A 60,750-nucleotide genomic window follows, 5' to 3' on the forward strand; every position below is an offset into this window, starting at 1 on the left:
CAGTCCAACTGGATCAGGGCCTGCTGTTATTACCTGCATTCTGCACAGGGAGGGGGGTCCTCGGTCAGCAGCAAAGCAGAGCTTTACAGGCTGAAGGTCCTGGGCTGAGTCCCCGCTGTCTAGGGATGGCCGGGCTCAGCCGCGTCCGGCTATGACGGATGTTCGCCAAGCCGCCGACGCTCAACGAAGCTGTGAATGAATCCACCCTGGGAGGCAGCGGAGGCTCCGGAAACTGTGTAAACGGCATCTTTCAAGGCCCCGTTGACCCAAGATCAAAGGCGTCAACAGAGCATTCACGCCTTTAAGCTTGTGTTAAGGGGGCCTTTACGGACGCTGTTGACGTATGGTACGAAATACGCAATTTCTGGAGCCTCCGTTGTGCACAGCAGCGGAGGCTCCGAACGAGGGCGGACAGCTGCCAAGCGCTCGGAGCTCAGGGCCCCCGAACACGTAGCGGCAGATGTGGGGGAGTCCATCGGGCTCCCAGAACAAGTCGGGCGCCTGTGACATCCCTACCGGCGTCTCCAAACAGGGTCAGGGAGCAGCTGAGACCCTGACCTGTCACGAGGCTGCATCCAGGACTCTTCCTGTGGCCCCGTCGCGCTGCAGTTCCTTTTTGCAGCTGCCCTCAGTCCACCCCCACCCTCACCCCCGCTGCCTGCATTAGGGCTTGATCCTGACGTCTAGGGCGAGCAAGAGGGAAATGGTAGAGTCCGGGCGCTGAGAAGAGTTGTGTTCTCGTTCCCTCCCCCAAACTGCAGGTCTCGCGAGCAGATGCGGGCTGAGGAGGACCTGCAGCAGATCACGGTGGAGGTGCAGCCCCAGCGCGACGTCGAGATCGTGGTCCCCGGGGTGGCGGCTGCAGGGTGAGTCCCTCCCGTGGCAGTGGCCCGTGTGTTGCTGATACAGGAGAGCCCAGCCTGGGAAGGATAGGGGCTGAAGTCTGGCCCTGGGGGTGCCGTTTGCCCATGTGAATGTCTCTCTGCACGCACCTCAGGAGCATGGAGGTCCTGTAGCTCGGGCTTTGCCTAGAGAAGGTCTCGGGGGTCATCCCCTGACGTCTCCGGGGAGCCTGGAGACAGAGAGGACCGAGGCCTGGTTCAGAGCGTGACGGGTAGGACAGCGAGTAACGCTTCAGGCTACCTTTCACCAACCTGGGCCCTTTCCGCATGCTTTGGTCTTCAGCTCCCCGCAGCCGGAATGGCCAGCTAGGAGCTGTGGTCCGAAACATCTGGAGTCCCCCAGGTGAGGAGGATCCCTTTTCTGAATCCTCCTCTACATTTCAAGGAGAGGGTTGGGGGGGGGGGAGAGAGAGATCATCCAAGCATGTGGAATAAATAAATAGTGTTTCTCCCTGCTGTGCTAGCTTTCTAGTTGCAAAGAGTTGTTTCTGAATATATAAGGCAGCATTCAAAAACAGCTCCCCCCCCCCTTTCACGCAACTTGATCATAGCACAGTCCATCCTCCGGTGCAGACGCGCCCCTGCCCACGGATTGGAGGCTCTTGCAAACTGAACCAGAATTGAGGGGGGGGGGGACTCAAACGACACCCAGCCCCGGAACCGAGACGGCGCGTTGCCTCCTGGGGCGGAGGCGCGGGATGCCGGTTTCCGTGACCGTCCAGGCCACCACTGTGTGTCAAGGCGGACCCGGCGTGACTTCTCCCCTCTCCTCCCTCCCTTTCCTCCCAGGACGGCGACCTCGTTGGCGTGCGCCACCGTACTGTCCGCGGCGGAGGTGGAGACGGCCAGCCAGGCCTCCGAGCCCGCCAGCCAAGCTTCGGACGAGGAGGATCTGCCGGTCCCAGATATCTATTTTGTAAGTGACCTTTTTTCTTTTTTCTTTACCTTTGTGGGCCTACGAAAGGGCTCCATCAAGTTACGGTGGGCCATTCCTCTCTCTCTCTCTCTCTCTCTCTCTCTCTCTCTCCCTCTCTCCCCCCCCTTCCTTCCCTCCACCGTCTTTCAGCTTCTCCTGCTCTTCCTTTTGTGGGAGAGGGGGGTGCGGTTATTGATTTCCTTTGCCTCCTGAGCTGGTTCGTTCGACATGGCTTGTTCTCTTGCCCCCGAACGGGGAGGCCCGAAGTCTTCCTTTTAAACGAGGCCAACGACCCGGGAAGCGTCCATTCTGCCGGGCTCCAGGGAGCATCCGGACAACTGACGTCTTTCCTTTCCCTGCAGGCCGAAGCAGGTTCAGAGGAGGAAGTCTAGGGAGGCTGAGACGGGGAGTAAGTCAGCCGGGGTGTGTGTGTGTGGAAGTGATCTTGTGCTGAATCTATTTTCTTTATTTGGCTGCGTTTCTATCCCGCCTTTTTCCCCCCTCCCAGGAACCCAAAGTGGTATAAATAATCCTCCATTTTTATCCTCACAACAACGACCCTGTGAGGTAGGCTGAGAGCCTGTGACCGGCTCAAAGTCTTCTGTGGGTAGTGGAACTCGGATCTTTCCACTCCCAGATCTAACACTCTCGCCGCTACACCACACTGGCTCTCTTGCCGGTCTTGTTAGCTTTCGGCAAACAGGCTCAGAGGATTCGCCTGCCCCCCCCCCATCCCCCGGCAAAACCAAAACCCACAAACACGAGACAATCTCCAATTCCGGCCCTCTTTCACCCAAGAAGTGGCAAAGGAAGGGTGAAAGCGGCTTCAGAGACACAGGAAGTGAAATCGTGGCTTGTTTCCCACGTGTGACGCCCCCCCCCGTCCCATAGGATGACAAAACCCAAGCACTTACCACCACCACCACCACGTTCCCTCCATCTCCCTCCCTCCCTCCCTCCATTTCCCTTGTCACGCCCGCTCACGCCAACTTCTCCAAGCAGCTACAGGAGGGATCAGCTTGTTACGCTCCTCGGCGTGGCTTAAAATGCACGTGAATTGGAGATGCCGCCTGCCTCTGTGTTGTTACGTTTCCGTTACTCTTTTGCTAACATCTGCCCTTTGTGACTGGCCATCTGGCGTGGGTTGGCTGCCATGTTTCCCGCGTTGCCGTTTCTCAAGGGTGCCCCCACCGCCCGTAAGCTGCTCCTGCACGTTCATGGGGTCGTTTCAGTCCCCCAGAGCGAGGCCTTTGGAGACCCTGGGGGGCAATGTTGCAGCCAGGGCAGATGAGCTGTTCTGATTTCTCATCGGCAGAGCTGTACGTGTGTGGGTTTTTTGACTCCGTGCTTCGCTGCGAAGGTCCAAAACTGCAACTGAGCAGACGGGCATATAAAATGGTCATCTCCGTGTAGCTCCTTCCGCTCCTTGCGAGAAGACCACCACCTCCTCCCCGAACGACCGCTCGTTCGGTTCCTGAGACTCGTTGTGCATGCCTGCATGTTCATGCTGGCCTTTGCGATCATGAGGGTTGGGAGCTTGGTTCCAACAAAAGGAGGAAGCCTGCTGAGATCCCCGTGAAGCTGAATTTCAGCTGCCGATGTCGGATTTTGAGGCCTACATACAGCCTTGGCGATCAGGCCTCCTGCTTAAGTCTCTTTGTACCAGGGGTGCAGTCCCGGGGGCTGAATTGGGCCTGCCCAGGGTCCCCAGATGGCCATGCGCCTCCCCCCTGCAAAGTTCAAAACGCCTCTCCTGACACTGAGTTACAGGGTCTCCTGTTTTGCATGTTCCCTAAGTGTGCAGTGTGCCTGCAGTGTGTCTTGTGTGGATCCCCTCTGCAGCTCAAGTGACTCGGCCTGCTCTCTGCTTCAGCTCCCAGCCAAACCTCAAATGGGAATTTTAAGGATTGCCTCCCTCAGAAGATCAAAGATTAGAAAGCCCTTTGCCAAATGCAAGCAGCATGTTTTGACTACGGCCGATAGAAATGCGTGTCACTTGCAAAGGACCCAAAGAATAAGTAGCAAAAGGTTCCATTCATGCATGTCTTCCTGCAGAGAAGGCCTTGTTGCAGCTGAGCTCTAGCGACATCCTTCTCATGCAGCTGAGCTCCAGCAGTATCCTTCTCTTCCCATGCACAGTCTCCTCGGTTTTTTTGTCTCTCACGCTCATGCATGCTCACCTTTTCCAGAATCATCATCTTTTCTCTCCTCCCCTCTGCCCCTGTTCATCTTTTCTCATCTTCTCCTTCCTCCCCCTTTTCTTTCTCCCCTCCCCCTTTCCATCTCCACCCCTTCTCATTCACCCTGGCCGTGTGCCGTCCAGTTCACAGACGGAAGGTACTGGATTTGCTCCCCTCGGCTGCACAGGCTCCGAGCGGCCTCTGATTCCTCTGGCGACGTAAGTGAATTTGCTAGCAGAGAGGAAAACCTCAACCCAAGCTTTGAAATGCCGCAGGGGCGCCTTGTTCATGGCTATCGCTCCCACTGCTTGGGGTAACTTGACCCCATAAGAATGGTCTGCCTTTATATTCATCAGCCAATAATCCTTAACAAACCGTCGTAATAGGTCGGGCATTGCCCCATATTTCAGACAGGGAGACGAGGCCGTGAGAAAGCAGGCTGGCCTGAGGCCTCCTAGTGAAGTCACTGCAGAAGTGACAGCCAAACCGGGTCGGAGGGGCGTCTTCCAGATCTGTAGCTCAGCCACTAACTGCGCCTGGTCTTCCCCCAGGGTGGATGTGCTCACATCTTGTCCTACAAGAGGGTGAATTTGGGGGGAGTTTGCAGACCGAACCTTCGGATGTTCAGTGGGGATATTCAATCACAGCTGGAAGGAGACCCATAAGCCACCCTTGGCAGTTCAAAGCCCCCATTTCCTGCCTCGCTTGTACCCCGTAGACCAACCGTCCCCCGACCTGGTCCCGTCCAGATGCGTCGCACAGCGTCTCCCGCCACAGTGGGAGGGTACCAGGTCCAGGGACAGCTGCGGTAGACTCCTAAAATGCCAGATTAGAAGCTCCTCCCTGCTTGCTTCCGAGGTCTTTCCCGTTGCTTTCTAGAATCCAAGGAGAGGAGCCGCGAATCGAAGAGGAGTCGTCTCGTGATTGGCTCTCCCCTGTTGCCACATCACGTTGCATATTATTATTATTATTTCCTGCCCTTGTGCTCACACCTCCTTCTTACATCTCAGTAGTGCGATGGTAATTCCTGCACGGCCTTGTGTCGCGGGAGAAACAGCGAGGGCGCCGCAGGAAACGCGACGACCAAGGCTGCCGCAAGGGTGAAGCGGCTCCCTGGTGCGTCTCTATGTTCGTTCCTCTTTTGCTCTCGGCTGCTTTCTCTGGGGTGTCCGGCCGCCTCTCCGCACGGGACGAGACTTGGTCGTTCAATCCCTCCCCATCTGGAGGCAGCAGAATCACCCGCCTGCAGCAGGAGGCTGCCTGCTGCCCCTCTGTGGGAGTACTGACTCATACAGAGGAGCAGCAAGCAGCCTCCTTTGACTTACATTTTAATTCAGCGCCCCCCCAAACAAAAAAAGAGACTCTTCCTGAAAACGTTGCGCACCTCCACAGCTTACCATTCACAACGGCTTCCTCTCTCTCTCTCTCGCTCTCTCTCGCCACGTGGCTGTCCTCATCAATGTCCTACTTCTCATCTGTCTCTCTCTCTTTTTCTTCTTTCTCTCTCCCCTGCCTCCGCTGCTGCTCTCGCTCTCTGCTTTGCTGTCCAGCAGCCCACAGATGAGAGGAGCTGGGTGTACTCTCCTCTCCACTATAACACTCAAATCCAGTCAGTCTCCGATGAGGAGAGTGAGACAGTAAGTTTTTTTAAAATATATATATCCGGGTGTTGTTGTTTTTTTAAGGGAAAAAGCCTTGCTGAGCGTCCGGAGGGAGCAAGCGCAAGGATTCAGTCCCCACCTCCCGCCTGCAGGTGGCGCTGCATGCCAGCCCCAGAGGGTCGTGGGATGCTTCCCCTCTAGGCTCAGGCATCTATGCGCTGATGCGACCCTCTCCCCCAACCTGGCATGTTTCGGACTTCCACCGCCCATCTGGAAGGTTCAGGATTGTAGTCCGAAGCATCTAGAAGGCTCTGAGTCGGGGAAGGGTGCCCTCACAGATTCGTCCGCCATAGGGTTATGTTTGTATGTCTCAGGTTGCACGGAAGGCGCTGCTGCTTAATGGATCGTTTTCCAATCCAGCCTTAATGGTCTTTACAGAGTCCATTTAAAGATCTATTCATAGAATCATAGAATCATAGAATAGCAGAGTTGGAAGGGGCCTACAAGGCCATCGAGTCCAACCCCCTGCTCAATGCAGGAATCCACCCTAAAGCATCCCTGACAGATGCTTGTCCAGCTGCCTCTTGAAGGCCTCTAGTGTGGGAGAGCCCACCACCTCCCTAGGTCACTGGTTCCATTGTCATACTGCTCTAACAGTCAGGGCGTTTTTCCTGATGTCCAGCTGGAATCTGGCTTCCTGTCACTTGAGCCCCTTAATCCGTGTCCTGCACTCTGGGAGGATCGAGAAGAGATCCTGGCCCTCCTCTGTGTGACAACCTTTCAAGTCTTTGAAGAGTGCTCTCATGTCTCCCCTCCGTTTTCTCTTCTCCAGGCTAAACCTGCCCAGTTCTTTCAGCCTCTCTTCATAGGGCTTTGTTTCCAGACCCCTGATCATCCTGGTTGCCCTCCTTCAGAGGATATCCCCTATAAAAGGGAATGTGTGTTAACTTCACCTATCCCAAAATGTTGCAAGCCAGCCGGGGTCATGCCCCTTGCCCTGGTCATTTTGGATAACCACTGGTTGTCTGAGAGCGGGGCAGCTTCTGACGGCCAGGGCGCCCCCCCCACTAATGGCCTGCGATGTCTTGATCCTGTAGACATGGCGGTCGTCCCCTAGCAGGACCTCCCCGCTTCCCTTGAGCGGTGTCCGAAGGGAGGTTCCCACAGCTGCTTTTGCAGCAGGGTTCGCCGCAGCTCCACCCTGGAACCCCACCTCGTGACAAGAGTCAGCCGGAGCAGCTGCAGAGTGCCTTTCCCCTGACCTCTGGGATAACTGCCGGGTCTCTCCTTGCTTTAAGGAAAGCAGGGAGATGGATTTGAGCCCTGGCGTCTCTTCTCTCCTCCCCCCCACCCAGAAATTAAGAACTTCTGAACATGGGCAGAGTGTCTTTCCGTGTCGGGTGGGATAAACCGCCGATTGGCCCAGAGCCAAGTTGATTCCTGACAGTGAGAACTGAATCTGGCGATTTCTAGGAACTCAGCCCTGTAGGACCTTTTTCCCCCGCAGTCGACCTGCTTAACCGAACCTCTGGCTGAATTTCCCCACATCCGGGGACACCCCTAAGAAGCCAGTGTAGCGTAGGACCTTTTTCTGGAGTGGCTGAGTCTCTCTCTGTGCATGCTTTCACACCCCACCCCCTGGCTCGCCTCTCCCTACACGTAAACGGCCTGAAATTAGCTCTTTGTTTGAGTGACTTCTTTGCCTCTTTCTTCCTTTTGCCCCTTGCAGTAACTTCTATGCAAGCCCCCCCTCTGCCCCCCCTGAGAAGAGCGCTCCTCCTGACAGACGCGGCGGAGGCGTCCCTCGCCTGTCGGCTGTCCCTGCAGCAGCTCTGATGAAAGGAAGGAGTGGCGACGGCGGCACTCCAGGATCCCAACCCGTCGTGTCAGCAAGATGAAGCAAAAACGTCCTTTTCCGCCTCTCATTCATTCCTCCTTTTCCTCTGCAAGGTGTATTTACAAGCAGCTCCTGGCACCGGAGCATCCAAACCCAGAAGGGGCCACGAATTCCGGGTAGTGACCAATTAAGATATCTGTATCTATATGTCTACATATATTATTCTCCCCACCCCAAAGTGCACTACTGTAGCTACTTACCTGTACGTGATACTGTGAATTTCCTTCTTTTTTTAAAAAAAATATCGTGTATTTATTTCGTTTATCGTTGCACAGACATAGCACGCGTGTGCTTTTTGTCTTCTTTTTTCCCCCCCTCCTTCAAAGCGTTTGGTTTACTGCACTTTGGGGTCCCGAGGGAGAAGGCGTTGTTCTGTTTGTGTAGTTGGTCAGCCGGGTGGGACTTCCGTTCTCCGTGCGTGAGATCAGCGGCGTCACAGCGGAGAGAGGCAGCGTGGCAGAAAGGCTGGACGAGCGACGCCTTCTGCTGACACAGGCTACAGCTCCGTTGCCCCGTGCCTCCGTTTGCAAGTATGGGAAGAACGGTCAACTTTGCTGAAGCATTTGAAGCCTTGAGCAGGAACCTTCCGGAAGCTTTCCTCCGTGTCTTTTCGGGCTGGACTTCCTACCCCAAGGCAAGCAGGTCCTTCTTCGACTTAACGGAAACGCTTGGTGGCTTCTATTCACCGCTGAGACAACATGCGGACTTTGGCTGCTGTGATGACCGCACTCCCATCTGGCGGGGGAGGGAGGGGGCGTGAGATCAGAAAGGGGAGCCTCTTTTCCTCGCGTGCCGCCCGCCCTGTTTGATTTGCGCTCCCGAAGACTCCCCGTTTTTCCGGCGAGGGCAGCTCAGCTCCACCAAAGCCGTTCCGTAGGACCCACGTGGCGTGCTTCTTCCGGAGGTGGCTCCTGCCAGAGGCGTCGGTTGCTACGGAGAAAGCATTGCGTGGGAGATGCCTCCATTGCGCTCCATTGTGTAAGCTGAGTTGGCTTCAGCCTCAGGATGGTGGCCAGCAGAAATTGTCACCGGGCCTCTGGCTCTTGAGATGAGCGGCTCAGAAAGAAGAGAACTTTCCAAGAGTGACAGGCAAGGCAGCTTGATGGATTTGGCCTCCTTTTCTTTATCTTTTTTTTTGACTGGGCCCAAGCCTAGCACTCTCAGGACAAGCCTGCTCAGTCTTGGAGAGGGCCGGTATATTGTGTGTGTCCCCCCCCCCCAAAAAAAAGGCTCTGTAGCTTGTGGGTCTTGTTACTTCGAATTCCGTCTGGGAGAGGAGAACGGGGTCACGTTAGATGTGGAAACGGTGGCGGCGTGACAATCCAATCCTTTGCGTGTCGACGCACACCCGTGCTCTCCTCGGCCAGCCTCCAAAAGCGAGCAGAATTGTCACACCCTCGGGGAGCTGTTGCAGGTGGTGGCGATAATTTCTGCAGCTGCGACACCCTCTCTGCTCGCTTCTTTGGGGGAGGAGGGAGGCGAGAACTTCTCTAAATAGCAGCTCTTCAAAGGCAAAAGACCTCATCAGTGCTGTATTCAAGAGGAAACCGCATTCAGCCACTCCACGCCCAATGGCTGCGTCCCAAAAATCAGCCTCCCAGCTAGAGACAAGTGCCTCCCAGTCCATTCGTCCTCGGGGCTTGGAATGTGACTCTCTCCGCCTCTGCCAGCCGCCCGTCTTTGCAAAACGGAGGAAGTAGGAGGCTTTCCTTCTTTACAGGGAAGTCGCACCATGAGGCAAGAGATCTCTAATCCTTATTAGAATCCTTGTCTTTAAACATACACACACACCACACACACACACACACAGGGTTTGGTCTGGTACAACAGAGGTGAAACTTTGTCACTTTTTGAATCCCCCCCTGAAAAAAGAGCCCTGTCTTGTCACGTGTAGTCTGCTCACCTCAGGATAAGTGTTTCCTGCCAAATGAGGGCTACCTTCATCCTGAACTTCGCGTAAAGTTAATCGCAACTGGAAGGCACTCTGTAAAGCAACAGCACGCACATTTTTTGACCCTGAGGGACACATGTGGGCCAAGGCCAGTTGCCCCAAACGCAACCTTGGGATTCCCTTGCTCGCACTGGCGAGAGAATCCCCGGGGGAGGGGGATCCCCTTGCTAGAAGTTGGGGAGGGATTCCCTTGCCAGCACGGGAATCCCTCCCTCGGCGTGACACAGAAGGGGATCCCAGGCTAGCATGAGAAACCCGAAGCGGTTACTGCTGCGTTGGCAGCAGACGCAGGGGGTCATGGGCTGCACGTTTTGCACCACTGCCCTAAAGATGCAGAGGGAGAAAAAGGTCTTTTTAGTCCTCCGTACCTGCAGCATCTGAGCCTTCATAACCCTGTTGACGATTCAGGGCCTCAAGAAAGGCTCTTTGCTTCGCCTCCAGAAGGCCTCTTGACCACGTAGGCTGGCTGGCGTGCGTTAGATTCTTCGCCAAATGCCCAAATCTTTTAAAGACGTGGCGTTTTGTCTTTAATCGCTCGAACGGTGAGGCCCCTGGGCTCAAAGGAAAGAAATCTGGTTTTTCTTAAGACTGCTGATGCCCGAATCTCACCTGTCGGTTTAGCGCTCAGCTTTTTCGGCCTTCGGGATGCAGCGTCTGCTAGCCTTCGATTCCCTCTCTCGCAGCGCTGTTGGGGTCTTTCGCTTTTGTTTGTCCGTTCCCCTGGCCTGGCACTCTGACCAGAATCGGAGAGTCTGTCCTTCTGAGTTATTGTGGGAAATGGCGGCCACGGCCCTTCCGTGGCAGAGGGGCGGAATGGCCAGCGGCCCCTGGCAGAGGAGGAGGGTCCAGCTAGGGCCTCTTCAAACCTGCCCTCCACTGCCAGGAAAAGGGCCGAGGGGCTTTCGGGCCGTCCGTCCGTCCAAGGCTGAGCTTCCAGTGCTTCTTTGAAGCAAAACCTTGAGAGGCGCCTTGTTCATTTCCTCCCACACCTGCTCCTTCGTTTGCTTTCGGGCGGCCGGGCGGCCCATCTTCGTGGCGTGCTCCAGGGTGCAGGGCAGGTGGCAATTCGAAGCCGGGCTCTTTGCCCTGTCGGGGATAGCCGTGGCGGCCATATCGGCTGAAAGCATCCCTCAAGGTAGCCGTGGTTGGCACGGATCCATTTAATTTGCCCTGCCACGACTCGCTTTCCGATAAGGCGGCTGAGATTCCTCTTGCAGGCCAGGGTTGCGGAACGTGGGGCCCTCCGGATGTTGGTGGACTGCAACTCCCATCAGCTCATAAAGGGAGTTGCAGTCCAACGTCCTCTCGAGGGCCTTGTGTGGAGATAAAACACTGCTCAAGTTTTTCTGCCCTTTTTTCTTTTCCTGGGGCATTGAGGCAGAGGATCCACCCTTCGCTCATCACGGACGTCTAAGTCTGGGCCCTGCTACCTCATCGTTGTCCTCTTTTATTTTCACATTCTGCCAGTCAGGGTTGCCCTGCCGCCTCCATTCTGCTGCGACGCAGAGCAGCGTCTGACGCCCTCCTTTCTCCCTTCTCCAGAAGGCGGAGTTTAAGGCTGGGCTCCTCCAGATGGCTTGGACTGAAGTCCCATCAACCCCAACCTGCATGACCAGGAAGGCCGGGAGTTGACATCCAACCCATTGGGGGTGGGGAGGAGGCACTTCTAAAGTTACTCTGCATATCAAGCCATGGGTGTGTGTGTGTGAGTGAGTGAGCTGCTACCCTTTAGCTCAGTAGGTCAAGCTGGGATGAAGGGAAGAGCTCACGCACATGCACGGACGTCCTGGCCCACAGTGCTACACTGGCCGCCATTGTTTTTCAAGCATCTCATCAAAATTGCAGCGCCCCAATGACCAAATCCGACAGCTAATAGCCCTCGTAGAGCCGTTTGGCTTTGTAGTTCCGGAGAGAGGTGTGTCCGCTGCACCCCTGAACAGCCGTGGCTGTCTGATGCTCCTTGTGTTCCTACGAACCCTTCTGGTTTTCTTTTCCCAATGCTCTTTTCCGCGATCATTTGGCAACCTCGAGAGGCAGAAAGACACCCCCCAACCCCCATGAATTCTGCAAGCGGTTTCCTCTAGCTAGGAGATCCCTGGCTACAATTTGGGAACCTGGCAAAGGTTTCCGGCTGTTCCCCAGAATCCTCGCACTCCATTGCTTCTAGACCACCGGCAGCTCAGCTGTCCTGAAAGGACCACGCTCTTCCTCATCTCGACCCTCAAGACAACAGCAACCACGTCTGATACGACTATTTTAGAAGTCTACATTAGACCTATGTGTGTGTATATACATGATATATATATATTTTTCCGATTTTGTTTTGTTCTTTTGCAAAAAGGTCGGTTTTTTTCCTTTTTTGAGACACCTGTCACCTAAGTTTCATGCTTTGCACAAAGAATGTATTGGATTTAAGGATGACGTGGAAGGGTGTGTGTTGGAATGGGGAGAAGCAAAGACTCGGTTTGTTAATCGACCTGCATTCTTTTTTACTGTTCTGTTGAGCCGCAAATTGCTTTTTGCTCCTGAGACCTATTTTCTCCTCTCAAGTGCAAATCGTTGTGTGTCATGCAGCTAGGCGGCCGCAGTGTAGTCTTCGATGTGAAACCAGAGGCGAATTCTCTCTTCTGTATAGACACACATGCACCCTGACCGAAATGTTTCCTGTTTTTATTTCCTTCGCCAACGTCACCCTGTAAATAACTTCCAAGCGTGTGACCCTCGGTCTAAACCTTGCCAGGAAAGGAGCAACCGGCAGCCCTCTGGGTTAGGTTGGATTATGACTCCCATCATGCATGACCGTTGGTCATGCTAGCGATATTTCAATGGCCACCGGTTGCCCTGAAGTCTTGGAACAGCTTGCTGTCCTCCACATGTTTCGGCCTACAAAACCCATTCTCCCTCAATCATTGACTGTGCTGGTGGGGTTAATGGAAGTTGTAGGCCAAAACATCTGCGGGATGTCAAGTCTTCTGTAGGACAGGAGACCTTCCCTCCATTCGCTTCTGATTATCTCATTGGCATTTTCATTTCCACCTGTGGTGGTCTCCTTTTTTGGACTCCTTGAAAGTATGTGTGTATGTGGAGTCTGTGAACTCCAGAACTGGCCACACCCCATCCCTTCGGGGGCGGATTCCCCGAGCCGCCTCCATTCCATTAGTCATCCAGTCAATTTCTGGGCATGATCCATTTCCCCGATTTAAGCTCAGTGAGTCTGCCCTCATTGTTCTTTTCCGTGTAATTTATTAAAACGCTTATTTATGAGGATTTCAGTGTTTTCATGTTCTCTTGCCTGATCGTCAGTGGACAATCCCTTAAGTTTGAAATTCTCTCCCCGGACACCTTATTTTCTCTTTCAGAAAGCAGGCCCGTAATCCATACCTGCGTGGCTTCCGAATTCAAATATAGAACCACACGGGGGGTGGGAAAACGTTGACGTTCGCATATGCAATGTCCCCCGTTTTGGCATTCTTTACCCCTCCTTTATTTTTGGAAATATCTAATAAAATAGGAAGATTAAAATCACTCTCGGTGACGTTCCTCTTTTTCTTTATTTGTTAACTGTTTGGCTCTTGCTAAATATCGCTTTGCAAGGTGTTGGATCAGTAAAATTTAACCGCAACGCACATCAGCTTGAAAAGTAACCACAATCGAGTGGAACACAACTTATTTCCAGGTAGCTCACAAGAATAATAATTTTTAGAAACGCATTTGAAAAGTGCGCAAGAAGAGCTGAGTTCCTTCAGGACAAAGGGTTGACGAAGTGGCCAACGAGATAGTTTGAGGAAGTCCACAAGTAGAACGCCCACTCCTGTTCCTCAGCAAGTGGTATACAGAGGCCCGCTGCGTCTGAATCTGGAGGTAGCCCATTGCCAATGTCACTAGTAGCCATTGGTCGCCTTCTTCTCGAGGAGGATGAATCGCCCTTTAACGCCATCCAGCTTGGTGGCCATCACTACAAGGTCCAAGGTCCATCCCCTGTTAAGAGGACCAAGTAGCTGGTGACAGAGAAGACCCCTCTGTAGGAGAACATCAGCAGAGCCCTGCAGGATTAGACCAGAGGTCCATCTAGTCCAGCACTCTGTCCACCCAGGGGCTCACCTGCACTTTCTGCATTTTGATTCCTCTGACTACACCGTTTGTAACCCGTCTGCCCCCAGTGTGTGTGTGTATATAAATCTGCCAAGTTTGAAGTTGCCTACCTAACGCATCTGATGAATTGGACAGTGTCCGCAAAACCTAACCCTAGAATAAATCTGAGACTTTAAGGTGCCACAAGACGCTTTATCATTGCAATGGTGAGCCAATTAACATAGTGTGATTTTTAAAAAAAACACCCTTTGTCCTTATTCATACCACAGGAGATAGAATTGAATGTCTTGATGGAATATGTCAGCAATTTCACATCGATACTTGTCGGCTACCCCTCCGGAAATGGTTGCGATGGAAGGCTCTCTATTCATTGCTGTTTTCTTTTAAAACAGCTTCGGCTATTGGGCGGTATAAAAATGTAATAAATAAATTAAATAGAGGACACCTTCGGATAAAGGATGGTCCTTTGTAAAAATGAACACCTGCTGGGCTGGCTTACCGCTTTGGGCATTAAGTGAAAGAATACACGTATCACCGACCCAAGGGTCCCCCTCCTTCTAAAACCATTCACTCCAGAGTCTAAAATATGCAGAAGTAACATCTGCCCACCACCCTTTCCTTGATGGAGGTTATAATCCAACGGTAACTTCACTGGTTCTCTTCAACCAAGAGGCCTTTGGGGAAGGAGTTGGGCAAGCGTCTGGTGTGGGAAACCACACCAGCTGCGAGTTTTGAGTAATTCCTTTCTTGGACCATCTGGCCTTGAAGAGGAAGAGCCAACCTACCGTTGGGGGACCCGCAAGCCAAGTTCCTAGGTTTCGTTCGGTTAGGGGAATATCCACTTCCAGACGTTGAGGGAGCCGCTCCTGTTTCTAGACCCGTCCACCTGTGGGCCTTGCTGCTGTGTTGAGATCAAAGAAGGCCTCAGATACAGCTCCGTGAAGATGGCCAGAGGCTTTATGGCACTGATGATGAAACCAGTGCTGTTTCTCGTCTTGCTCCAAGCAGGTAAAACAAAGGACCTTTCCTTGTATTTGGGGTATCTGTGTTACAATCTCTCCCCGTCCTCCTCAGCATGGCCCAAGGTCCCATTCTTAGGAACAGAGATGAACTGGATGGCCGTTGAAGCTTATTCCTCCATGTCAAGGGTCTGGAAATAAAGCCCTGTGAGGAGAGACTGAAAGAACTGGGCATGTCTACCCCAGTTACGTAGGGAGGTTGTGGGCTCTCCCACACTAGAGGCCTTCAAGAGGCAGCTGGACAACCATCTGGCAGGGATGCTTTATGGTGGATTCCTGCATTGAGCAGGGGGTTGGACACGATGGCTTTGTAGGCCCCTTCCAACTCTGCTATTCTATGATTCTTGAGAAGAGAAGGCGGAGGGGAGACATGATAGCACTCTTCAAGGACTTGAAAGGTTGTCACCCAGAGGAGGGCCAGGATCTCTTCTCGACCACCCCAGAGTGCAGGACACGGAATAGTGGGCTCAAGTGACAGGAAGAGCCAGAGGAAAAATGCCCTGACTGTCAGAGCAGTATGACAATGGAACCAGTTACTTAGAGAGGTTGTGGGCCCTCCCACACTAGAGGCTTTCAAAAGGCAGCTGGACAACATCTGTCAAAGATGCTTTAAAGTGGATTCCTGCACTGAGCAGGGGGTTGGACTCGATGGCCTTGGAGGCCCCTTCCAACTTTGCTATTCTATGAGATATATTTGAATTGGTAGTGCTAGGAACCACCTGTCCAGATGCACCGTTAGAATCCCTGGTCTGTAGTAACTCGGGTGTAACGTACTTATAGAGCAGGTGTGTTCAACCTCCTTCACTCCGAGGGCTGAATTCCATTTCAGAGACGCTCTCGGGGGCCGCATTCCAGTGGGGGGAGGGGCCGAAGAGGGACTGAAGAAGTCCACCTGATTTTGGCTTACAGCTCTTACTGCCAGTAGCTACATCTTAGAAGAAGCATTTTTCTAAGCCTTTTTAGAATGGGGAAGTATCTTCACAAAAGCCCAGAGACCACCAAATGATTGGGGGTTGGAGGAAAGTGGGTGGAGCCAGGAGCGTGGCCCTTTGGAGAACCCTAGAAGGGCTGGATTTGGGGGCCCAGCTGAAGTTCTGCCCTTAGTTGTATATGCAGGGTATCCCAGTGTGTAGCTTGTTGGATGCAGTAGAAATTGGATCCACAGCCATGCCACCATTTTGCTCGTGACTCCACCCCAATTCCACCATTTTGCTCCTTGATCCATTTGGTGGATCTTCAGGTTCTAGCAAACAATAAAGTATATCCCATAAGCCTGAGGTATGTTGACCTCAAATGGTATGTCATTAATTTTCCTAATCCCATGAACTCCGTAGAATCATCGAATAGTTGAGTTGGAAGGGTCCTATAAGGTCATCAAGTCCAACCCCCTGCTCAATGCAGGAATCCACTCTAAAGCATCCATGACAGATGGCTGTCCAGCTCCCTCTTGAAGGCCTCTCATGTGGGAGAGCCCACAACCTCCCTAGGTAACTGGTTCCATTGTCATACTGCTCTAACAGTCAGGAAAAATTTCCTGATGTCCAGCCGGAATCTGGCTTCCTGTAACTTAAGCCTGTTATTCCATGTCCTGCACTTTGGGAGGCTCGAGAAGAGAACATGGCCCTTCTTTGTGGGACAACCTTTCAAGTATTTGAAGATAAGCCCTATCCAGTTTCTGTCTCCAAGCAGCACCTGGTAGAATGCCCTCTTCATCACAACAGTTGAAGCTGCAGGAGCTGTACTAGACTGACCAGAGCCAAAGAGGGCAAGGCTCCTGCAGCTTTAACTGTTGTGATGAAGAGGGAATTTCACCAGGTGCTGCCTGCATACAAATGACACCTGCTGAAATTCCCTTTTATATGCAATTGTTGAAGATACAGGAGCCCGGTCCTCCTTTCCATATGGTCACCCAACATGCAAAGAAACAAACAACTGAAAACAATGATAAACAACTTTATTATTTATTTATTTATTTATTTATTTATTTATTTATTTATTTATTTATTACATTTTTATACTGCCCAATAGCCGAAGCTCTCTGGGTGGTTCACCAAAATTAAAACCACAATAAAACTACCAACAGGTTAAAAACATAAAAACACCCAGGATTGATAAAGCTCATCACATATCGCTAAATGCCTGGGGAAAGAGAAAAGTTTTCACCTGGCGCCAAAAAGATAGCAACGTTGGCGCCAGGCGGCCCTCGTCAGGGAGAGAATTCCATAATTGGGGGGCCACCACAGAGAAGGCCCTCTCCCTTGTTGCTGTCCTCTGGGTCTCCCTTGGAGTAGGCACCCAGAGGAGGACCTTAGATGCTGAATGTCGTGTACGGGTAGGTTCATGTCGGGAAAGGCGTTCCGTCAGGTTTTGCGTTCCCGAGGCTTTATAGGTTAGAACTATAAAGGAATTTGCTACCCCGGTTGTGTGAAGGTCCCTGGCTTATCCTCAGTAGTTCTTCAAGACGGCCCGAACCCATAACGCGCCGCCTTTTCCCTTGTAGGCCTTTTGCTCGCCACCAGGACCTCGAGGACCTGGGTTATCGGGGGCAAGGAAGCAACACCCCATTCCAGGCCCTTCATGGCATCCATACAGATGAATGGGGAGCACTTCTGCGGCGGCTTTTTGGTGCGGCGTAGATGGGTGATGACGGCGGCCCACTGTCTGATAAACAAGTAAGTCCGTGCGCGTCAGCCCACGGGGTGCGTCAGGAACCCAGGGCTGAAGTTGGGGACTGCTAGCTCCCAGTTCCTAAGACGCACGAAAATTCGGAAGAGAGATCTCTCTCGGCAAACTGAATAACGTGCGAACGTTTCAGAAGGGATGGCTTGCCTTTCTGTCTCTCTGTCTGCACCGCTTTGCTATCCTGCTTTTCACCCCCATAAGAGCACTGTCCACAGCATCAGATGATGCCTGGGGTGTCGTTCTCCAATCTGGTACCCTCCCTATGAATTGGACTGCAACACACAACATCCCAGCCACGTAGGCTATACAACAATAACAGAGAACACACACACACTGAGCCCAACACTGCTTTTACTTGTTGATTTTTGTTTGTCAGCGTTTGCCGGCCAAGAGCGGAGATTTATGGCTATCCGTATCGAGCGTGGAAGCCGGGCAGGAGAAGCTGCAGCTGGGATTCCTCTGTCAGCTGCAATGCTGGCAGAGTCAAATCACGTAGTCCCGGAGTCACAGAGTAGGGGTTCCAGATGCAGGCAGAGCTGGGAGTCGCCATTCACCAGGGAGTCCAAACACACACGCAGGGTTGCATGTTGTTCCCATAGAATCACAGAATAGCAGAGTTGGAAGGGGCCTGCAAGGCCATCGAGTCCAACCCCCTGCTCAATGCAGGAATCCACCCTAAAGCATCCCTGACAGATGGTTGTCCAGCTGCCTCTTGAAGGCCTCCAGTGTGGGAGAGCCCACCACCTCCCTAGGTCACTGGTTCCATTGTCGTACTGCTCTAACAGTCAGGAAGTTTTTCCTGATGTCCAGCCGGAATCTGGCTTCCTTTAACTTGAGCCCGTTATTCCGTGTCCTGCATTCTGGGAGGATCGAGAAGAGATCCTGGCCCTCCTCTGTGTGACAACCTTTTAAGTATTTGAAGAGTGCTGTCATGTCTCCCCTCAATCTTCTCTTCTCCAGGCTAAACATGCCCAGTTCTTTCAGTCTCTCTTCATAGGGCTTTGTTTCCAGACCCCTGATCATCCTCCTTGCCCTCCTCTGAACACGCTGACCAGTGTCATCCCCGGACTGCTCAGGAACTTTTAACCCTTAACAACCTGACCCCAGGCGCTGGCAATTAGCCCCGTAGCTTCTGAGCTCTGACGGCAATGATCCCTCCCCTCGTGAGCCTTCTCATCATTGTGACCGCATGTTTGCTTGACAGGCAGAGAACGAGGGAGCAAGGAGGCCTTGGCGTCTCTTGGTCCTCCTTCCCACCATCACTGTTGTTGGGCCAGAGCGATGGGCAATCCCAGGGGGGCTCTTGTCCCAGTGGGACGTGTTCCCTGAGCGTGTGCCCAGCCGGGCTGCCCCTTGACGTCGCCCCTGATGGTACTGCTTCCATGGAAGCGGGGAGGACAGCAATGTTGACCTTTCCTACTCTGTCCAATTTGCAACTCAAGGGATCCTTCCATCCGCGTCGTGTTGGGCGCGCACTCCCTGAAGACCCCTGAGCCCTCGCAACAGGTCTTTGGTGTCCAGAAATCTCTCCCGCACCCGCGGTACGACGCCACGTCCGTGCAAAACGACATCCGCTTGGTCAAAGTGAGTGGGGACAGAGGGAGTGGGGTGTCTATGCTTGTGGGTGTGAGACGGGTACGTCTCTGCGAAAGGAGGCAGGGCAGAAAACTGAAGGCTGTTGATTCGCGGTATCTACTTCCGGTTTCGTCGCAGAATTGAGATCCGAACCCTATCCGAGGAGGATTTTCTTTCCTGCGCTTCTGCCACATAAACTCTAGTCCAGTGGTTCTCAACCTTCCTAATGCCGCGACCCTTTAATACCGTTCCTCATGTTGTGGTGACCCCCAACCATAAAATTATTTTCGTTCTTCTCTACACGATCCATTGTCATGGGATGGTTTGCTAATGAAAATAATACATAACAATAGCTTTAATAATACAAAAGATGATACATGACATAGTTCAGTCAATACAGTTTCCAAAGACCATCGGAAATATGTGTTTTCCGATGATCTTAGGCAACCCCTGTGAAAGGGTCATTCGACCCCCAAAGGGGTCCCGACCCACAGGTTGAGAACCGCTGCTCTAGGTGGTGCTGTGGTAGACTGGAGTAGGACACATACACAGGAGGAAATCATCCTTTCTTTCGCTTTCTTTAAATAACACTGCATTTTCTCTACTCCAAAAAAAAAAAAAAAAAAACCTCGCCAAAAGTGCTGTTTAAAAACAGAAGCTGCACTGGAGGGTCATGACATCATGTAACGAATCCATAAACTGGTCATTTAGTGTTTCCCGGGTTTTTGGCAGTCCCCCCTTTATAAAATCCCTCTTCTAAGGCCTTTGCTTGAATGCGGCTCCTGCAAGCTTCTCTGAAATAGGATCCAGTCCTCATTGCTGAAATAGGTTCTGCATTCCTGGTTATGCCATAAAATAAGCTTTCCCAATTTGGCGGCCTGCAGACACCTTGGACTAAAACATCCATCATCCCAAACCAGCATGAGCAAGGCTGTTGCGATTTATCTCTTCGCCTTTCAGGTGCTGCCCTTGGTAAAAGTGGCCACTAGGTGGCAGAACAGGCCTCTCAAACCACCCCGGTTGTCTCTCTGTCTGTGTCACCTAGGACAGCATCGGAGGACGGAAAACCACCAGCGATTCAGCACACCTGTAGAATCGTAGAATAGTCACCACACCTAAAAAAAGAAAAGAAAAGAAAGATATTACAGAGCTGGGAAAAGTGCAGAAAAAGGCAACTCAACTGATCCAGGGGGCTGGAGCATCTCCACTAGGAAGTAAGGGATTGTTCAGCTTGGGGAAAAGGAGGCATCATAGCGGTGTACAAAATGATGCCTGGTGTGGAAAAGGTGGACGGGGAGAGATTTTTCTCCCTCTCCCATAATACTAGAGCTCAAAGGTTCACATTCTCACGAAGCTGATGGGTGGGAGATTCAGGACAGATGAAAGGAAGGACTTCTTCACACAGCGCAGAATTAAACTATGGAACTCACTACCACAAGATGTGGCAACAGCCACCAAGTTGGATGGCTTTAAAAGGGGGTTGGATCCATTCCTGAAGGAGAAGGCTATCAATGGCTACCAGCCCTGATGGTTATGTGTTATGTCCAGTATCTGAGGCAGTAAGCCTGGGTGGGAGGGTGGTGTTGCACCATGTCCTACTTGTGGGTCCCTGGTCAACAGCTGTTGAGCCACTGTGAACACTCAAGACTAGAAGGGCCCTCAGTCTGATCCAGCAGGGCTCTTCTTAAGTTCTTAGACGTAGAAGGGGCCTATAAAGCCATTCAGTCCAACCCCCTGCTCAATGCAGGAATCCACCCTAAAGCATCCCTGACAGAGGGTTGTCCAGCTGCCTCTTGAAGGCCTCTAGTGTGGGAGAGCCCACCACCTCCCAAGGTCACTGGTTCCATTGTCATACTGCTCTAACCGTCAGGAAGTTTTTCCTGATGTCCAGCTGGAATCTGGCTTCCTCTAACTTGAGCCCATTGTTCTGTGTCCTGCACTCTGGGAGGATCGAGAAGAGATCCTGGCCCTCCTCTGTGGGGCAACCTTTTCAGTATTTGAAGAGTGCTATCATGTCTGCCCTCACTCTTCTCTTCTCCAGGCTAAACATGCCCAGTTCTTTCAGTCTCTCTTCATAGGGCTTTGTTTCCAGACCCCTGATCCTCCTGGTTGCCCTCCTCTGAACACGCTCCAGCTTGTCTGCGTCCTTCTTGAATTGTGGAGCCCAGAACTGGACGCAATACTCTAGATGAGGCCTAACAAGGGCCGAATAGAGAGGAACCAGTACCTCACGTGATTTGGAAGCTATACTTCTATGAACACAGCCCAAAATAGCCTTTGGTTTCTTTTTTTGCAGCTGAACAGGTCCGCCATCTTGACCCGAGAGGTCCAACGTGCCAGGCTGCCCCGAGCCAACAGTGACCTCCGTGCCGGAGCCAAGTGCCGCGTGAGTGGTTGGGGGGACATCTCCAATTACGCAACCATCCCCACCGAACTGATGGAAGCCAACCTCACCGTCGTGGACCGGACCAAGTGCAATGCCTCGTGGGCTGGCAATATCTTCGATTGTATGTTCTGTGCTGCCAACACCGATCTCACGCTGCGTGGATTCTGCTCAGTGAGTGGTTGGTGGACCGAACCAGATTCCCACCCTATTCCCCAAGGATAGAAATCTGGAGTGTTTTTAGACTTTCATAGATAACTTTGGAATATTTTCTTTTGCCATGCTGGTTCTGTGTGTGTGCGTGTTGGGCAATACCTTTCACAGGAACAACAACAACAAAGAATCCTTAAAACTGTGCAAGCTTTCAAGCACTACAGAATTCTTCGTCAGGCTGGGCGGTTGGCCGTAAGGTCTGCAGTTTAGACAGATACAGTCTCCAAATGGAAACTCTTAAGAACTGACTTGGAAAAAAAGGTTATCTGTGCTGTGGATTAGCGCAGCCAAAGAACGTACTGATTTTTAGCAGGGTGCACAGAAGAAAAAAAAGATTTATAGCAACCTTCTCCAAAGGACTACCACTACCTCTAGTCTAGAGGTAGCCCTCTAGACTACCACTAAGGGCTAAAGTAAAAAGGATGTTTAATTCAGTGAAAACGATTCCAACACGTTACATACTCCTCCTGCTTCAATAAGATTATTATTCTTGTTGTTATTTACATTTCTATACCACCCCATAGCTGAAGTTCTCTGGGTGGTTTACAAAAGATTAAAACAATAAACATTAAAAATCAATGTACAAAATTAAAAACCATAAAAACAGAACATGCAAAGATCATATCCATTTAAAACAACTTTGAGCTCTGAGCCAAAGATGGATCTGGGGTCAGTTAAAACTCAACATATGCTGTTAAATTTACTTGCTTATTCTTATTAAATACACCTATATTGTGCCTTTCTCCCAAGGAGCTAAAGGTGGCATACTGTATACATTCTTCCCCCTGCCCTCGCATTTTATCTTAACGACACCCCTGCAAGGTAGCTTAGGCTAAGAGGTTATTATTTGGGTATTTAACCTCTAACGGGAGACCCAGAAGAAGTAGAAGGAGACGTCTCTCTGATGCACTGCAGTGCCTCCATGCTGCCAATGGCCAGGAGGTGTTATTGCACCCACCAGGTCAGGTGAATCCTGGTCAACGATACCCATCGCTGATCTTTTGCTTTTGTCTTCCCCAGGGCGACTCAGGTGGACCCTTAGTTTGTGGCACTAGAGTACACGGGATCGTGTCCTTCAACGGAAGGAAATGTGGGAATCGGAGGTTCCCTGACGTTTTCACCCGGATCTCCAAATACATCCCCTGGGTCCGTGACACGCTGCGGATGTTTTGATTGGAGGTCTCGTTGCGCTGGGATCCCATAGAAGGTCCGCCGGTTCATTGGAAAGGAAGTAATGTGTTAGAGACCTGGATAGATTTGTTGAAAATCATTATTTTAAAAATAAAATAAAATCGCTAAGTGTTACTCATCTCGGAACAGACAATCCCCCTCCTTGTTCCTGTGAGAGTGAAGGGGGGAATGCCTCATCTCAGAAGAGGCATTCCCCCCTCTGGGAGAGCGAAGAGGGGATGCCTCATCTCAGAAGAGGAATTCCCCCCTCTGGGAGAGCGGATGCCTCATCTCAGAAGAGGAATTCCCCCCTCTGGTAGAGCGAAGGGGGGATGCCTCATCTCAGAAGAGGAATTCCCCCCTCTGGTAGAGCGAAGGGGGGATGCCTCATCTCAGAAGAGGAATTCCCCCCTCTGGGAGAGCGAAGGGGGGATGCCTCATCTCAGAAGAGGCATTCCCTCACATACGTGTGTGTGTGTGTGTGTGTGTGTGTGTGTGTGTGTGTGTGTGTGTGAAAGAAGGGAAGGATGCCACAGCTTCATTGCAAAAGAGGCATGCCCCCTCGTGTGTCTGAGTGTCTGCATGCGAGAGAAATTTTGCAGAACGTTACGCAGATTTAGCCGTAGAAAAATACGTAAAAAATTTAAAGCAACACCAGACGAAAATGCGTATTTCTCACATAGAACCTGAGGCATGTTGGGCTTCCAGATAACCTGGACCCGAGCCGTGTCGGGCTTTTTAACCTGAGCTTAAGACAATTTGCACACCCCAAATCCTGCGCCATCTTTTCCCTCCTAGTCCTCGTTCTGGAACCGGAACCAGGGTGGGGGGGTGGGCGGGGACCCAGACCAGATTCTCTGCCTCCTTCCCTGTCGCTCCACTGCCCTGGCCTTTCTCCCACGACAGAGCAGCGTCCTGACAGGACTAGCCGAGGTGTCTTTTTCAGATCAACGCCAAGAACCAGCCAGGAACCAGAGGACGGGAGCGAAAGCGCTTCCATCTGGTTTTACTTTTCCGTCCCAGCTGGAAAAGAAAACGGAAAGACAGACCCAGAGAGAGAGAGAGAGAGAGAGAGAACGTTTTATTTGCTGAACATTTTATTTATTTGGGGCACAATTCTATGCATGTTTAAACTGGGGGGGGGGTACAATTCCCAGCATGGCTAAGCCAGCTACATTTAGACAGGAAAATATCCTATAAGTCCTACAGGAGAAAAAAAAGTCCTGTGTTAGCTGGGGATGCTGGGTGTTGTAGGACTTCCCCCCACCCCCCATCTGAACATGCATAACAATGTGCCCTCTTTCTACTTTTAAACCACCCAATAGTAACTGAAGTCCTCTGGACGGTGTACAGTATATTAAACCCACAAAATACAATCATTTAAACAACAAAACCAGCCCAGAATAAATCATATTTTTTGCATTATTATTTTCATTGCAAAATTCAAACAGAACAACACCTTCAAGAGGAAAAGGGGAAGAAATGTAGCTACATCGATTTGAATATGTCCGTTTCAATACATGTATATGAAACGCATATCTATAGAGAGAATGATATTTTATTCATAAATGAAACCGAGATAAAACCAGCAGCAAAGAAGAAAACCATGCCGGGACATAAAAGCAAATTAAAACCGACAGCAGCAGCTGGAGAAAGTACGAAAAACACGAAATACAGTTGTTAAAATGCCTGGAAGGAAGGGAGAAAAGGTCTTCATAGGTGCCAGCAAGATCATAGACTAGTAGAGATGGAAGGGGCCTGCGAGGCCATCAAGTCCAACCCCTTGCTCAGTGCAGGAATCCACCTATAGTGTAGGGAGATTATAGTGTAGGTGCCTTTATTCCATAAATGGGGTGCCAGTACTGAAAAGGCCCTCTCCTGGGTAGCCACCCGCCTAGCCTCATTTGGCAGGGGCAGCTGGAGGAGGTTCCAATTACGATTTTAATATGTGGGCAGGTAAGCATAGGTGCTGGAAAAGGTGCTAAGTAAAATATTCTGAATAAGTAAACAGAATCCTAGAGTTGGGAGGGGAAGAAACCTGTTGACTGAGGTCATCTAGCTAGCCCTACAGACGGCTGTCGGCCTGTGGGCCATGGTTCCCATCCTCAGGTCACTGTGATCATTAAGACATCCCTGCTAATGTTCAACCGAAATCCGCCTTCCTGTCAGCGAAGCCCCTGAAATCTAATTCTGACCTCTCGGGCAGCAGAGAAGAAATCTTTGTTCTTTGCACACGTGCCCCAACACCGCCCCCTGCATCGTCTTCCTTCCTCCAGACTCGACATATACCCAGTTCCTTCCAACTTTTCTCATCGGACGTGTTTCTGCCTGCTTGTTGCCATCCTCTGAACCCTTTGCTCCAATTTGTCTAACTGCGCCTTAAACCGCAGCACCCAGAACTGGGCAGAGTACACCACATGAGATAAGCTGGGGCAGAATAAAGCGGAGCTACAGCTTCCTCTGGCTCAGAAGCGACGGTTCTGTTCGCGCGGCCTGAAATCGCGTTCGGGTGTTTTGCAGCTGCGTCACGCCCGCTGGCTCGCATTCAGAGGCGGAGCTCAAATACTTGTAACACGGACAACGTAACACACATCCTCCCCAGCCTGGCTGGTAGCTGCAACACGTTGAAACAGCGTATTGGATTTGTCTGGTCAGGGCAGCCCCTTCGAAGACAGAAGGCCTCATTTTGAGACCTCAAGGGCTTGTTTGCTATGGGGTACCGGCTCCGGCTCGGTCCCCGTTTAGACTCCGACCAAGAGAAGGCACCAGCCAATGCAGCCCTCTCGTGCCTCAGACGATGCCCGGGACTGAATGCTACACATGGGCCATCCGCCGAAATGTCGTCATTAAGAACGGGGGGGGGGGGGGGGACACACACACATCTATGCAAATCCTCTAGGAATGTGACACTCTATTCTCTCCTTTTATGGCCTGCATGGTGCAAACTTCTGCTGGTTAGCTTCTTGTCTGGGTTCCCATCTCATCCTGCCTCTTTGAAGAACAGACGAAAAGCCTGCCTGGATCACGACAAAGAGGCACGCAGCCCAGAGTCCTGCCTCCTCCCAACAGCGTTCAGGCAGAGGCCTTCGGGGGCTCTTAAACACATCTCCCTCCTACACACACACTTCTGTTTGTTCCCAGTATGTGACATTTTGAGGTAGAGTGCCCTTGACCCATGGAGGTTCCATTAGCTTCCCCAACTAAGAGCCATCAGTAGACCTCACTAGCCATTGACTAAGCACCATGAGAACATCAGAAGTGCCCTGATGCTGGATCAGACCAAGGGTCCATCTAGTCCAGCACTCTGTTCACACAGTGGCCAGCCAGCCGTCGGCCAGGCATGAACAAGCAGGACACGGTGCAACAGCACCCTCCCACCCATGTTCCCCAGCAACGGGGGCACACAGGCTTACTGCCTCGGATACTGGAGATAGCACACAACCACCAGGGCTAGCAGCCATGGAGAGCCTTCGCCTCCTCCAGGAATTGATCCAGCCCTCTTTGAAAGCCATCCACATGGGTGGCAATTGCCGTCAGTAACTATCAGTAGCCGACGGAAACACCAGCACACCAGTTGTCGTTGCTCCTCGGTCTCATCACCGATCTACATCCCTGATCGAGAGGTCTAAATCTATTTCCTGGGCTTGAATCAGGAGAAAGCGTGTGTTTGTTTGTTTTAACATGCATTAATCAGCTCGCTCTTGGGATAATGTCTTTGTTGCCACCTTGCCACTGTTTTTGACGCTGCGTATAAAAGCACTAACTTGACTTGAACTTCTTCTAGCCTGCGTTCGTTGCCTCCAAAAACAAACGTGGTGTTGCCACGCTTTCTCTACATAACACAACTCTGCTGTGAGTCACACCAGCCTTTCCAACACACTCTCCCAGCTTTACCTTAAGACGCTGGGGACAGAACCGGGGACCTTTTGCACGCAAAGCAAAGGCTCTACCAGTGGGCTATGGAACTGAGAGTGAGAGCCTGGTCGATCTCCATTGGGAAGGCATCTCACCACCACCAAAAAGGCCCTGTCTCTTGTACCCACCTGCCCAATCTCTTTGGAACTGAGGGAACAGTTAAGATCCCATTCCTCATGATTCTTAAGAAAGAGCGTCATGATCTTTTGTGCTACAAGATCTTTTGGGCTACAGCTCCCATCATTGCTGACACTTGGCCATGCTGGCTGGGCCTGATGGGAGTTGTAATCCAAAACCTCTCACGGGCACCAGATTGGGGAAGGGTGAGTCTACACTGATTGGTTTCAGGCAGAGGTGTTCCCAGAGCTCTACCTGGAGATACCAGGAATCGAATCTGGGACCTTCCACTTGCAAAGTAGGCTCTCTCTCTCTCTCTCTCTCTCTCTCTCTCTCTCTCTTTTTCGATCTGCTATATGGCTGGGCCTGATAGGAGCTGTAGTCCAAAACATCGGTCGCCGGGAAAGCTGAGATCCAGGAATAGCGGCACCCTTCGGCGGGCGGTTCTTTTAAATGGCGCCGTGCCTCGAGAAGCTGCATTTGCTACGGTGTGTGTGTGTGGAAATTCTGGCCTTTCAACACCGCCGCCTGCATCACATTTGACTGGAAGCCGCCTGACTGCTGATCCTCCGGCTGGCAGGCAGACATAACAAACCCTCCGCGCCACACACGCTAGTCTGAACCGGGGGGGGGGGGGGAACTGATGACACAAAAGGGAAAGTTATCTTTCTTTGTGCCGGCCGATTTCTCCCCCTTCCCCCCCCCCCCCGCCTTGGATCATCGCAAACATCTGGTGCTGAGAACTTCTTGGCAAGCTGGGATGGAGGAAAGGCCTTGTAGTGGAGGTTTTTTTCTGCCCGTTGGGGTTGCAGAGTGTCGCACAGAGAGGGGAGAGAGGGTTCCCTCCGTTCTTTTCCTTTCAGCGTTCTCTGGTTTGCTCTGCTGTGCATCCCACAGCTCCTCCGTAATGCCAGCTTCACTCAGAGGATTTTAATTTGATTTTGCAAAAGCTATAATATTATGGATATATGTGGGGCACTTTCCCTCGCTGCCCCATGGCACCTGGGGCATTTCCCCTCCCTCCCACCTCGTTCTCCCAAGCATGATATAACACCCCAAATCCAAATAAATGATGCACCCAACACTCTACGCCTGTTAACGTGTCTCGTTGTTGCTAAACACAGACATAGAGACAAATCCGTGCGGTCTTCTGCTTCTCGGGAAAGCCTCGACCTGTCTGACCTCGTCAAGGGCTCTAAGGTGGTAATTCATGGCACGCACGCTTTCCTTCGTCCACTGTTTAGTTCAAAATGAGCTATTTCAGTCCCAAAAAGGACGCGTCCTGGCGGTGCCTGAAAGCACTTTAAAACCTTTACCATTCCCCCAAAAACCCACACTCACTGAGCGCTTAAGGTGTTCCACAATGAAGCAGATATTAAAAATGTCTCCACGGCAGGTAAGAGTTAAAATATACTCAAAGCATAGCAGGACTGAAACATCCTAGCCACTGCCTCCAAGCCTGCAAAGAAGAGCCCAGGCTAAGCTAGTTCCGCCATTGGGAGGGCCACCACGCACAAGACCCCGCCTCTCTTAGTGGGGCCGAGTGAGTTGTCTGTCCACCGTCACAGAGGGGGGTTGTCAGGAAATGTGGCCGGGGAGAGGGGTTCCACATTCCTCTGCTGGGCCACATTTATTCTTAACCATTGTCTGTGTTTATTTATATACCGCCCCATAGCCGAAGCTCTCTGGGCAGTTTACAAAAGTTAAAAACAGTAAACATTAAAAATATACAAAATTTAAAACCATCAGAAACATAAAAACAGTATAAAAACAACAGTATCCATTTAAAAACAACAGTCCTGGGGTCTGTTAAAAAAACAAACTTAGCGTTGTTAAATGCCTGGGAGAAGAGAAAAGTTAAGTGTGGCAGTCTTGTGCCTGTTTTCCTTTAGCGTGAGGAGTGTTGGTTTCTCAGCATGCAAATAGGGCTGAGGGGAGATTAGTGCCGAGGCCAACAGCTTCCCAAACCAGGGGGGACGCAGTGTTATTCGCAAGGGGGGGGGGGCGGAATTCCCTTAACCAGGAACGTGAGGAGCTCCAGATGCTGTTGGACCGCAACTCCTATCATCCCTCCCTGTTGGCTCTGCTGGCCATGTCTGATGGGAGTTGTAGTCCAACAGCACCTTGCCTTAATAGAGCTTATCACCAGGAGCGTAACGTCATTATTTCCCTGCCGCTATTGCGGAAATTGTAGCTAAGCTCAGAGAGAACAGGAAAGTCCGAGTCCGGTGGCTGATGGTTTAGCGAGTCCCTGCTAATAAAAAAGTATGAGTGCTGTCTCCCTATAGCGCTCTGCCTCCACTACACCACTGCTTCTAACTTCCTTCACTCCCTCCCCATTTCCAAAAGCCATCCTTACAGTCCAACCCAGCCCAATTTAGGAGCAAAGAAGCCCTCGAGAAATTAGTTTGCGAAAAGTACGAGATGGCCTTCTATGAGATTTTAAAACCTCCAAAGGCCGTCCCTGGCAGGGTTTTTCACATGTGCGGAAGCGGGGGGGGGCTTCCCCCCCCCCATTAAATAGGCACCTTCAGAACAGCGCTGACGGGGGAAAAATGGGTCTTCCGCGCCGCGTGACGCCGATAACGGGATTTCCAGGGTCAACGCTGGAGCGGGGGCAGAAGCAGAATCCGACGAGCGGTCCTTTTCCAGACAGGAAAAAGGAAGAGCAGGGGGGGGGGGGCGGTGGAATGAACGAGCGAGGCGCCCTCAGCTCGCCCTGGCGCACACTTGAACATGAGAACAAAACCAACGCCGAAAATCCGCGCTGCCAGCCCTGCGTCTGCAATACTGACGATCCCGGCAAGGCTTTGCCTGTAACCACATCCAGGCGGGCTCCAGAAAGAAGGAATCAGACACAATACCCTCCCAGGCATGTTACTGGCTGCTGTCGACACCGCCTACCCGCACAGTTATGATTAAGTCCTCGCAGACTACACACAGACACGCAAATACTTTATCTAGCGAGGGTGAGACTGACGCCTGGTGTGTGGGTCGGAAGGAGGGAAGACCCATCCCTTGGAGAGCGGCCGCCCCGGCTGAGCCGCTGAGACCCTGCGATTATTCTGAAGCAGACGACTCAGACGACCTCTCCTCGGCTGAGAGGGCCGCCCCACGAAGGTTGCTGGGGATAAGGAGGCGAAACTTTCCCGGCCGCTGTCTCCTCTTTCTCTCCTCTTTCTCTCGGCTGACCCTGCTGTGTCTCGCCATGAAGAGCGGCCTTTTGATTTTGGTCGTGCTCTGCTCAGCCGTGGGAGACACCTTTGCAGGTAAGTGCATTTCAGGGGTCTCCTGGTATCATCCCCACTTTTAGAATCCCAGGGGGTCACCATTCTGTCCGCCTGAAACACACACACATGCTTTTTATTCCTCCCCCAAATCCTCAAACTCTCAGAACGCCGGATGCGGGTGAGGGGAAAGAGCACCTCTGAGGATGCGCAGAGTGTTAGATTCCATCAGTATCCAGACTCTCCCTCGTCCTGGATTTGATCAAAGCGATTCCAGTGCAGCTCGACTTTTCGGCCCTGCTGGTTTGGGTCGCCACCAACCGATTTAACTGAGAGAGAATCTAGCAGAGTTTCTTTCACGCTCACGGCAGAAGGGGGAGGCCTTTTTAAATTGTGATTTAAAAAGCTTTCGATTTGTAGGGACAGGCCGTATCTTTTGTGCTGGTTGGTGTGTGAGTGTGTGTTGGGAGGGGTTATTTTTGTATGGGGTGTGTGTGTGTTTGTGGAATTTGAAGGTATTTTGATTCTGGTTGCAAAAGATGCCGTTTTCGTTCTAGCAAAGACAACATGTTTGTGTGTATGTGTGTGTGTGTGGGGGTGTTTCCCCGTTTTCCTTGCAGATATGCAGAAGGGCTCACCAAGGAAGGTGAAAGCATTTCAACTTTTACTATAACACACACACACCGACAACCCCTAATGTCCCAGCGAAAGTTCAAATGGTTTCACCTCTGCTGGAGCGTCCCTTCCAAAATGTATCAATGAACATAGAGAAAGTCTTCCAACACACCTAATTTTATCACGATCTCTGCCTACACACATACACAGAACACACACACGCATATGCATTAATTTACTGCTGTCTCCCTTGGCTGTTCAACAGCCCTTGCAAGGGTGTCCGGATTGTCACCCGACAACTGTTTTATCAATGAAGTAATTATCACTGTCGATACTTTCTGCATTTCCCCACTGTGTACAATTCCTCCCTCTGCCATCTTTCTATATATGGGTAACTCAAGATAGCGCTTCACGCATCTGACAAAGTGGAATGGAGTCCACGGGGGTCCCTGACGGGCTGGTGGAAAAAAAATGGAATCCTCTGCCACTATCCCACAATGCATCATTCCTGGTGCCAAGCAAACAAGGCAAAAAGCCACATCCCTTGCCCCGCTTTTTGCAAACCATGGGGTGCCTATACGCCACGAGAGAACAAATGAAGTAATTCCAGGCTCCCCGTGAGGTTAAAATGCTGAACCTCAGAGGAGGCTGCCTGTTGCCTCTCTGTACGATGCACTTTTTTAATCAGTCCCCGGGCATCTCTGCACGTGGGCGAGAACGGCATGGCTAGTCTTGAACCAGGGACTCGGGTAACAAGGATCATGGCGGCGTTGGGTGACCCTGTGTCTTCTTTTGCAGCGTTTCTGCGTAAGTTATAATGATTACTTCTAGAGTTCTGTCAATGTGTATAAATTCGCAGAAGCGACATTTATGCACATTTTTGTCCTCTTCTTTTTTGGCAATTTATAAATAGCTGCCCTAGCCCAGGGCCACTGAAAGAGTTTGCTGGCCCGAACTCAGCTGTGCTGCAGCGCCCCCATGGCCACATGGCCGGGGATGGTATTGCAGTTTTCAACCCAGCGGGAGATCAGGTGACGGGAGGAGCCAATAGGGTTCCCCCAGGCCCTACTAAAGTCATCGGCTTTTTATTCTGACCAGCGTTGTTGAGGGATTTAAAGGCTCCATCCCAGTGTGACTGGTTGCAGAACACTCAGCTATTGGAGTCTGCCTGCCGTGTCTCTGCATGACGCTACGTTTCTGCCGGGGAGGGAGGCAGATCTTTAAGTCGTGTCCACGTCGAGCACGGTTGGATCCCTCCGTGGCTTCCGATGCAGCGTGGCAGTGGAATTATCCGCCCACGGAAGAGGAAGTTTCACCGTCGTGTTTCTGAGTGAGTCGCTCCTCTGGGAAATCCTCCTTCAGGTCGGGAGCAGGGACTCACACCGAAGCGCATCGCTTTGGTGGGCGGGAGATTCTAACCTATCCTCCGAAACAGAGGCGGGACTGAATTTGCACGATTCCCGACTGGTTAATGATAACAAAGGCCAAAAATGTCCCTCGTCCCCTGCTAGGAAGCAAGGAAATGAAGCAAGCTTAAGGGGAAAACCAGGAGCGGATTACTGACTTGGGAGGTCAGTTCTGAGGCTGGGAAGAAACTCTGGGGCGGAGAGTGTGATTGGAGGCCCGGCGGTACTTAATTCTGAGTGTATGTCTAGACACCTGCAGAGACATTTCTTTTTTTGCTGCCTTTGATTGGCAGACGTCAGAGATGATAAGTTAAAACGAAAAACAAACACCCAACACAAATTAAATCCTGCAAGCCTGACGTCTGCCCACCCCTGCCCTAAAACGAAAACTTTTGGGGTTGCAGGAATGAATTATAAGTCGGCGGGGGAATGCTGCAGTTGTTGGTCTAGCCTGCAGGTCAAATTTCACCCAAATGGGGCCCCAATCCAGCCCACCCATTTGATGACTCCCCCTCCTCAAGTTCTAAAAGGTTGAAATACCTCACCTCAGGCAGAGTGACAGGCGGTAAACTACGATTCGCTGGTTTTTGGGGGGGGGGTGTTGCCCCACCCCAAGTGTTGGCATTAGTGAGGAACAGGCCTCTGAGAGCTCGGCCACTTTAATTTCCCACAATGCCCTGGAGCTACGTCGGGGGCATTCTGGGAAGTTTAAATGGTGGCTCCCAGACCTCACTCGGGTCCGCCCTTTAAATTTCCCACAATGCTCTGGTGCAACACGTTGTGGGAAACACACAGGGCAGCTTCTAGGCCCTGATGCCTGGGTGTAAATTGGTTTGGGGGCCAGCATCAGCGGAGGGTCAGCTGTAGGGTGACCCTATGAAAAGGAGGACCGGGCTCCTGTATCTTTAACAGTTGCATAGAAAAGGGAATTTCAGCAGGTGTCCTTTGTATGCATGGAGAACCTGGTGAAATTCCTTCTCCATCACAACAGTTAAAGCTGCAGGAGCTATACTAGAGTGACCAGATTTAAAAGAGGGCAGGGCTCCTGCAGCTTTGACTGTTGTGATGAAGAGGGAATTTCACCAGGTTCTGCATATATACAAATGACACCTGCAGAAATCCCCTTTTCAATACAACTGTTAAAGATACAGGAGCCCTGTCCTCCTTTCCTTAGGGTCACCCTAGTCAGCTGCCTAAAGACGCACAGGATTGTGTCTTAAAAGAATTGCGGCCTAAATGTTTTAAAAGAGGCAACAATAATTTAAAATAATTTGAAAAAGAGGGAGCCATATCCAAACCGCTCAACCGAGGGTGGGGAACGCCTGGCGTCCCAGACGTTGTTGGACTTCAACCCCATCATCCCTAGTCAATGCCGAGGGATGTTGGGAATTGCAGTCCAACAACATCTGGAGGGCCACCAGTTGCCCAGTCCTGAGCTAAAACGTGGGGAAAGATCCACCAAGGAGCGGCCCTGCCATGAGCGTGGATGAGAGCAGCCTCAGGTGTCAAATTAGGTGATTCAAAGGTGGCAGATGGATAGCTCTTTCAACTGCATCATAATGAGGGCTGTCAACAGGAGATGAGAGAATATGGGGCCTGATTCTGAAATTTGGCAAGTGTGGTACAGATTTCTACTTTTTAATTCCTGGGCCCAGTGCTCTTCCACATTTTTATTAATGACTTGGACGAGGAGGTGCAGGGAACGCTTATCAGATTTGCAGATGACACAGAATTGGGTGGGATAGCTAATACCCTGGAAGACAGAAGCAAACTTCAAAGTGATCTTGATAGGCTGGAGTGCTGGGCTGAAAACAACAGAATGAAATTTAATAGGGTAAAAGCCAAGTTCTACACCTAGGAAATAGAAACCAAATGCGCAGTTACAAGATGGGTTCAGCAATACTACAAGCGAGAAGGAACTTGGAATGGTTGTAGATCTCAAGCTGAATGTGAGCCAACAGTGCAATATGGCTGCAAGAAAGGCAAATGCTATTTTGGGCTGTGTTAATAGAAGTATAGCTTCCAAATCGCGTGAGGTCCTGGTTCCTCTCTATTCAGCCCTGGTTAGGCCTCATCTAGAGTATTGCGTCCAGTTCTGGGCTCCACAATTCAAGAAGGATGCAGACAAGCTGGAGTGTGTTCAGAGGAGGGCAACCAGGATGATTAGGGGTCTATGAGACTGAAAGAACTGGGCATGTTTAGCCTGGAGAAGATAAGACTGAGGGGAGACATGATAGCGCTTTTCAAATACTTGAAAGGTTGTCCCACAAAGGAGGGCCAGGATCTCTTCTCGATCCTCCCAGGATGCAGGACACGGAATAACGGGCTGAAGTTCCAGGAAGCCAGATTCTGGCTGGACATCAGGAAAACTTCCTGAGTGTTAGAGCAGTACGACAAAACATACGAAAAAACTTCCTGACTGTTAGATCAGTATGACAAAACATCAGGAAAAACTTTCTGACTGTTAGAGCAGTACGATGAAACATCAGAGAAAACTTTCTGACTGTTAGAGCAGTACGACGAAACATCAGAGAAAACTTTCTGACTGTTAGAGCAGTACGATGAAACATCAGAGAAAACTTTCTGACTGTTAGAGCAGTACGACAAAACATCAGGGAAAACCTTCTGACCATTAGAGCAGTACGACAAAACATCAGGAAAGACTTCCTGACTGTTAGAGCAGTACGACAATGGAACCAGTGACCTAGGGAGGTTGTGGGCTCTCCCATACTGGAGGCCTTCAAGAGGCAGCTGGACAAGCATCTGTCAGAGATGCTTTAGGGTGGATTCCTGCATTGAGCAGGGGGTTGGACTCGATGGCCTTTTAGGCCCCTTTGAACTCAACTATTCTATGATTCTATTTGTCTCTGTGTCTGTTTTACTAGTTAAATAAGAAGCAACTCTCTCCCCTCCCTTACCGCCCTCCCTCCCACAAAAACCCCGTCTCATGAGAAGGAATCCAGACTCTGAAACCAGGTGTGTTCTTCAAAAGCAGAAGTCCCCCTTTGAAGTGTGGATTTTAATCTCCGCGCATAGCTTTTGGTCTGCGAGCTCACGGGGAGCGATTGCATAAGGGAAGGTGGTGGCCGGGGAAGCAGACCTGGCTTGCAGCTGGCTTGCTCCGCAACGGTTCTAGAGTTACACGCTGTGCTCTCGGCTTCGAGCCGCGTGTTTCTTGTGACAGAGAAGGGTCCTTTTGCAGCAAAGTATTCCTCCTTGCATCAGAGCTCAGACAGTAGAGAGAACAGTGGGGGGAGGTGAAAGGTCCCCCCTCCGCTCCCGAGGCCTTCTGGATGTGTTTGGACTACAACGCCCATCATGGTGGGATAGTGGGTGTTGTAGTCCAAACACATCCAGAAGGGCCCGCATTCAGGGAAGTTGCCATATAGGGCCAGAGATACTAAGAGTGGACAGGTAGATCGTTTGCCCTCAAGAATAAAGGCGAAAGAGACAGCGTGGTTTAGTGGTGAGAGCGCTGGACTGGGAGTCGGGAGATCTGGGTTTACCCACTGGGTGACTCTGGGCCAGTCATGGACTTTCAGCCCAGACTACCTCACAGGGTTGTTGTTGTGAGGATAACATGGAGAGGCGGAGGAGGAGCCCTCTTTTGGATCTGATCACTCTACAAAAGAGGGCAGGGCTCCTGCAGCTTGAACTATCGTGATGAAGAAGGGAATTTCCCCCAGGTGCTGCAGGCCTACAAATGACACCTGCTGAAATCCCCCTTTCAATACAACTGTTAAAGATACTGGAGCCCGGTCCTCCTTTCCATAGGGCCACCCTATATTAGGTACGAAATCTGCAAATGCTAGGATCGTCTGTGCGCCGCCCCCTCGAGAGGCACATAGCCCATCAGCCATAAAGGGTGGTGATTCGAACCCCCTGTCCATGAGCCTTTCCTAGCGCCGCTTCCATTTCCTGAAACGGTTCATGTGTGACAAGTTACTAGTCCCTGCGGCGCTGGAAATAACGAGGCAGCAGGTAATTAAGGTCCATTCTGGAGAACGGAAGAGGTTTGTCAAAGCCCTGGCAGGCTCATCCGGCGTGTGGGAAGCCGGGCGCACCAAAATATTGAGAACCGGGGTGGGGTGATCTAATTAAATGGGACAGAGTTGGAAGCTAAAGAAGGCCGCTGCGTCGTGCTGTTGGGAAAAGGGGGCTCCATCCTTCGAACCCGAGCTCCTTGGGGGAAAAAAGTTTGGGGAAACGTGGGAGCGTCTGGTGCGCTGAGCTCTTCTCTTGCAAGGAACGAGCGATTAGTTCACGAGATTAAGGAACAAAACAACCTTTTGATTTGGCTGCCAGCTGGCTGGCTGCGTTGCCGGGCGGCTGGCTTGGGTAACCCTTTTTCGGGGGGGGGGGGGGGAGAAGCATGCTTGGATCAGATGTCCCAGACAGACCTCACATGGTCCTCACCCGCACTGCCGTCCCACCCACCCTCTCCGTTTCCAGCTCATCTTCGCTCTAGTGGCAGAACAAAGTTGTTCTGTCTGCTAGAATGATGGAGGTGGCGTGGGTCACGCGGGCACGACCCTAGGCTTTCCAGGGGGGTTGAGACTTGTTTTGAACGTTCAGCCCGGGTTACAAGGTCCTGGCGGGGTCAACCGGGCCGTCGACCCAGGGCTGGGGCCTCGGGTAGGCACAGCAGGGCACAGGCCGACAGCCCGTTCGAAAGTACTCCCTGGACCGGTCCTCCTCTTCCCCCGTTGTGGGGAAAGGAGAAAGGACAGGGCTCCTGCATCTTTAACAGTTGCATAGAAACGGGAATTTCAGCAGGTGTCATCCATATGCAGGCAGCACCTGCAGGAATTCCCCTCTTCATCACGACAGTTCAAGCTGCAGGAGCCCTGCCCTCTTTTGTTGAGTGATCGGATCCAAAAGAGGGCAGGGCTCCTACAGCTTGAACTGTTGTGATGGCGAGGGAATTTCACCAGGTGCGGCGTGCATACAGAGGACACCTGTCCACTGAGGGTGGGTTTTTTTTTTTTTGGTCAAACCGTGGGGCGTTGTTGCCTTCATCCAGCTGTGCTAACAAACCGTGGCTTGTTAACCACAAGCAACCCTGAGGAGAACCCAGGGTTTAGCATTGGGTTGTGAACTGCAGGTTGTTCATGTCAGCAAACCATGGTTTGCTAGTGCACCTGGGTTCAGACAACATGATAACCCATGGTTCAGCGACAACCCACGGTTCAAGGATAACTCACGGTTATCATGTTGTCTGAACCCAGCTGCTTTCTAGTTTCCGGCTGGAGTTTTTCCTGCTCTATCCGGAGATGCTGGGCTCTGCCATTCAGCCTATCATGTCGGACACGGAAGCAATCGCTGCCCTTCATTTCTGGTGCCCCAAGCGACTGACATTCAAAGGCCTCTTAACAGAGAGATTTCACAGAGCAACTACGGACTTTCCCTTTGCCACGAATCTGTCTGATTCTCCTTTCTCCCCTCAGCGGTCGGCCGCCACGTCTCGGGGCGGCGAGTTCTGTAAGTTAAGCATGCGTGGGGCAGCAATTTCTCACCGGCGCCCGTCCGTTTTTCCCCCAACAGGAGGGATCTGTTGGCGGCAGCAAGGCCGGGAAGCCAAATGCACCATGATTCTCCAGACTGGCATCACGTGGGAGGACTGCTGTGCCAATGGGAACACGGACGTGGCGTGGTCCAACGCCTCGCACCCGGACAAAATCAGCCTGCTCCGGATCCTGGGTCTCGTGACCTGCAACCCTTGCAAAGGTAGAGGTCATTGGCTCGCGTACGGAGTACGGCAACCCCACCAGGCCACACGTCCTCTTTTACAAAGCAGGGCCCCTCTGTTTCAGGGGTGCACAACCTATTTGACGGCTTCATTTCTTTCCTTTGTACACCGCCCGGTAGCTGAAGCTCTCTGGGCGGTTGGCCAGAATTAAAACCGCAAGTTGCAGCGTGAAAAATACTTTTTTTTTTTAAAAAAAAAGGGAAGCTTGAAACCACAATAGAAAAGTACAACACACTTTTAGATTCGAAACACAAATCTAAAACAGCAGAGCTAAAACACGGGCGGGGGGGGGGGAGACCTTCACATGGTGTCAAAAAGAGTATAACGTGGGTGTCTGGCGAACCTCTCTAGGGAGCTCAATTCACAGCCCCGGGGACTACAGCCAAAAAGGCCCTGTTCATGGTAGCTGCCCGTCCGATGTAACAGCTATGACCCTATCTGGACAGAGATAGTTTGGCTGCAATGAAAACGGTCCCGAAACTTCAGCAGGTCCAAACTAAGGCGGTGAGATTCTTAACAGGGGACGGGTGGAGATGAACCTACTACGCAATTGCTTTGCGGGTGGAGATGAACCTACTACGCATCGGCTCTGGCTACTGGTCCATTTCCAGGAAAAATTCCAAAGTGCTGGCATTCACTTCTAAAGCTCTAAACAGCTTGGGGACCTCATTACCAGAAGGATAGTCTCCTTCCATATATTGTTGCCCGGGTGCTAAAATAATCTTCAGAGGCCCACCTCTGGGTCCCATCACTAAATGAGGCAACACTGGCGGCTACTGAGGAGAAGCCCTTTTCAGTGGTGGCCCCCAGGTTCTGAAATCCCCTCCCCGTGGAGGCTAAGCTAGTGATTGCATTGCGGTCTTTTTTATGCTTGCTGAAGTCTTTTTATTCTCCCAGGGTTTACCGGCCTTCGTTTTTGTTTTTAACTGGTTTAAAAGACCCTCCCAGCATTCTCCATTCCACAGTCGGGAGGCCACCACTGAAAAGGCTCTATTCCTTGTCGCCATCTTCTGAGCTTACTTTGGAGGTGACACTCAGGGGGGGGGGGGTGGGATCCAGATGTTGATCGTAGTATCTGGGTAAGTTCAGGTCGGAGGAGGCATTCCATCAAGTATTTCAGTCCTGAGCCGTGTAAAGCGTTATAGGTTAAAACCAGCTCCTTGAACTGGGCTTGGAAACATACAGGGAGCAAAGGCCTTTTCATTCCTGCTACCAGGAGCAATGACGCTCTCTCAGAGCCAACAGTTCTTTGGTGTGGCGGTGGGGCAGATGGAGGGCAGCCAGAGGGCCGTTCCCACTGTGTCTGGATCCCTACTCAGCAGCTGCCTCAATTCAGCACTTATTGCTTGAGACATTCGGGTGTGCCTGGGCACACCCGGCACACCCCTTGCGCACGCCTATGACAGGAAGCCAACGCATGCACTATTATACGGGCAAGGTACAATTCCCGAATTGTATGACATTTTCTCTCTTCTTTCTGGCACATTCCAAAGTTCCTTCTTTTAGTGACAAGCAGGTCTTCTTCCTTTCTAAAAATGTGGTCTGGTCGGCGTTTTGCCCTTCCTGTTTTCCAGTTCAAACTAGGAGCATTTCTTAGTCCAGGATACCATAGCAGGACTTTTAGCCCCAGGGCTTTTTTATTATTATTAGCCGGGAATTTTAGCAGATGTCATTTGTAGGCATGCAGCACCTGGTGAAATGCCCTCTTCCTAGGTGGACCCTCGGTCTGATCCATCAGGGCTCTTCTGAAGTTCTTATGGCTACATGGACCCTTGGTCTATTCCAACAAGGCTCTTCTGAAGTTCTTATGACTAGATGGACCCTCGGTCTGATCCATCAGGACTCTTCTGATGTTCTTATGGCTAGATGGACCCTTGGTCTGATCCATCAGGGCTCTTCTGATGTTCTTATAGACAGATGGACCCTTGGTCTGATCCATCAGGGCTCTTCAGATGTTCTTATGACTAGATGGACCCTTGGTCTATTTCAGCAAGGCTCTTCTGATGTTCTTATGACTAGATGGACTCTTGGTCTATTTCAGCAAGGCTCTTCTGATGTTCTTATGGCTAGATGGACCCTTGGTCTATTTCAGCAAGGCTCTTCTGATGTTCTTATGACTAGATGGACTCTTGGTCTATTTCAGCAAGGCTCTTCTGATGTTCTTATGGCTAGATGGACCCTTGGTCTATTTCAGCAAGGCTCTTCAGATGTTCTTATGACTAGATGGACCCTTGGTCTATTTCAGCAAGGCTCTTCTGATGTTCTTATGACTAGATGGACTCTTGGTCTATTTCAGCAAGGCTCTTCTGATGTTCTTATGGCTAGATGGACCCTTGGTCTGATCCAGCAGGGCTCTTCTGATGTTCTTATTTATTTATTTATTTATTTATTACATTTTTATACCGCCCAATAGCCGAAGCTCTCTCTTATGGCTAGATGGACCCTTGGTCTGATCCATCAGGGCTCTTCTGATGTTCTTATGACTAGATGGACCCTTGGTCTATTTCAGCAAGGCTCTTCTGAAGTTCTTATGGCTACATGGACCCTTGGTCTGATCCATCAGGGCTCTTCTGATGTTCTTATGGCTAGATGGACCCTCGGTCTATTTCAGCAAGGCTCTTCTGAAGTTCTTATGGTTAGATGGACCCTTGGTCTGATCCATCAGGGCTCTTCTGATGTTCTTATGGCTAGATGGACCCTCGGTCTATTCCAGCAAGGCTCTTCTGAAGTTCTTATGTATATCGGAACCATTTACCTGCTTTTTCAAAAGATTAGACCGTTTTAAGGAGGCTCTGCCTCTCACAAGCTGTTAGCCATGATGGGTTCCATAGAACCTTCATGTTCAGTGTGAGACGGGGGCTCAGGAGATCTGGGTTCAATCTCCCCACTCAGCCGTGGAGCTCACTGGGTGACTTTGGGCCAGTCCCTGACTCCCAGTCGGTTCGCCGGTAAACCACTCGCAAAACGCCCTCTTTCTTTTTCATCCAAGGATTGGCCCACCCATATACGCTCATCAGCGGGCCAACATTTTCCCAGACAGACGGAGAGGCCCACACACGTCTGGTGCACTTCGGGGAAATTAATTCCACGCACCTCGTCCCCCCCCGCCCCCCTTTCTGCACCCTACCAGACAGTTTTTGCCCCAGGGTGACCTAGCCACACAATGTAGCTGTCTGTCTCTTTTCCTCCTTTCCCTCGGGCCAAAGGCCTTCTCTCTCTCTCTCTCTCTCTCTCTTTTTAATTTTCCAGACAGATCCTTTTCTGACTTGTTGCCCGTTCTTGTTTTCATGTCACGGAAGCTCGGCGCAAAACAGGGAGCCCTATTGTTACGGGGGAAAGACATCTCGTTCAAAACATGCCTGTCAGTCACCCACACGCTCACGCCTTGCCTCCCGTTTCCTTCCTGCAAATGCCATGTTTGCCCGTTGCGTGTGTGTGCAGGCGCATCACACAGATTCTGGGAACGTGGCTCAATTTTCTCCCCGTCTCCTTCGGCGTTTGTTTGCGTGTCGGTTCCGTCATCCTTTGGGCAGAGACAGGCAAGTCCACACCTGTGGAAGGACCCGGCGGAGATGCCGGGGTAGCATGGTGCAGATGTCTTGGACTTCAAGCCCCATTTGCCCCACAGCCAACAGATGGGAAATTGTGGCTCCTGGTTGGGGGAGGCTGCCCAGCTGGGAATGATTGGATGTGTGGTCCGATGCATCTGGAAGATGCCAAGTTTGGGGAGCGTGGTTCAGGGATTAAAGTGGGGACGCCAGGGTACAAACAATCCCTTGGCCACAGAGATCTCTGGGTAATTTTGAGCGGGTCATTGCTCTCTCCACCCACCCTCCCTCGTGCAGGAAAGCTACCTGAAACCTAAGGCCTCTTAGGAACCTCCCAGAAAGAGGACATTAATATGAATAACATTTGAATGTGCTAATGCATATGTATAGATGCAAATTCAGGAATAATTAATATAATTCAGAGAGAAATTCTATGGCCCTTAGACAAGGTCTGGGGAGGGTCATGGGGGATCCGAGGTTGGAGACAGCACTCTGAGCTCGGATCCTGGAGTCCGAGCAGCCCACCTGATCCCACACACACACACACACAGGTGGCACAGCAAAAACTGTGCCATCTACTTCTCCGTGGTCACAAAGGCAATCTCAGAGTGGAGGGCAAAGGAGAAGTCCTGTGGGCAGGGACAAGAGGTGACTTGGGAGGCCAGCTTACAAAGAATCCTCCAGCCTCCCTCCTTCCTGCTCCATAGAGCCACAGCTAGATGGGTGAAAACGGCCATCTAGCAATAACGGCCATCTAGCAAAAACGCCCATCTAGCAAAAACACCCATCTAGCAAAAATGTAGAGCTCCTTTCATTTCTCGCTGTCTCCCCAGAAACCTGCGACGGGGTAGACTGCGGGCCGGGCAAGGTCTGCAAGATGAAATACGGGCGCCCGCAGTGCACGTGCGCCCCGGATTGCTCCAACCTGCCCCGCAAGCAACAAGTGTGCGGCTCAGATGGATTCACCTACCGGGATGAATGCGACCTCCTGACAGCTAGGTGCAGAGGGCATCCCGACCTGGAAGTGATGTACCAAGGCCGGTGCAAAAGTAAGGCACCGTCGGTCGTCTCCAGCAGTTTTCACCTTTGGTAACCCCTTGGCTCTGGCATAGTGACCCGGCTTTCCACCCAGGGCTGGCCTTCTGATAAACAGCGCCCTGGGTGAGGTGTGCCTTTGGTATCTCCCCACCCCCCCACACACTGGTCACATTTGTAGGGCCACCCAGAAGGCTTATGGGGCCTGGTGGAGGTGTGAGGTTGGCACACCCCTCAGCTCAGCACCCTGGCTGACCACCAGCTCATCCATCTTTTCCACCCCACCAGATCCAGTGGGTGCCACTGTATTTTGCAGCCCCTAACCAGATATGCTTGTGACCGTGGGGTGTGCACAAAAGTGAGATGCCCTCCTTGGCATAGGCGTGTACAGCACATTTCATTAGGGTGTGCACCCAGGAAATTCCGTCACCTGTCCTCCTTAAAGGCCCCGATTGGAGCTGTATGTGTGTGGCAGGGAAGCCCGCCTTCCGGGCACTCCAGAAAATACACTATTCCCCCAAGCGCATTAATGGCGGTCCAGGGGAATTATGCCCTCTCCTGTTCTCCTTAAAGGCCCCGATTGGACCATGTGGGGGGACGTGATGGAGGGAAATACTTCTGGTGGCCTCGGAGACATTAGGGTGTGCCTGGACACCCCCGGCACACCCCGTTTGCACACCTACAGTCCTTGGACAGAGCTAGGAAGGATCTGCCGCAACCTTTTGTATCTTGTATAATCACGGCTAAACGTCCCAGAACGGAAACTTCTTGTTGGTTCTCTCCGAAGCCATTTGGCAGAGTGAAGTAACGGTGTCAGGCAGCAAATTGTGGGAGCAGGCAGCAGTTCCCTGGCAGTTCCTCTTGTACTCCAAAGTCTTAGCTATCGGTAGTAAGAGCTTTGAGCTGCAATAGGCTGGGAGTTTTGGCCACGCCCCTTTCACCTTTGACCACACCCACTGCCGGAATGCAGACTCACAAGCCTCTCCGAAGTGGTATCCAGACCTCGGGCTGAGAGAGCCCTGGCATAGAGGGCTTTTCCTTTTCCTCTGTTGCATTCGTAGCGGTATTGACAGGAAGTCGACGGCCACTTCCTCCAGTTCATTTCCACTTCCTGTTCGTGCCTTCCTTCCCACCCCAGAATCCTGCTCCAGCGTCGTGTGCCCCGGGACCCACACGTGCGTCGTGGACCAGACAGGCAGTGCCCACTGCGTGATGTGCAGGGCTGCCCCTTGCCCGGACCCCACAAGCCTCGACCACACCCTCTGTGGGAACAACAACATCACCTATCCTTCCACCTGTCACCTACGGCGAGCCACCTGCTTCTTGGGGCGATCCATCGGCGTCCGGCATTACGGAAGCTGCACAGGTATGTGCCCTGGTTGGTGGTGCCTATTTGCACACAGGCGCTCCAAGGTTGAAATTCCCCTTCGAAGGCGTACGGACCGGCAGTAAAATCTCTAAGCAGAAACAGGTGGGTCTTTTGACCCCGCCCCCGTCTGCCTCTGGCTCCGCCCACCACTGGAATCCTTTAAACGCCCCATGTAAACACGTCTTTTCATCTTTTCGCGCAGGCTTTTTCGGGGCTGTTAACTGACGCTGGCTTTATTTTGGTTTTACATGGCGTCGTTTCTTTAAAAACACACACACACACACACAAACCGTTGAGAGCTTTAGATTCGGTTTTGATTTGCAACGATTCGTGGTTTTCACTGTAAACTGCCCAGGGCAGTATAAAAATGTAATAAAGAAATTAGGGCTGTGCCCCCCCTCCCCGAACCGATTCGGATCCCGGATCAGGCCCGAACCGGTTCGGGTCGATCTGGACATCCCCCGATCTGCTCCGGAACCGGATCCGGAGCAAGATCCGGAGGTCCGGATAGATATTCAGGCCCCATTTTGCCCCCACTTACTTGACTCCGCAGCAGACGGCGGGGGCAGGTAAGTGGGGAAGGGGGGGACAAAATGGGGCCTGAAAAAGCCCCCCATTTACCTGGCTCTGCCGCCGTCACCGCACGGATCCGCCAATCCGGACTTCCCCCAATCGGCTCCGGAACTGGGCTTTGGAGATCCAGATTGGCCCGCTCCGCTTCGGATCCGGGGATCCGTAACAGAGCGGAGCACAGCCCTAAAAGAAATACATAAATAAATACACGAATGAATCAGCATAGAATATGGCTCCCCAAGACCTTCTCAGACCATAGACATTCCTAAATTAAAAAGTGGGTGATGTCATAAGACCATTAAATCCAAAAACCTAAAATTATCTACCTGCATCACAGCTTTGAGGGGGACGGACTCATTCCACGTGAACGAAAGTACTGACTTTTTATTTTTATTTTTCTTCCCACCCACCCCGTCCCGGCTCAGCGTTGAACAAATACCCCCTGGATACAGACGACGCTGAAGGAAACTACATCTAAACCCGGCGTTTGAGATTTGTCCAACTTCTTCTAACACGCAGGGGCATTATCTGTAATAATGTACAGACGCGGATATTCCTGATATTTATTTCGACCAAAAGAAGGGAAAAAAACGAAACGAAACCTTATTTATATAAATAGATATAGATGTCAGACGATGTAACCTAGACATATTCGGCCCGATTTTTCCAGCTGTGGTCTCCCCGCCATCCCAAACGGTAGAATTCCTTCCCAGGAGTGAGTAAAGTGATCTACTCCGTGGGGGAACGGACGATTACAGGTCCAGCGGGTTCAATAGATAACATTCACTCCTAACCGAGTCAACTTCCTTGGCTCACCAGAGGTCGCACAGGGCTTGTTCAGACGACACGCTTAGCTATGATTAGGCCGCTTAACCCTTTTGAAGCAAACGGTTAGCAAGTGCATTTAAACTGTGGTTCTGTAGCCACCATGGTTAGGAAGGGTTCACACAGCACGCGGAGTCCTGGTTCACACGACACGCTAAGCCATAATGTTTAGCTCAAAATATTTAACCGCCGTGGCTTAGCAGGACGTCTGAACAGGGTCTTAGCCCTCAAAACGCCTTTACCTTCCGTACCTGCCTATAACATACATTTCTTGTCCCTAGGCCTGCCACCTTTCTCATCACCTGGACCGCTGTGAGGTGTTCCTTTATGCCTCCTCTTTCCTCCTCGGGCCTGGCGTGAGGTGTCCCTTTCCACCATCTTTCTCGCCCCCAGACCAGGTGTGAGGGGTCCTCCTCCTCCACCAATGTCCGCATAATTGTCCTGGTGTGAGGTGTACCCTGCCACATTTCTTGTTCCCAAACCCTATTTTTCTGTCCCTCTTCCAGTTCTTTCAGCCATCGTGCATGTTATCTCTCTGCCCCGATTCCTCTAACCTCCCGGCCTTCAGCCTCTTCCTTGGTTTCACCCAGCCAGCCTGCTTGCCTCCCCGCCCTTCTAAAACCACACCGCCCCTAGACCTGTAGGAGGGTTTTCCCCTTGTCAAACCAAACATCCGTCCCTCTCACCAAAGTTGCACTGTTTATTAACATTCTATGGCGGACACTTTCAAACTCACAGCTTAGAATACTCACAAACACTCTGTTAACGCCACAAACGTTCAGCTGACAGACAAGGGGGCATGGTAGGATGGGGATTTGTAACTGTTTTTCGCCTATTTTATATACATATATAATTTAAGTTCACCACTTCTGCCACCCCAGTACATTGTGAGCTGCGTAGACGGCGCCCTTTCCCCAACAACGTGGCCTTCTGAATGTGTTGCTCCTTCTCTTTATATGTTTAAAAGAGCCTATTTTCTATTTTTGTATGCTTGTGTCCTGATCTTTCTTTACACGCTTCTTTCATTGGCTGGGGTGGGCGGCTACAAAGAGGTTCCCCAGCTTTTGGGGGCCCGTTTGGAATTCTGAGGTGGCGTTGTGGGTGCTCTCACAAAATGGCCACTGCGGGAGGGCTTCCTGTTCACAAAATGGCTGCCATGGTGGGCGTAGCCCATCCCTGGTGGCCGTCGACCCCCAGAACGACCCCAAAAGCGAGGTCACTACCGACAGACAGTAGGTCGACGGTGGTGACTTCGCAGTAACAGAAAAAATTGCGGCAATTCTGTGTTTTTTTAAACCTGCAGCTTCGTGGAAAAGACCCGTAGTCGTGGGTTGGCAACTGCGTCATATAACCAATGCAGCAGCACCGCGCAGCCACCACAGGCTAAATAGGGTGTATAGACAGCCTCTGTGTACCTCGCCCGCTAGCACTTCTCTGCAACTACCGAGTCCAAATTGCTTTACTGCAGTGGTTCTCAATTAGCTAAGTACTGCGGACCTCTTGTTTTTCAAATGCCAAGCCATGGACCCCTAACTTTGAAAAAATTGTTATCTCTATGGTAGTTACCTGTGCGAAGCAATTTTTTGGAGAAAATAAGGGGTAGCCCTTAATAAGCAAAGGATTTTAGGTATACTAAAAAACAGACCATAAAATTTGTGATATTTGTGATATTACCACGCAAAAATGGCAATGATTTAGTTAGGAATATAAAGCCGAATTTAACTTTACTAACATCTAGTTTACAATTGAACAAATCGTGACATGTCTAGAAGCTACTAAACCTAAATGTGATGGGAGAAATCGTGCCTCTTTTTGTCCCGAACAATCCCTTCCACATCCGGTATAATATTTCCTACTTTTAATCTCAAATCTGGATCAACATCGAACCGATTTCTAGGCTTGTTCTTTATATAACAAAATGTCGAAAATGTTTGTTCACAAAGATATGTGGAACAAAAGGGAACCAGATGTTTCAAAGCTTTTTCACCTGACTTCTTATAATCAGGAAAAAACCTTCACCCAGAATTGGTCCAGTCTATATTCTTTGAAAAATGATTTCAGTGAACCATCACAAGTCACGTCAACAAGTGCATCTCGCTCTTCCGCAGAGAGAGTTGTTAGTTGTATATCACCACATTCAAAAGGATTCCCATTCAATAGGCTGGAGTGCTGGGCTGAAAACAACAGGATGAAATTTAATAGGGATAAATGCCAAGTTCTACATTTAGGAAATAGAAACCAAAGGCACAGTTACAAGATGGGGGATACTTGGCTCAGCAATACTACAAATGAGAAGGATCTTGGAATTGTTGTAGATCGCAAGCTGAATAGGAGCCAACAGTGCGATATGGCTGCAAGAAAGCCAAATGCTATTTTGGGCTGCATTAATAGAAGTATAGCTTCCAAATCACGTGAGGTCCTGGTTCCTCTCTATTCGGCCCTGGTTAGGCCTCATCTAGAGTATTGCATCCAGTTCCGGGCTCCACAATTCAAGAAGGACGCAGACAAGCTGGAGCGTGTTCAGAGGAGGACAACCAGGATGATCAGAGGTCTAGAAACAAAGCTCTATGAAGAGAGAATGAAAGAACTGGGCATGTTAAGCCTGGAGAAGAGAAGATTGAGGGGAGACTTGATAGCACTCTTCAAATACTTAAAAGGTTGTCACACAGAGGAGGGCCAGGATCTCTTCTCGATCCTCCCAGAGTGCAGGACACGGAATAACGGGCTCAAGTTACAGGAAGCCAGATTCCGGCTGGACAGCAGGAAAAACGTCCTGACTGTTAGAGCAGTAAGACAATGGAACCAGTGACCTAGGGAGGTTGTGGGCTCTCCCACCCTAGAGGCCTTCAAGAGGCAGCTGGACAGCCACCTGTCAGGGATGTTTTAGGGTGGATTCCTGCATTGAACAGGGGGTTGGACTCGATGGCCTTGTAGGCCCCTTCCAACTCTGCTATTCTATGATTCTATGATTCCTTCTCCATGAGTTTTCAGGATTAGGTGCAGGGAAGGAATCTCTGAAGCTAGTCGCTAAATCACGCAGGTGCTCAGGGATATTATATTTTACTTCTGGTAGAAATTCGTCATCCATGGACTCCAGGAAGAAATGGTGAATATGTGAATGGTGCCATGGACCTCCTGGGTGGGTTAAACGGACCCCAATTGGGAACTAGCTATCAACGGGCAGGAGGTGCAAAGCCTTTGGGGTGCAGCGAGAGAAGCGGCACTTTGACAAATGCCGCCTTTATTTTGCGGGCTGGTTTGGTGGGGACACCATGCAATTCATCTAAAACCCACGCACAGCCGGAGCGTCGATGCACCCGGGCTGCTGCGGTTCTTTTCAAGCCTTGGGTTCGGGCGAAGGCGGCCTGCCTCTGAAGAACGTCACGTGGCGTCGATTTCGTTTTTCCGAGAAAAAGCAACAGATGTTTCGACCGCCACGGCTGGCTTGCCAGATCGTCTGGCGGGCCCTTGATTTGTCGCGGCTTTAATTGGTTCCTGAAGCAACTGTCCAATTACCCACACGTTTCTGATCTTCGGAAAGGAGCGGAAAGGAAAATAGGATTCATTTAGCCGAAAGGGGGAGTTGAATGGGAGACAGGGAACAGGAAAAGCTGGAAAAGGTTTTGCTCGGGCGAATTCCCAGGTGGAACAGGAAGTCTTCGCACTCACTTCCTGTTGCTTGGTCACCTGGAGACATTTCCTGCTCACCCCGGGCGATCGACAATATCTTCGCTAATAACGAATGGTTGGAGTTTTCTTTAAATCTGCTACCATTTCGCCTCTGCCAAAACAACTGGTGCAGTGTAAGGGTTCAAGTGTTCGACTAGCAGCAAGGAGAGCTGTGTTCGAATCCTTGTGTCTCTGCAAATGTTTATGAACGGTCTCTGGCCTGTCACCATCTCTCAGCCTAACCTACCTACCAGGTTGTCTGTAAGGATGAAAGAAGGGAGGTCTGTGAAGAAAGCTCCACAGAGCCAGGGCAGGTTCAAAATGCAATACATCTCACACACATGCACACTGAAAGCTTGCAGTTCACAACACATGCTCAGAGGGACTCAGCCTTCACAGTACAGGTAGTGTGACCCTGTTGAAAGGAGGACAGGGCTCCTGCAACTTGAACAGTGGTATAGAAAAGGGAATTTCAGCAGGTCATTTGTAGGCATGCAGCACCAGGTGAAATTCCCTCTTCATCACAACCGTTAAAGCTGCAGGAGCCCTGCCTAGCATGAACAGTTCCAAAAGAGGGCAGGGCTCCTACATCTTTAACAGTGGTATAGAAAAAGGAATTTCAGTAGGTGTTGTTCGTATGCATGCAGCACCTGGTGAAATCCACTCTTCCTCACAACTGCTAAAGCTGCAGGAGCTCTGCCCTCTTGACCAGATCCAAAAGGCCTTTATTTCAGAATCATGAGGACTAGAATGTTGCTTTATTTTTAGGGGAAGCGCCATAGCCGTCCATTGCTGTAGCATGCTAAGCGCCCCAGGCTCAGATTGGGATCTCAATTTCGCCTTTTTTTTTAGAGCGAAGGAACAATAGGTTGGAGTCAGCCACAGCTAGCGGGACCCTAAAGTGGCACTGCCCGAGATTTCCACCTTGCCCCCAAATCACAAGCAGGTTGGCTCCAAAGCCAAGGTGGCAAATATATACATAATAGGTATTTCTAGTATCTCCGTTAGGAATTACTGCAAAAGCAAAAAAATGAGCGATTGAAGGTGCTCTCTGCTGGTTAAGAGTGGAAGAACAGCCCTGTTGGGTGAGATAACAAGAGCCCCGAGTCTGGATCAGACCAAGGGTCCGTCTAGTTCACACAGTGGCCCGTCAGCTGTCGACCAGGGACCAGCAAAGCAGGACATGAATGCAACAGCACCCTCCCGCCCATGTTCCCCAGCAACTGGTGCACACGGATACTGGAGGGAGCACAGAGCCATCAGGGCTAGGAGCCATGGATCGCCTTCTCCTCCTCCAGGAATTGATCCAACCCCCTTTGAAAGCCATCCAAATTGGTGGTCCTCATTACATCTTGTGGGAGTGAGTTCCACAGTTTAGCTGTGCGCTGTGTGAAGAAGTCCTTCCTTTCATCTGCCCTGAATCTCCCACCAATCAGCTTCATGGAATAATGATCCCCGTTGGGTTCTAGTATTATGGGAGAGGAAGAAAAATGTCTTCCTTTCCACATCATGCAGGCTGGGGATTATGGAGATTGCAGTCCAATGCATGGGGGGGAAGAATGGACCTGCTGGCTGGGGTTATGGGAACTGCAGTCCAATGCATGGGAGGCAGAATGACCATGCTGGCTGGGGGTTATGGGAATTGCAGTCCAATGCATGGGGGGGAGAATGGACCTGCTGGCTGGGGGTTATGGGGATTGCAGTCCAATGCATGGGGGAAAGAATGGACCTGCTGGCTGGGGATTATGGAGATTGCAGTCCAATGCATGGGAGGCAGAATGACCATGCTGGCTGGGGGTTATGGGAATTGCAGTCCAATGCATGGGAGGCAGAATGACCATGCTGGCTGGGGGTTATGGGGATTGCAGTCCAATGCATGAGGGGGGGGAGAATGGACCTGCTGGCTGGGGGTTATGGGAATTGCAGTCCAATGCATGGGGGGAAGAATGGACCTGCTGGCTGGGGGTTATGGGGATTGCAGTCCAATGCATGGGGGGAAGAATGGACCTGCTGGCTGGGGGTTATGGGGATTGCAGTCCAATGCATCTGGGGCCCTTCAGGCTGGGAAAGGCTGGTCATTGTGGGTTGGTGCGTGTGTTGAGGGTGGACTTGCACGATTGCCAACACATGCAACGTTTCGAAACGTTAGAACACGCACGCACCCTCCACCAAGGCCACCGCACATACACAAACCAGTACATAACAATTTTTTAAAATTGCATTTTTCCTGGGGTTTGGGAGAGCAGAAGCACCTGTCTTTGCTAGGGAAGGGGGATCTGTCCCCTGCATTCCCCCATTAATTTTTTATAAGCAGCTCCCCCCTTTTGCCCCGGGGGGGGGGCAGGTTGTGTGTAGGGGGGTGGGGGTGGGGGTGGGGGGTGTTTAATTTATTTTTTAAAAAAACACTCCCCACTGAACCCGGAAACGCCCCGCCCGCAGCGCCCCCCTCTGCCTCTCCCTCTGTCCTCCCTGCTTCTATGCTCCTAAGGAACCGCTTGGGGCGTGCGTGCGTGACGACGCGCTGCGGGCGGAGGAGGGAGGGAGGGAGGGAGGGAGGAGCGTCGCCGACGTCATGGCGACCTGGGCGACGTCTATGACGCTGGGTGGGCGGGGCGCTGAAGAGGCGGAAGTGGGGCCTTGTTTCCGCTTCCGGCCTGGGGCGCGTTCTCTTTCCGTTGGGCGAAGAGAGGCGGCAGGAGGCGCGTGGAGGGTGGGTGGCGCGCCAGGGGCCCCGCTCTCGGACGCCGGGGTCCCTTTCCCGGCCTTGGGGGGCGGACGGGGAGGGGGATGAGGGGGAGGGAAATGGGGGGGAGGGGGGCAGAGGAGGGGGGATGAGGGGGAGGGAGGGAAATAAGGGGGGGCAGGGGAGGGAGGGGGGAAAGGGGAGGGAGAGGGAAGAGAGAAATATATATATATATAATGGGGAGGGGAGGGGAGGAGGCGGAGGGAGGGGGATTGGGGGAGGGGAGGGGGCGGAGGGAGGGGGATTGGGGGAGGGAAATGGGGGGGAGGGGGCAGAGGAGGGGGGAGGGAGAGGAGATGAGGGAGGGGGGATGAGGGGGAGGGAGGGAAATGAGGGGGGGCAGGGGAGGGAGGGGGGAAAGGGGAGGGAGAGGGAAGAGAGAAATATATATATATAATGTGGAGGGGAGGGTAGGAGGCGGAGGGAGGGGGATTGGGGGAGGGAAATGGGGGGGAGGGGGCAGAGGAGGGGGGAGGGAGAGGAGATGAGGGAGGGGGGATGAGGGGGAGGGAGGGAAATCAGGGGAGGGAGGGGGGAAAGGGGAGGGAGAGGGAAGAGAGAAATATATATATATATATAATGGGGAGGGGGATTGGGGGAGATATATATATATATAATGGGGAGGGGAGGGGGAGAGAGAGAAATATATATAATTATAGTCGGGGAAGTTCTGTCTTCCTCTCTCTATAAAGTTATTTCGCATTATCTATAGAGGCAGGGAGGAAGCAGGCATAAAATGTGTGGTTTATCTGTGTCTAGCTAGCTAGCTAGATAGATATAGAAAGAAAGAGAAATATATAGGTATATAATCCAGAGGGAGAGGCGGGTAACCAATAAATATATTATTATATATTATAAATATAATAAATCTGGGAAGTTCTGCCTTCCTGTATAAAATGATCTTGCATGATATATAACCATTCTCTTTCTTGTGTATGTGCAAGATGATAATAATAATAATCTGGTCCTCCATCTATGTTAATGGCTTATAATTTTGCCGTGTGTTTGGAAACGTTTAGGATTTATTGATTTATTTTGTACGTTTCTTTTCCTAGGTTTTGCAATGCATGTTTTAAACTATGTTAAGGCCATCTTGAGGCCCAGTATTGGGCAAAAGGCGGGAGACAAATAAATATAATAATATTATTTTGTACAGGGAGAGAGAGAGAGAGAAATACTCCCTTTGAGTATATATATATATAGAGAGAGAGAGAGAGAGAGAGAGAGAGAGAAAGAATTTCTATATACATATATCCTTTGCATATGTGAATAGTTATATGTGCAGGGAGAGAGATCTGATAGAGGGAGAAATAAATATTTATATATGGAAAGTTCTGCCTTTCTGTATGAAATGAATTTGCATATCTTTCAGGAGAGAGATCATTTCTCATATTTGTATATATATAGTGTATGTGAATAGTTATATATACAGGGAGAGAGATCTATGTGTAGATATATGTGTGTGTGTGTGTGTAGTCTGGGGAGTTCTGCATTTCTGTGAAATACACACACATATATATATATATATAGAGAGAGAGAGAGAGAGAATTTCTATATACATATATCCTTTGCATATGTGAATAGTTATATGTACAGGGAGAGAGATCTCGTAGAGAGGGAGAAATAAATATATATATGGAAATTTCTGCCTTTCTGTATGAAATGATCTTGCATATCGGAAGAGAGAATTTCATATATGTATATACATAATTTGTGTATGTGAATATATACAGGGAGAGAGATCTATGTATGTATATATATATAGAAGGAGTGTGTGTGTAGTCTGGGGAGTTCTGCATTTCTGTAAAATTATATACACACTTTATTTCTTTATTACGTTTTTATACCGCCCAATAGCCGAAGCTCTGGGCGGTTCACAAAAGAGAGAGAGAGTATGAGTCAATTTTATTTATATATTTGTGTATGAGAATATATGTATGGGGAGAGATTGATCTCAGGGAGAGGGGGAATATGAATATAACAAGTATAGTGTGTATACCCATGTGTGTACATATAGATATAGGTTGATATAGATGAAAAAAGTAAGGGAAAAGTTCTGTCTTCCTATACACATAATTTACCTTGCACATAATATGTGTGTGTCATACATGTACACACACGTGCACACACACAATAAGAGATACATTAATTTAGTATTTTCGAAATAGGCTTAGAGCTATATGTGCTGCTTTTCTCTCTGTATATATTGTGAATGTGTATATATAGGGTGGAGAAATTTCAGTAGATACATACGTATATAGAAGTTTGTGTGTGGAGAGAGAGAGAACAAAACTGCAAAGTTTTGACTTATAAAACGATCTTGCATATATATTCTTCCTCCCTTTTTCTAGCATGTGTATATAATATGCCAGATCATTTTAAATGGAGAGACAGAATGTTCCAGGCTTAGTTAAGGGCAACCCCTTGAACTTAGTGGGACAAGTTAAGTATTAGTAAGTATGTGTTTATTTATTGTATGTGTATCTATAGAGAGAGAGGGGGGATTATTTTGTATCAAGAGATATGTTACATGTAGTCAGTGTATAGAAAGAGTAACTGGTTTAGGGTTATACATCCTGCTTTGCGGGCCACTGGAGACAGAGTGCTGGACTAGACGGACCCTCGTCCTAATCCATCAGGGCTCTTCTGCTGTCCTTACATTTGCTTAACCTTGGAGAGGATAACATGTGGTTTTCCAGATATTTTGGCCTACAACCACCATGAACCCTCATCATTGGCTGTGCTGGCAGGAATTGTAGGCCAAAACATCTGGAAGCCTGCAGGTAGATCTGTGGCTTAATTAGTGAGTGGTCGTTTAACATTATAACGTAGAGCCCTGGAGTTAACCTCTGCCATGAACCCCCTCGGCCTCAGCTTTCCTCATCTGTAAAATGGAGGTAATAATGCTGACGGTTTTAATTGCTGCTCCTCTTCCAACTCTCCACCAGGTGACTCTCAGCTGCCACAATGCAGATCTTCGTGAAAACCCTGACGGGCAAAACCATCACGCTCGAGGTGGAGCCCAGTGACACCATCGAGAACGTCAAGGCAAAGATCCAGGATAAAGAAGGTGTGCAGTGACCCCCCCCCCACCTTTAGTGCCACCTGACCGAGAAACTTGCGTGCATCGAGTAGGAGAAAAACAGGGAGCTTGTATTGGGGATTTGCCAGCGTTCTGGTGCTACCACCGAAAGGGCCCTGCTCTTCATGGGAGTTGAAACTGGCTTCCTTGTTCATTGGCTTTCGAAGTAGAAACTCACTAGCTGAGATTGAGCTTGAGGGTGGGTGTTGATATGTGCTGATAGGAAGCTGTCTAGGCTGCGTGGGGCTTTTTTATTATTTTGAATATTAAATTACAAAACAAATTGTGAAAAAGAAAAGAAATGTATTCATAGGAATATCGTTTTTTCCATCACTTAAAAAAAAATGGGTGGGAGAGTTATTCATAAGTTTCAAGAAAAACAGACCGTAGAACCATGTATTTATCCACTCGCAAGTCTCGCCTGTTTAACACCGGTTCAAATGTTGATAGCGTTGTTAAGTCCTCGATCCATTGAATTATGGGAGGTGAGCATTTCTCCTTCCAGCGTCATAGTATAAGTTCTTTAGCTTTCATAAGGGTTCTGAAAATCCATTTGCACTGATCCTGGGTTAACTTCCAAGAAGCTGGTAGGTAGTTTAGGAGGACGCGCACGTCGTTCCATATTAAAGACGGTTCCAGTACAAAGTTTATCCTTATTATAACCTCCTCCCAAAAGTGGGCTGCGAGGGGCTTTCTAAACCAGACCTGACAACTTGATTCGGTGTCGTAGTGTTCAATAACCTCCCATCAGTAGGGTTCTGAATAAAAGGAAAAGTTGCCTTGGACAGAACACTTTCAAGGGAGGAAAACCTACCATCTATTGCGAGATGGGTGTGACTGTTATTTAAACACACTGGTGCAGCAGTCCGCGCTGTTCTGGTGACTTACAGGCATTATTGATTCCAGCAGTCAAACTGGAAGTTCAGTCATTTTAGACTCCTGCCCTCAAAGATAGTTTGGGCTACAACTCCCACTGGTCCTGATCCGTTTGCTGTCCCATAACATCCTTCACACAGTGCAGAGTTCGACAAGATGGCCAGCAATTGCGATGGCTTTCAAAGGGGGGGGGGACAGATAAATTCCTGGAGGAAAAGGCGATCAGTGGTAACTAACCCTGATGGCTAAGTGCCACCTCCACTTTCAGAGGCAGTAAGCTTGTGTAACGTTAGTTGCTGGGGAACATAGAATCATAGAATAGCAGAGTTGGAAGGGGCCTACAAGGGCATCTAGTCCAACCCCCTGCTCCGTGCAGGAATCCGCCCTAAAGCATCCCTGACAGAGGGTTGTCCAGCTGCCATCTGTGTGGGAGAGCCCACCACCTCCCTAGGTCACTGGTTCCATTGTCGTACTGCTCTAACAGTCACGAAGTTTTTCCTGATGTCCAGCCAGAATCTGGCTCCCTGTAACTTCAGCCTGTTTTTCTGCGTCCTGCACTCTGGGAGGATCGAGAAGAGATCCTGGCCCTCCTCTGTGTGCTGGCCTTTTACGTATTTGAAGAGGAGCCTCAATCTCCTCTTCTCCAGGCTGAACACGCCCAGTTGTTTCAGTCGCTCTTCATAGGGCTTTGTTTCCAGACCCCTGATCCTCCTGGGTGCTGTGGGTTTCCTATGGGCAGCTGGTTGGCCCCTGTGTGGACAGAGTGTTGGACTAGATGGACCCTTGGTCTGATCCAGCATCAGGGCTCTTCTTATAAAAACTGCTCTATAGAGTTAATGGTCTTATGCCATTAGATGTCTAGCAGGGGGTGGTACTGGGACTTGTAGTCACATCTGGACAGCATTACATCAGGAAAAGCTGACAGAATATTTTAATGTCGATGGTTGTTGCTATGCACACAAGAAAAACTCTTGCCTCCCTATCTGCCCCGGGCACAGAAGATGCCTGCTGACTCCCGTGTGCAACACCTCTGCTTTGCAGGTATCCCTCCAGACCAGCAGCGTCTGATCTTTGCCGGGAAGCAGCTGGAAGACGGGCGCACACTTTCGGACTACAACATCCAGAAAGGTACGGTTCTGAGCCGGAGAGGTGCCCCCGTCCCCCGGTTGTAGGGGACAGCAGCTTCATTCCTGCTTGCAACTAGCGGGGAGAATGCGCCTAGTGCTGGAAAGGGAGGTGGCTGTAGCTTGACAGTAGAGCAGAAGCCTCCAGGTTCAATTCCCGCCGTCTCCAGGGAGGGCTAGGAAAGAATCCTGCCTGAAAGCCAAGAGACCCTCTGTGGTCAGTCAATGGCTCAGTTCAGACAACACGTTTCTCAATGGTGTTTTTAGAAAACGGCGGAGTTTTTCCGCCACTGTTGAGAAACGTGTTGCCCGGCGGGGCCCCTCCACCCCACAGTGGACAGTGTTTTTTGGAAAACCGCTCTGAATATCCATTCCGTGTGGAGCAGAGTTCCTGCACAACCGTTGTGTGGCGGGCTCCGTGGAGTTTCCCGTTGCGTTGACTTTTCCCACCGGCTACAGAGTTCCCTGGCAAGAGTGGCGAAAGGAGCACGTGCCGCTCTAGGAGAGCTGCTGGGATTGTTTCTTTGTTTTTTACATTTTTATATTGCCCGGTAGCTGAAGCTCTCTGGGCGGTTCACAAAAATTAAAATCATGAAGAGCATCAAAAAACGGTCAACAATCTAAAAACACAAATACAAACTATAATATGAAAAGCACAACCAGGATTAAAACCACACAGCAAAAATTGATACAGGTTAAAATATGCAATTAAAACAGCAGAGTTTAAATTTAAGTTGAATTAGGTGTTAAAATACTGAGAAAATAAAAAGGTCTTCAGCTGGTGACGGAAGGAGTACAGTGCAGGCGCCAGGTGGACCTCTCTGGGGAGCTCGTTCCACAGCAGAGAAGCCCACCTGCCTCACTTCATTGGGCAGGGGCTCGCAGAGAAGGACCCCTGTGGATGATCTTAAGGTCTGGGCAGGCACATATGAGAGGAAGTGTTCCTTCAGATAGCCTGGCTCCGAGCCGTTACTGGCAGCCAATGAAGTTGTAAAAGGACTGGCATGATGTGGTCTCGCTGGCCAGTCTGCTAGTGTTTTGTGCCAGCTGAAGTTTCCAGACCGTTGTCAAAGGCAGCCCCGTGTCTATAGCATTGCAGTAATCCAAACGAGAGGTTATCAGAGCTGTTGCAGCAGCCATTTTGCAGCAATGGCTGATGGGATACTGTCGGGAGGACAGGGGGGTGGAGAGAGGGCGGGGCATCAGGAGAGAGGCGTGCGCTTCCCAGGTCCCAGAGACGCGTTGGTTTCCTAGGCTGGCTCCTCTCCCCCCCCCCCCCCGCTCTGCTTCTTGGGCGGCGGCTGATTGCGCTCTCCTCTGTCCCCCCTTGCCAGAGTCCACCCTTCACTTGGTGCTGCGTCTCCGTGGAGGGATCATCGAGCCGTCCCTTCGCCAGCTTGCCCAGAAGTACAACTGCGACAAGATGATCTGCCGCAAGTATGTGTGGGCCGTGGGGTGGTGGGAGGGACGGGGCAGAGTGCTAAAAAGGAAGTGGGGGCGTCCGGCCATCCTGGGCGGGGAGGAGGGAGTGTGTCGAAACGAAGCAATAAGGGCCCGGTGGTGTTCATGGCCAAGTCCTCGCGAGGGCAAGGAGTCTTTTAAAACCTGCTAGAGCTCAATCTAAAGCACTAGAACCCAGCAGGGTCGTCCCATGAAGCTGATGGGCGGGAGATTCAGGACAGATCAAAGGAAGGGCGTCTTCACACAGCGCAGAGTTGAACTGTGGAACTCCCTACTGCGGGATGTGGTGATGGCCACCAGTTTGGATGGCTTTAAAAGGGGGTTGGATAAGTTCCTGGAGCATAGAATCACAGAATAGTAGAGTTGGGAGGGGCCTATAAGGCCATCGAGTCCAACCCCCTGCTCGATGCAGGAATCCACAGAAGGTTTTGGGGGGGAAATCTCTGCCTCACGCCCGTGCGTTTTCCCTGTCCAGGTGCTACGCCCGCCTGCACCCCCGTGCCGTCAACTGCCGCAAGAAGAAGTGCGGCCACACCAACAACCTGCGTCCAAAGAAGAAGGTGAAGTAAAGAGTACGGCTGCATCGCTCCCTGCTACACCCCCACGGCTGCGCTGTTGCAGCGAAGTTCTCGGTCCCCGGGGTACTTTCCCCCGCCTGTTAGAATAAAACTTCCAGTGCACCAAGCGAGGGTGCTTTCGGGTCTTAATTTCCCACCTGTGTTGTGTTGTGTACTACATCAAGGGCCCTGGATCTTTATGGTGTTATTCCTAGGGATTGTGGGTCTGCCGTCCTCTTTCATGGTCTGAAACGGGGCCTTTTCTTCATCACGGTATCTCGGACAACAACTCCCAGCATTGCTTGCTGCAGCATGCTGGGAGATGTAGTCTACGTCTGGAGAGCGCCGGGTTGGGGGAAGCTGGCCTAAAACATCTGTGTGGGATACAGCCTACCAGGCCGCACAAAAAGAAAATATCAATTTTATTCTCTACACACGCACTGTAGGAGTAAGCTGCCTTGAACACAGTATTTATTTAAAACATTTCTTGGCCGCCTTTCAGGGCAGAGGCCCTCACAACAACAAAATACATGAAATATTAAAAAGTAATACAACATTAAACTATTAATAGCAATAAAAACATGTTCACAATTAAATAACGCAACAATCAAGCCAGCAGGGGCAACTATGGCAATAATAACAGTATATACATCATGCAAAGGCCATGGTAAAATTAAACGTTTTTTTAAGGCCGCCTTGAAAGGCTGCAAGGATGGTGCGTGGCAGACGTCTGATGTGAGTTTGTTCCTGAGGCTTGGGGCGGCCTGAAAGAAGGCCTCGTGTGGACCGGAGGAATACGATGGCGTGGGCTGGTCCATGAAGTCACGAAGAGTCGGAAACGACTGAACGAATAAACAACAAAAGAACCTTACAAATGCTTTGCAACTTAAAGATGCAGGAACCTGTCACATAATTCACAGAGTTCCGGCGTCTGGCTCCCTGCGTGGCTGACAATGCCTTCCTCATAAATACTCACACAGGTGGATTCTTCAGCAATAGAGTTTACTGAGGCATATAATATTAACGTTCCTTTACAAAATCTTCCTTGAACAACGAGAGACATACACACTACGATCATCAACGACCAGCAAGAAAAATATTCCATATGTGCATAGATATATATATACACACATACACATTTTATGCGCAGTATTATGACACAGTTTTATCATCCAATAATTCAATTAAGGGATGAGGCGAGAAATTCTTTCCTTATCTTCGACCTTTACAGTTCCAGCACTGTTGAGTAACACCTGCGTGAAACTTCTCAAGTCCAGTTTTCTTCCAGGGCTTGTCTTTCTGGAGATAATTTTTCTGCCCTGACGGAACCCTGTTCTCCTTTCCATATGGTCATCCTATTTCTGGGTGGTGTACAAGAATACATTAAAAACATAAAATACAATCAAGTGAAACAACGATCAAAAACCAGCAAACCAAGATAAAATCAGCAGAAAGTAAAAACACCCCAGTGCATAAAAAAACAAACTCTGAAAGTAAAATCAGCCGTAATAAAAATGCAAGGATTTTAAAAGCACTAAATAAAAGGTCTTGAATTAGTTTTTCGGTATGAGGTCTGGGACGCTCTGATGCGTCTGTTTCTGCGCCCTTTCAAGCTTTCTTGATTTAAGCAGCCTAATTTAGGAGGGGGTTTGGGGTGGGTGGGAGCTTTGCAGTTGTGAAAGCATTGGGAATTGTCACAAGCCGGGTCTGCAGCGCCAACCCTATAAGGTAGGGCAAGGCTGAAAGACATTCCCATGATGCATGGTTATGTTTTGTTCAGAGATTTATCCTGGAGGGGGATCCTTTTGCTAAAATCTTATTTCAAAGAGCTGCCATAAAATCCTAGTTAAAAACAGATGTTAAAGGGGTTGCTATGAGCCTGCCAAGCCAGCAGAGGGCGCTAATGCAGATGCTGCCCTTGGCCAGCAGGAAGCGCAAGATGGAGAACATTAGACTTAAAAATACTAGACTGATCCACTTCGGCTGGCTATTGCTTTCAAGTCCGCTTTTTAAATTTTATTTCTTTTATTTTTCTCACTGGAGAAACGCAGGATTTGAGCAGAGTGGTTAATGGAGGCAGCCAAAAAGACCACAGTAAAGGGAGAATGTCACGCTCTTCCTAACTCATGTGATTTTGTATGGAGCGTGACCTCGTTCCTCGGGGAATAGCAGCACTGGTTGACACTGCAGGGTTGTTGTAAGGGTTCCAACCTGCAATATAGAGAGAGATTGATTCTTCTTGAGCTGGGGCATTTTCAGAGTTCTGCCTGCAGTGAAA

The 60,750-nt window shown here is 50.5% G+C and overlaps 4 protein-coding genes across 4 annotated transcripts in view; all 4 read left to right on the forward strand.

The window, feature by feature from the left end:
* PIP5K1C (phosphatidylinositol-4-phosphate 5-kinase type 1 gamma) overlaps positions 1-7,387 on the forward strand; it is a 43,269-nt gene extending 35,882 nt beyond the window's left edge. Inside the window, exons 15-19 of the mRNA XM_063147356.1 lie at positions 762-866; positions 1,692-1,818; positions 4,142-4,216; positions 5,549-5,635; positions 7,329-7,387. Of these exons, the coding sequence (XP_063003426.1) occupies positions 762-866; positions 1,692-1,818; positions 4,142-4,216; positions 5,549-5,635; positions 7,329-7,331 (397 nt within the window). The 3' untranslated portion in view covers positions 7,332-7,387. The remainder of the gene's footprint in view (positions 1-761; positions 867-1,691; positions 1,819-4,141; positions 4,217-5,548; positions 5,636-7,328) is intronic.
* A 7,096-nt stretch (positions 7,388-14,483) lies between these two features.
* On the forward strand, positions 14,484-22,584 carry LOC134413225 (serine protease 57-like). The gene is made up of 6 exons (XM_063147357.1): positions 14,484-14,547; positions 17,059-17,230; positions 18,078-18,080; positions 18,683-18,824; positions 21,112-21,372; positions 22,432-22,584. The coding sequence occupies exons 1-6, from the start codon at positions 14,484-14,486 to the stop codon at positions 22,582-22,584; spliced, it is 795 nt and encodes a 264-aa protein (XP_063003427.1).
* A 6,979-nt stretch (positions 22,585-29,563) lies between these two features.
* On the forward strand, positions 29,564-45,863 carry FSTL3 (follistatin like 3). Its single transcript, XM_063146957.1, has 5 exons — positions 29,564-29,882; positions 37,406-37,588; positions 41,992-42,207; positions 43,332-43,559; positions 44,561-45,863. The coding sequence occupies exons 1-5, from the start codon at positions 29,822-29,824 to the stop codon at positions 44,611-44,613; spliced, it is 741 nt and encodes a 246-aa protein (XP_063003027.1). The 5' UTR covers positions 29,564-29,821; the 3' UTR covers positions 44,614-45,863.
* A 5,376-nt stretch (positions 45,864-51,239) lies between these two features.
* On the forward strand, positions 51,240-58,600 carry UBA52 (ubiquitin A-52 residue ribosomal protein fusion product 1). Its single transcript, XM_063147166.1, has 5 exons — positions 51,240-51,339; positions 54,321-54,442; positions 56,372-56,458; positions 57,789-57,891; positions 58,391-58,600. Exons 2-5 carry the CDS (start codon positions 54,340-54,342, stop codon positions 58,482-58,484), a joined length of 387 nt encoding a protein of 128 aa, XP_063003236.1. The 5' UTR covers positions 51,240-51,339; positions 54,321-54,339; the 3' UTR covers positions 58,485-58,600.
* The last annotated feature ends 2,150 nt before the right edge of the window (positions 58,601-60,750 follow it).

Source organism: Elgaria multicarinata, chromosome 23 (assembly GCF_023053635.1).
Source record: "Elgaria multicarinata webbii isolate HBS135686 ecotype San Diego chromosome 23, rElgMul1.1.pri, whole genome shotgun sequence".
Classification (NCBI taxonomy): Eukaryota; Metazoa; Chordata; class Lepidosauria; order Squamata; family Anguidae; genus Elgaria; species Elgaria multicarinata.

What these genes read in the sequence shown, in the direction of transcription:
- UBA52 (XM_063147166.1), top strand. Translation starts at nt 54,340, where the DNA reads ATGCAGATCTTCGTGAAAACCCTGACGGGCAAAACCATCACGCTCGAG. An exon ending in AAAGATCCAGGATAAAGAAG is followed by an intron (nt 54,443 to 56,371) that starts GTGTGCAGTGAC and finishes TCTGCTTTGCAG; the next exon opens with GTATCCCTCCAGACCAGCAG. An exon ending in GGACTACAACATCCAGAAAG is followed by an intron (nt 56,459 to 57,788) that starts GTACGGTTCTGA and finishes CCCCCTTGCCAG; the next exon opens with AGTCCACCCTTCACTTGGTG.
- LOC134413225 (XM_063147357.1), top strand. Translation starts at nt 14,484, where the DNA reads ATGGCCAGAGGCTTTATGGCACTGATGATGAAACCAGTGCTGTTTCTC. An exon ending in TCTCGTCTTGCTCCAAGCAG is followed by an intron (nt 14,548 to 17,058) that starts GTAAAACAAAGG and finishes TTTCCCTTGTAG; the next exon opens with GCCTTTTGCTCGCCACCAGG. An exon ending in CGCTGCGTGGATTCTGCTCA is followed by an intron (nt 21,373 to 22,431) that starts GTGAGTGGTTGG and finishes TGTCTTCCCCAG; the next exon opens with GGCGACTCAGGTGGACCCTT.
- FSTL3 (XM_063146957.1), top strand. Translation starts at nt 29,822, where the DNA reads ATGAAGAGCGGCCTTTTGATTTTGGTCGTGCTCTGCTCAGCCGTGGGA. An exon ending in CGTGGGAGACACCTTTGCAG is followed by an intron (nt 29,883 to 37,405) that starts GTAAGTGCATTT and finishes TTCCCCCAACAG; the next exon opens with GAGGGATCTGTTGGCGGCAG. An exon ending in GCATTACGGAAGCTGCACAG is followed by an intron (nt 43,560 to 44,560) that starts GTATGTGCCCTG and finishes GTCCCGGCTCAG; the next exon opens with CGTTGAACAAATACCCCCTG.